We start from the raw sequence: 72089 nt of genomic DNA, 5'->3' as shown, positions 1-72089 counted from the left end.
TTCTTCTTCTTCTTCTTCTGATAAAGAACTCCTTCAAAATAGAAGATTTTGTGCCGGTTAATGGGTGAGAACTGTACAAAAGGTGCTCACAATTTTCTTTATGATCGGACCAGAGATTGGCAAAGACTTAGCCCTTACAAAACAGAACCAGTACCATACAAGTTTGTTGATCTTTTCAAATATAATCTCATTGTTAAACCGACTTTTGTTGGGTGAAGAGTAGTTTTCCCAATAAGATTTGTACACATACTTTTTTCGAACGATATCCCCGATCGTCGACTTTACTTCCCATTATTTCTCTGACAGCATCTTGAGTGTAGGTATAGGCGACATCTCGGAAAGTTTGATTTTGTCTTCGAGAGACAATTCCACACGCCTTCACTTAGAAGGAGGTAAGGACATTTTAAGTCTTAGTTAACTTAATTTCCAATTTGAAAATTTAAATGAATATCTAAATGCAACTTCTTCAAGAACTCTGCAAATGACCATTTTATATGACTTTAAATAAGCAATTGTAATAAACAATTCAAACTAAAATAGCATTAGGATTATTTAACTTTAGCACGGCTGAAACAGTTCAAAGAACAATAATAATAAGAAAATAAGAATATAAACTACATTTTAGGTGCGTCCCGAAAACGCGTCATTGACGTTGCATATTATGTTGTTACCTTTCGGCATACTAGCTAAATGCAACCTTACGAGGTACTAGCTGGTTTCAATCTTTAGGCGTACAAGCTAGTTGTGACCTTTAAACTTACTAGCTGATTGTAACCTTTAGGCGTACAAGCTAGTTGGTACCTTTCTGCGCACTAGCTAGATGTTACCATGTGGCGTACAAGCTAGTTGTTACCTTTCGGCATACTAGCTAGTTTTAACCTTTCGGTGCACAAACTAGTTGCAAACTTTCTGCGCACAAGCTAGTTGTAACCTATCGGCGTTCTAGCTAGTTTTAACCTTTCTGCGTACAAACTAGTTCTTATGTTTTGGCGCACTAGCTTGTTGTTTCTTTTCGGTGTAATAGCTAGTTGTAACCGTTCGGCGTACAAGCTAGTTGTGACCTTTTGGCGTACTAGCTAGTTGTAACATCTCGGCGTACTAGCTAGTTGAAACCTTTCGGCGTACTAGAAAGTTGTAAACGTTTTGCGTATTAGCTAGTAGTAACCTTTCGGTGAACTAGCTAGTTGTAACCTTTCGGCGTACAATCTAGTTGTTACCTTTTGGCGCACTAGCACAGCTGTAACCTTTTGGCGTGCAAGCTAGTTTTAACCTATCGGTGAAAAAGCATGTAACAAGCTTCCTTCGCACTAGCTAGTTGTAACCTTTAGGCGTACAAGCTAGTTTTTACCTTCCGGCGCTTTAGCTAGTTTTTACCTTTCTGTGGATAAGCTAGTTGTAACCTTTCGGCGTACAAGCTAGTTGTTATCTTTCGTCGTAGAAGCTAGTTGTTACATTTCGGCGTACAAGCATGCTGTTATCCTTCGTCGTGGAAGCTAGTTGTTAACTTTCGGCGTACATGCTTGTTGTTACCTTTCGGCGTACACGCTTGTTGTTACCTTTCGTCATGGAAGCTAGTTGTTACCTTTCGGCGTACAAGCTTGTTGTTACCTTTCGGCGTACATGCTAGTTTTTACCTTTCGGCATGCAAGCTAGTTGTTACCTTTTGTCGTGGAAGCTAGTTGTTACCTTTGGGGTACAGGCAAGTTGTAACCGTTTGGCGTACAAGCTAGTTGTAACCTTTCGGTACACCAGCTAGTTGTTACCTTTCGGTGTACTAACTAGTTGTAAACTTTCGGTGTGCTAGCAAGTTGTAACCTTTCAGTGTACAATCAGTTGTTACCTGTCGGTGTACTAGCTTGTTGATACCTTTCATCGTACTTGCTTATTGTATTCGGCGTACTATGTAGTCCAACTGAAGACCGTTACGGCTAATATCGAAAGACCCCTTACCCACATGCGTTAAGCAAAGCTTTTCCAGAACGAGGCTCAATTAACAATGTTATTGCAAGTGTAATATAGTGTCTTTCTAGTTGGGTTCAATGTCGAATTTCATTATGGTCAGTATATAAAACTTAAAGCAACTGTTTCTTTCAATTATATATTCAATTTCATAATAGTGTTCAACAGAAAATGTTCATGATGTAATACTGAAGGATTACAATATTCCCTGTAGGTTGGCTCAATACTTTTAAAGCCCTGAAATCAATCAATAACATAACATTAATATCATATAGGAAACATATAGAATAACCTGAAAGTAAATCATGTTTACACATAAACTTATTAACAGGATGTGTTCTAGTAGACCGAATAACATTAACACTTCAACATGTATAAATATTCTCTATGCAATCCATATGATAAAACAATGCTTAGAAAACAGTTAACATCACATATATAAATTACATACAAAAGTTATGTTTTCTTCTCTTTCACACACATACACACACATACAATACATACCAACATATCAAATGTGGTTGGGGCTTTTACACCTGTCTGTCCGCCTCTCTCTTGTCTCACTGACTCGTGATGGTTAAAACTGCAACATTAGATTTATGGTGCACAACAGAGAGAGAGCGTGATTACTGCATATAGGACTTAAACAATGGAAAAGCACAGTACTCTCCCAAATACAGGTTTATACACAAAACCTCAATACAAAGTATTTACAAACAGAGCATTACCCATTTGCAATCAATTCAAAAGTATATAATAAATACAAAAATGTACAAAAATGTATTGCATGTTTAATACAACTTTGTACTAACCTCGTAAAAAGTAATACTAATGAAGGTATATAAAAATCTGCAGCTCAATAAAAAAACTGACTGCTGACACTTTGACTGTCCAGAACACAATGCAAAAGAGAGGGTAAATTAATCTGGCTGAACAGGTTTTAAAATCACCCGACAGTTGTAATTGGTCACAGTGGTCACCTGACTAATTTGATTTAAAGTCAGTCAACTATGACATTTGGTCACAGTGGTCAAAGGTAGATAATCTACTACTCTGATAGGATTATTGGAAATTCTACCTGGTTGCACAAGGTTTGTCTGATTACTTGAAATTACTTGATTATGTACGAAAGATAACACGTGATTATTGTCCATCTTAACAAACGCTTAACATTAGACGTTTATTAACTGTTACTTAAGCGAAATTAAGTAATTAAAGTAATCGTAAGCTGTTTAAGTGCTTTCTGTCCTTGATGATTCAGATACATTCACAGTATAGTTGTCAATATATATTATGGATTATTTTTGCTTTTTTAATTGACCTTTTTTGGCTTAATAATTGTGTATTCATGCCATTATACGCTAGCCATTCGTCTAATCGAATCAATGGCAGTAACATGCGGGTAGTATGACATTTACAAAGTATATGCGTGTGGACGTTTTCATCATCATCATCATCATCCTCATCATCATCATCATCATCATCATCATCATCATCATCATCATCATCATCATCATCATCATCATCATCATCATCATCATCATCATCAATCATCATCATCATCATCAATCATCATCATCAACGTCATCATCATCAGCAGTAGTAGCATTTTCTTCTTCTTCATATTCATCGTTAGAAATTAGTGAACGTGTTACTTTAAAAAAATATAAACAATGAAGTCTTTCACGATCGTCCAACTTATGGCGAACATTTCATAAGCGATAATCATGTAACATGTACTAGCTAGTTGAAACCTTCCGGCGAAAATTAAAAAAAATATCGATAGAAAAAGTTGTATCATCGAAATTAAATTCTATTCTTTGATTTTGTATACATCTTCATTGAATTCTTTTGATCGTTGAAAACCCATTAAACTGCCGGAAATTTTAAGCAGGAGTGGTGTTTAAAACTTCTGTCATGATGTGAAGATTTACTAGTACTTGTTGGTGAAACGACAGCGTATGGACTTAATGCGACTTTTACACATGACCAAAGAAGCGTGTTCCATTTGGATAGAAAGATGCTTCATAAAAAATGACAGAAGATTTAAAGTTTAATTCTGATATATGCGTTCTTGGTCGCTCATAACTACATAATGGTTCATATGAATTCCAATCATGTTATGTTGTTTTCGAGAATATTGACTTCTTATCCGAAATACATATGTTCAACAACATTATGTTCCGTTGTAATTGCTGACATGGTTCAACTTGTCATATGGTTCAACAGGTAATTAAGGTCACTTAAAGAAAATGAATCAATAAATCAAAATAAATAAATATATCTTTGCTGCATCATTGCCATTGTGAACAGACACTTTGAAAGAGTCAACCATATCAATTGCACGATAAATGAATACAAATGGAAAGTGCCTAAACAAAAACGGCTGGAAGTATAAGTGGTTTAAAATATCATAAAGAAAAAAATCCGTTTTCCCCCTATGTACGCCTTATTTAACATGTTATTATACTGAGGCATCTTTATTTCAATAGCGATTGGTAAGATGATTTAATATAACTTCATTAACCCGCAGCATATTTGTAACTGGGGAACGGGTTATTTTCACGAATTGTTATCTAAAAGCTCCGATCGTTGACCCCGTTGGATTGGCTTTTCCCCGACAATAAGAAGTGCGAATTCCTTAAAACGCAGTTCTCTTAAGACAAAAGTCCTAACATCTGCAAAAAGGCCAATACCTTATGGATCAAATGAAAATAGATGATCTATATATATATTTATAAAGCCGTATTCTTGAAAAACTTGGCATAATGGATGTACGTAAAATGTCGTTCCAGCTTGTTGTAACCTTTCGGTATACTAGCTAGTTGTAACCTTTCGGCGTACTAGCTTGTTGTTACATTTCGGTGTACTAGCTTGTTGTTACGTTTCGGTGCACTAGCTTGTTGTTACCTTTTGGCGTACAAGCTAGTTGTAATCTTTTGGCGTACAAGCCAGTTGTTACCTTTCGGTGTACTAGCTAGTTGTAACCTATCGGCGTACAAGCTAGTTTTAACCTTTCGGCGTACTAGCTAGTTGTTACTTTTCGGTGTACTAGCTACTTGTTACCTTTCGGCGTACTAGCTAGCTGTTGCCTATCACAGTACTAGTTAGATCTAACTTTTGCATATACGTTAGATTTTACCTCTTTGCATACAAGTTAGATCTTACCGTTTCGAGTACCAGGTAGATCTTACCTTTATGCGCACTATGTTCGTACTTATTTCGATCTTACCTTATGCTTTAGATCTAGATCTACCTTTATGCGATAGATCATACCTTTTTGCGTACTTGTCAGATCTTAACTGTTTGCGTACTAATTAGATTTGGCATTTTTGCGTACTAGATAGATCTTAACATATTGCGGAATAGTCAGATGCTACCTTTTTGCGTACTTGGTAGATCTTACTTTTTTGTGCACTAGTCAGATCTTAACTGTTTGCGTATTAGTCAGATCTTAAACATTTCTTTGACACTTTGAATCACAAAGCAGAAAGTGTTTAATCGTAGGACATACACGATACAAGATTGGAATGTGAACAAAAAGATGTTACTATATCGGATGCGTTCATAGGTCATTATATCAGAAAGCAGCTCACTACCCCATTTGTTAACCAAGATTCGTTTCATTCATCTGGTTAGAGTTATTTGAATAATTACTGCAAAAGTCAACTTTGTCAATAACATTTTTATTACAATTCTTAAATGTGTTACATAACGTTAACACAATTTGATATTCTATTGTTGAACCATACAATACATCAAAGGAACAATGCAAAAAGATAAATGGAATTTATTTGCCAAATGGCGGAATATAATTTACACCAGACTAGCACTAGAGTAAATAACACCTCAGCTATAGACTAGCACTACAACTGAGGCATGTCGCGGAGGCGACCGGAAGTACTGCCCTTAAGGTAACCCCCAACCCAGTTGCAATTATTTCCGTTTGTAGACACTTATATTAATACCATAAATTGGTTTATGGAAAAACATTTGAACGAACAAATGAGGTTAAATAAAGAATTTACAAAACGGCATCGATTACAAGAAAGAAAATAGATTCAGCAATGAACCGAGAATGGACTTCTGAACGAGATATACCAATGAGAAAACAGAACAATACAGAACGAGATATACCAATGACTGATGAGAACAGAGGTGTATTCTGATTGCGAATCATCACAGGCTATCATGAACTCAAAAGGCGATACACGTAAGCTACTGATATCTTATATCTAATTCAGCAGGGGATGGGTATTACTAAATTACGGACAGTTTGGAGGAAGTCGTCGCTAAAATACGGACTTTACGGAAGAGGTGATCGCTTAATTATTTACAGTATGGGGAAAATCGTCGCTAAATAACGGAAAATATGGAAGATGGAGGAAGTCATCGCTATATTGTGGACCTCTTAGAGATCGAAAGTCTGGAGAAAGAATCGTTTAAGGTGTTTATTGAGCGAAACAGAAGAAAAGGGAATCAATAACAAACTGCTATGGGCATTGAGCTCTTTTTCAACAAGTAGTTATTATACTTGGCTATTGTTGTCAAAGCTTGAATTTAATACTGATACTTCAATGTTCTGCATAGGTAATACGAAATGTTCCGAAAGATTGTATTGTCCATAAATTAAGAAACAAAAACATGTAATGAACATTTTTTTAATCATTGGACGCCTGTTTTTACATTAACTTCCAAACACCTGACATGACTTTAACCAGTTTGAATCCTTAGCTATCTGGACGACTCTCCTGCGTTTATATCATAAATTACAAGACCAAAACTAGTGGCAAATGTCAGGAAGCATACACTTATACGCACCACTTGCTGGTAAATTTAAATAACTTTCCCCGCAAACGTCCACGTAAGCCTAATTAATTCGAGCGCGCATCCGTGATGCATCGGATGAGTGTTTTATATTATGGCTACAAACGAACAACGTTCAAATGTGATTTGCAATTCGTTCCATATCGTAAGTAAACATTTACTTCTAGTCTGTCTGCGTATTTATCTACCTAAATCAGGAACATATTAACCCATTTATGCCTAGCGTCTAGAAAAAGGACTTGGCAAACAGCGTAGACACAGATATGCGGCGTCTCATCAGGGTCTACGCTGTTTGCTTAAACGGATTTTTGTAAGAAATATTCTAAACATAGAAATAAATATGCTATACATCTCTAATTTTGGAAATAAATTAATCCAATTTAAAAGGATGGGAGAGTCCACTAGGCATACATGGGTTAAAGTAGAGCATGGGCGTGCTTTTATTTATTGATACAAACAGTTGTTTTCTAAGCTTGTATAACTCTAAGTCTTTGCTATTGTTGCTATTTTAACATAATTATAAATACGAAATTAGAAATACTCTTGGTCGTTGGCTAGCCCTGCAGCTCCGGATAATGCGCGGAAGAAGTTAAATAACGCATGTCATGATGTGAAGATTTACTTGGTTCGGCAACACCATGGCATACAGCATGTAATGCAATTACCCTAATGGAGAGACGAAATTATCTAAATACCAAATGTAAATTAATAAAGTGATCATATTTTGAACCTATGTAGTTTGCACTATGTCGTGCATAACCATGTTATGCATCCTATGGACTTCCATTTAAGGTAACTACTTACTATATAGTAATGCACGTCAGAATTTGCTAACTTGTAAAAAGAAAACAAAACAATATGCACATCTAGTTTGAAATAAAAACGATATCATATATAAACCTCTTATTATTGTAACTTATCTTACACGAGTTATTTTACGGGATCTAGGTTTGTGTTAAGACAAGTAAATCGGATACGTATAGTATTGCTTTTCTTATAATATATAACATTTTTTTACGAACACGTTTTATAGTCATATTGCTGTTAGGATTTTAAACCATATAAATACCATTAAACTTCTGTATTTGAGACTCGCTCTGGGTAAACATGGTGCAATACATGAATTCCGCACAGGCTTATCAGGGACTATACTTTACGTCTAGAATGGATTGGCGATACGAAAAGACGTCCTTTTCACTAAAACTTCCATAAAAACGGAAAGTGCCTGGGACGACACCTTAAGCACATATAGGCTCATATTGTTTCTTTTAAATGCATTGATAAATCATATGCTTAAATGTGCAAGGTAGTCAAATAAATGTTTTATTACTATAATTAGATTCTGAATATAATTTCACCATTGGGTTTGTTATGACGGCATTTACGCACTTGCATTAAACCCCTTTTTTTCAGAGCACGGCTCATTTTTTAAAATATTTTATTAATTTCCATTTTAACGCAGTTGTTAAGCTAATAGTTTGTCATGACAATAACATTAAAATGGGGTTATACCATTTGACTTGTTGTTCTAGTTTTATGGCATTCGCAGTTAAAGTGATATTATGGGCATCTAACAGTATATGCTATGTTTATAGGTGTCAATCGCAACCTTGTTTATTTTTGGTGTTTTCACTTCATATACACGTATATTTGTTAATGCAGCATCAACATACTAAAACAATATCCCGGAAATAAAAAAAATAAAGCATTTGAATATCAACCGTACTTTCGTTTTGACAACTGACGACAGAAATGACTCGATGTACGATGTGAGTCTAAATGTAGTTTTCATGCAGATTCGTTCATACGACACAAAGACACAATTTTGTTTTACGGATCATTTCGGCTTAGAGGACTGGGTGAGTCATCTAAAATATCAAATATAATATATTGTTTTTATAAACAACTGGTAGCAATATGAGTTGTAGATAATTGGTCAGTTACCACATTTTAACTAACTCTTTTGACCTGTTAATTCTTTACAGCTCAATTCAACAGTGAAAAATGCCCATTATATCACTTTAAGACCCGACATTCTAACAGAGAGCAAATGCCGATGGATTTAAATAAAATATTAAGATATTTAGACGGACATACCGCTCAATTCATCAGCAAACGCGCCAATAAGTCGATTGTTCTGCCTTTACACAACGAAGTAAATCTTATCAACATGGCAAAAGTTATAATTACTTCTGCTAATGCTGTCGATTGATTTGGAAAACGTTATTTCAATTTGAAAGCGAGTGACGCGCATTTTTGCTTTCAGACATCTGTGACAATTTCCGTTGTAAGAGCATAAAAGAGAAGTCCAGTTGGCTGATGGTTCAAATGATATGTAAGGTGACGTAAATGTTCGCAGTAACATTCATATCGTGTTCAAATACATAAAATGATTCAACACTACCAATGACACAATTTATGAACAACAAGGAAAAATGCGTGAACGAAAACGGGTCCAAGTATACATTGACTTTTATATCGGAAAGAAAATCTTTTGTCGTATTATATGCAACTTATTTAAACTGCTATAAATCCGCACATGCAAATCAGGGACGACACTTTCTGCTTTAATGGAAGTCTCGTTAGCGAACATTCAGTCTAGACGTTAAGTGTCATCCCCGATAAGCCTGTGCGGACGACACAGTCTAATCTGGGACGAAACTGTATATACATCAATGAAGTTTAAAACCACCGATCGTTTGCTTCTATGGATAAGCCTTTCTTCGCAAATAACACTTACGCATTCTTTAAAAAAAAACTCAACTCCTTTTAGGCAGAAGCCCTCCAAGCAGGAATCAGGTCAATAACTGATGTGGAAGATGAAAATGGGTGACCTTCTTACTTGTTTGATAATATGTCATAATTACGCATTGCAACGCAAACAGGAAATGTTTTAATGTTTTTGCGATTTAGAAATAGGTTTATGATTTCACACAAATCAGTTTGTTTAAGATTGTATACTAGCGTATTTATTTAAGCTCTGGAATTACTCAACAAACTTCTTGAACAATCGGATAACTAGAATGCTCTTTTTGTGAAGTAATACTCATTTTATAAGATTCAATAGAAGCATTTGAAACATTTTATTTAAGAATTTAATTATTCCTTTAAAACACATTAACACCTGTATAAATCGTTAACATGGCCAAAAATAACAGTCCTTATCCTCGTTGAAAGTTTGTTGCTGTTTATGTTTAATATCTCAATTTAAAACTTCTACGAAGCTTTTACGCGTACGTTACATTCGTATTTGACGTCATTTTTGTGGCATGTGACTGTTTAATTTTGATAAATATATTCATTACCAGATACCATAGTATTAAAAATAAAAAAACAATAAATATTGATATGTTAGATATTAGGTAATTTGGTACTGTGTACACGTATCAGCCATATCCCCCGTTTGAACGTATATTGAGCAATATCCCCCATTTGGACGTATATTGAGCAATATCCCCCGTTTGGACGTATATTGCTTAACTGACAATGATCTAACACGTTTATTTGTACCAGCTAGTACGAAATCATTAATCGTGTCGTATGTTTGAATGCTTGGATGTGTTTTAAGTTCTTTTAACATACACTATATAATATCTGCACACTATTTATTAGTACCTAACGTGCTTCTTGAACCAATACGATCGTCTGAAAGCTGCAATGACTTCCACTGTTTGACAGCAAACAAAACTACGGTCAAAAACGCCGGCAAAATGAACTAACGTTTCCCACAAACTTCCGCTTTAGCGTAATTAATAAGAGTGCGCATCCGTTCTCTACTTCGCGAGGATACTTTATTTTGACAGGGAACGAACATCGTTAAATTCGTTTTATTCTCCTTTACATCTATTCACTTTATAGTGCGCAAACTTCTTTGAATATTTTTAATAAAAGCCATTTATTCGTCAAGAAAGTAACGAACGTGAGTACCATACGTTCTTTTACGAAAATGTGTTGTATTTTTATTCTTGCTAGGTGTACCGTATTGGTTTGAATTCTTTTTATCTTAGAAAACCCATTCATTTGCCGGACATTTGATTCATGCGTAGTATTTATAGCTTCTGTCATGCTGTGAAGATTTATTTGCTTGTGTAACGCAGCATATCAACTTGTTGTGCTTTTATTAAGGGTCTGCGTAGTATGTTTCATTTAACATGACAAATGCTACATGTTAATTGAGCGAAGATTTATATGTTAATTCTTATAATCTCGTCCTATGTCTTCCTTTGCCGTGTTATGTGTAATATGAATTCAAATTGTGTATTTGTTAACATTGTTTTTGATATACGTGACCTGTTATCCAAAATATTAAAACACTATACGTGTAGTGTTTACTAGCATACGTTATCGTAGTTGTTACAACTAGCTAGTACGCCAAAAGTTTACAACTTGCTAGCACGCCTAAAGGTTATCGAGTCCCTACTTTATATTTGAGAAAAAGTGTTTAAACGGTATATAAGGAATATTACATGAAGGAGAGTATAGGAATATACATTCAGAAAAGTACATTAGAGAAACACTTATATTCCGGATAATGTACACAATAGGACAATATATTCCAGATACAGCACATTATAGGGTAATATTTTCCAGGTAAGGCACAATATAGGACAATATATTCCACATAAGGCACAGTAAAGGACAATATATTCCGGATAAGGCACAGTACAGGACAATATAGTCCATATAAGGCACAGTATAGGACAATATATTCCAGATAAGGCACATTATAGGACAATTTATTCCAGATAAGGCACTGTAAAAGACATAATAGTCCAGATAAGGCACAGTATATGACACTATATTCCGGATAAGGCACAGTATGGGACAATTTATTCAAGCTAGTGTATAATATAAGACAATATATTGCAGATAAGCCACAGTATAGGGCAATATACTCCAAATAAGGCACAGTATAAGAAAATATACTCCAGATAAGGTACAGTAAAGAACAATATATTCCAGATAAGGTACAGTATAGGACAATATATTCTGGATAAGGCACAGTATAGGGCAATATACTCCAAATAATGCACAGTATAGGACAATATATTCCAGATAATGCTCAGTATAGGACAATATAATCCAGATAGTGTATAATATAAGACAATATATTCCAGATAAGCCACAGTATAGTACAATATATTCCATATAAGGCACAGTATAGGACAGTATATTCCGGATAAGGCACAATATAGGGCAATATACTCCAAATAAGGCACAGTATAAGAAATGTATTCCAGATAAGGTAAATAGAGGACAATATAGTCCACGTAAGGCACAGTAAAGGACAATATATTCCGGATAAGGCGCAGTACAGGACAATATATTCCAGATAAGGCACAGTATAGGACAATATATTCCAGATAAGGCACATTATAGGAAAATTTATTCCAGATAAGACACTGAACAGGACAATATAGTCCAGATAAGGCACAGTATATGACACTATATTCCGGATAAGGCACAGTATAGGACAAAATATTCCCGATAGTGTATAATATAAGACAATATATTCCAGATAAGCCACAGTATAGGACAATATATTCCATATAAGGCACAGTACAGGACAATATAGTTCAGATAAGGCACAGTATAGGGCAATATATTTCATATAAGGCACAGTATAGGACAATATATTCCAGATAAGGCACAGTATAGGACAATATATTCCAGATAAGGCACAGTATAGGGCAATATATTCCGGATAAGGCACAGTATAGGGCAAAATACTCCAAATAAGGCACAGTATAAGAAAATATATTCCAGATAAGGTACAGTATAGAACAATATATTCCAGATAAGGTACAGTATAGGATAATATTTTTCAGATAAGTTACAGTACAGGACAATATAATCCGCATAAGACACAGTATAGGCCCATATATTTCAGATAAACTACTGCATCGAACACTCTTTTCCAGTTGTTTGGAGACTCTCAAGCGTAAGTGCACACTTATCTGCAGAATTTGCCGATTTCCGTAGTGAAACATCTAAATTGAAAATATGGTTTTTTAAATTAATCATAGATTGTTTGTGCGTAATCGATTCGGCTTAATATTCATGTATTCGTGCCCGTTTCCGTTAGCCATACGTCCAATCGGATCGTCGGCGGACACATACGGGTGGTAAGACATGTACACAGCACATGCATGTGACCGTATTCAGTATATGTTGTCCGTGCTAGCATATATAAAAAATGTTTGTCAATATTGTTTTTTGTATGACGTTTTTAACCGAATTTATTTTGGGATACTCTTTATATTATTACAGTGGAACCCCTGTAAACCGGAAAACCCCGGGATCGCCAGGAAATTCCGGTTTAGGGAGGATTCCGGTTCAGATGGGAAATTGACTATTTTACTTTCTGAAGGTCAATTACATAGCCTAATGAAGAAAAACACACATTGAGCAAACCTCAGTGCTTTTTCTTCTTCTTCTTCGTCTTCTTCTTCTTCTTCTTCTGATAAAGAACTCCTTCAAAATAGAAGATTTTGTGCCGGTTAATGGGTGAGAACTGTACAAAAGGTGCTCACAATTTTCTTTATGATCGGACCAGAGATTGGCAAAGACTTAGCCCTTACAAAACAGAACCAGTACCATACAAGTTTGTTGATCTTTTCAAATATAATCTCATTGTTTAACCGACTTTTGTTGGGTGAAGAGTAGTTTTCCCAATAAGATTTGTACACATGCTTTTTTCGCACGATATCCCCGATCGTCGACTTTCCTTCCCATTATTTCTCTGACAGCATCTTGAGTGTAGGTATAGGCAACATCTCGGACAGTTTGATTTTGTCTTCGAGAGACAATTCCACACACATTCACTAAGAAGGAGGTTAGGACATTTAAGTCTTAGTTAACTTAATTGCCAATTTGAAAATTTAAATGAATATCTAAATGCAACTGCTTCAAGTACTCTGCAAATGACCATTTTATATGACGCTAAATTAGCAATTGTAATAAACAATTCAAACTTAAATAGCATTAGGATTATTTAACCTCAGCACGGCTGAAACAGTTCAAAGAACAATAATAATACGAAAATAAGAATATAAACTACATTTTAGGTGCGTCCCGAAAACGCGTCGTTGACGTTCCATATTATGTTGTTACCTTTCGGCATACTTACTAATTGCAACCTTACGATGTACTAGCTGGTTTCAATCTTTAGGCGTACAAGCTAGTTGTTACCTTTAAACTTACTAGCTGATTGTAACCTTTAGGCGTACAAGCTAGTTGGTACCTTTCTGCGCACTAGATAGACGTGACCTTGTGGCGTACAGGCTAGTTGTTACCTTTCGGCATACTAGCTAGTTTTAACCTTTCGGTGCACAAACTAGTTGCAAACTTTCTGCGCACAAGCTAGTTGTAACCTTTCGGCGTTCTAGCTAGTTGTAGCCTTTCGGCGTACTTACTAGTTCTAATCTTTTGGCGCACTAGCTTGTTGTTTCTTTTCGGTGTAATAGCTAGTTGTAACCGTTCGGCGTACAAGCTAGTTGTAACCTTTTGGCGTACTAGCTAGTTGTAACCTTTCGGCGTACTAGCTAATTGAAACCTTTCGGCGTACTAGCAGGTTGTAAACTTTTTGCGTACTAGCTAGTTGTAACCTTTCGGTGTGCTAGCTAGTTGTAACCTTTCGGCGTACAATCTAGTTGTTACCTTTTGGCGCACTAGCTAGTTGTAACCTTTTGGCGTGCAAGCTAGTTTTAACCAATCGGTGAAAAAGCATGTAACAAGCTTTCTTCGCACTAGCTAGTTGTAACCTTTAGGCGTACAAGCTAGTTTTTACCTTCCGGCGCTTTAGCTAGTTTTTACCTTTCTGTGCACTAGCTAGTTGTAACCTTAGGCGTACAAGCTAGTTGTTATCTTTCGTCGTAGAAGCTAGTTGTTACATTTCGGCGTACAATCATGCTGTTTCCCTTCGTCGTGGTAGCTAGTTGTTACCTTTCGGCGTACAAGCTTGTTGTTACCTATCGGCGTACAAGCTTGTTGTTGCCTTTGGTCATGGAAGCTAGTTGTTACCTTTCGGCGTACAAGCTTGTTGTTACCTTTCGGCGTACATGCTAGTCTTTACCTTTCGGCATGCAAGCTAGTTGTTACCTTTCGTCGTGGAAGCTAGTTGTTACCTTTTGGGGTACAGGCAAGTTGTTACCGTTCGTCGTACAAGCTAGTTGTAACCTTTCGGTACACCAGCTAGTTGTTACCTTTCGGTGTACTAGCTAGTTGTAAACTTTCGGTGTGCTAGCAAGTTGTAACCTTTCGGTGTACAATCAGTTGTTACCTGTCGGTGTTCTAGCTTGTTGATACCTTTCGTCGTACTTGCTTATTGTATTCGGCGTACTATGTAGTCCGACTGAAGACCGTTACGGCTAATATCGAAAGACCCCTTACCCACATGCGTTAAGCACAGCTTTTCCAGAACGAGGCTCAATTAACAACGTTATTGCAAGGTTTGTCTGTTTACTTGAAATTACTTGATTATGTACGTAAGATAACAAGTGATTATTGTCCATCTTAACAAACGCTTTACATTAGACGTTTATTAACTGTTACTTAAGCGAAATTAAGTAATTAAAGTAATCGTAAGCTGTTTACTTGCTTTCTGTCCCTGATGATTCAGATACATTCACAGTATTGTTGTAAATATATATTATGGATTACTTTTGTTTTTTTAATTGACCTTATTCGGCTTAATAATCGTGTATTCATGCCCTTATACGCTAGCCATCCGTCTAATCGAATCAATGAGAGTCACATGCGGGTAATATGACATTTACAAAGTATATGCGTGTGGACGTATTCATCATCATCACCATCATCATCATCATCATCATCATCATCATCAATCATCATCAACGTCATCATCATCAGCAGCAGCAGCATTGTCTTCTTCTTCATATTCATCGTTAGAAATTAGTGAACGTGTTACTTTAAAAAATATCAACAATGGATTCTCTCACGATCTTCCAACTTATTGCGAACATTTCTTAAGCGACAATCATGTAACACGTACTAGCTAGTTGTAACCTTCCGGCGAAAATTTAAAAAAATATCGATAGAAAAAGTTGTATCATCGAAATTAAATTATATTCTTTGATTTTGTATACATCTTCATTGAATTCTTTTTATCGTTGAAAACCCATTAAACTGCCGGACATTTGAAGCGGGAGTGGTGTTTAAAACTTCTGTCATTGTGTGAAGATTTACTTGTTGGTGAAACGACAGCGTATCGACTTAATGCGACTTTTACACATGACCAAAGAAGCGTGTCCCATTTGGATAGAAAGATGCTTCATAAAAAATGACAGAAGATTTAAAGTTTAATTCTTATATATGCGTTCTTGGTCGCTCATAACAACATAATGGTTCATATGAATTCCAATCATGTTATGTTGTTTTCGATAATATTGACTTCTTATCCGAAATAAATGTATTCAACAACATTATGTTCTGTTGTAATTGCTGACATGGTTCAACTTGTCACATGGTTCAACAGGTAATTAAGGTCACTTAAATAAAAATAAATCAATGAATCAATAAATCAAAATAAATAAATATATTTTTGCTGCATCATTGCCATTGTGAACAGACACTTTGAAAGAGTCAACCATATCAATGGCACGATTAATGAATACAAATGGAAAGTGCCTATACAAAAACGGCTGGAAGTATAAGTGGTTTTAAATATCATAAAGAAAAAATCCGTTTTCCCCCTATGTACGCCTAATTTAACATGTAATTATACTGAAGCATCTTTATTTCAATAGCGATTGGTAAGATGATTTAATATAACTTCATTAACCCGCAGCATATTTGTAACTGGGGAACGGGTTATTTTCACGAATTGTTATCCAAAAGCTCCGATCGTTGACCCCGTTGGATTGGCTTTTCCCCGACAATAAGAAGTGCGCATTCCTTACAACGCAGTTCTCTTACGACAAAAGCCCTAACATCTGCAAAAAGGCCAATACCTTATGGGGCAAATGAAAATAGATGATCTATATATATATTAAGAAGCCGTATTCTTGAAAAACTTGGCATAATGGATGTACGTAAAATGTCGTTCCAGCTTGTTGTAACCTTTCGGTATACTAGCTAGTTGTAACCTTTCGGCGTACTAGCTCGTTGTTACCTTTCGGTGTACTAGCTTGTTGTTACGTTTCGGTGTACTAGCTTGTTGTTACCTTTTGGCGTACAAGCCAGTTGTTACCTTTCGGTGTACTAGCTAGTTGTAACCTATCGGCGTACAAGCTAGTTTTAAACTTTCGGCGCACTAGCTAGTTGTTACTTTTCGGTGTACTAGCTACTTGTTACCTTTCGGCGTACTAGCTTGCTGCTACCTATCACAGTACTAGTTAGATCTAACTTTTTGCATATAAGTTAGATTTAACCTATTTGCATACAAGTTAGATCTAACCGTTTCGCGTACCAGGTAGATCTTACCTTTATGCGCACTATGTGGATTTTACGTTGTTCGTACTAATTTCGATCTTACCTTATGCTTAAGAGTTAGATCTAACCTGTATGCGATAGATCATACCTTTTTGCGTACTTGTCAGATCTTAACTGTTTGCGTACTAATTAGATCTGGCATTTTGGCGTACTAGTTAGGTCTTAACATATTGCGGAATAGTCAGATGCTACCTTTTTGCGTACTTGGTAGATCTTACCTTTTTGTGCACTAGTCAGATCTTAACCGTTTACGTACTAGTCAGATCTTTTGCGTATTAGTTAGATCTTAACTGTTTGCGTATTAGTTATATCTTACCTTTTTGCGTACTAGTTAGATCTTAACCGTTTACGTACTAGTCAGATCTTAACTGTTTGCGTATTAGTCAGATCTTAACTGTTTGCGTATTAGTTAGATCTTAACTGTTTGCGCATTACTTATATCGTACCTTTTTGCGTACTTGTTACATCTTAACTGTTTACGTACTAGTCAGATCTTACCTGTTTGCGTACTAGTTAGATATTACCTGTTTGCTTTCTTGTTAGATCATAACTGTATACGTACTAGTGAGATTTACCTGTTTGCGTACCAGTTAGATCATATCTGTTTGCGTACTAGTTAGATCTTAACCGTTTACGTACTAGTCAGATCTTACCTGTTTGCGTACTAGTTAGATCTTAACTGTTTGTGCACTAGTTAGATCTTACCTTTTTTGCGTATAAGGCAGATCTTAACTGTTTGCGTTAGTTTTAGTTCGCACTGTGAAGATTACCAAAGAATGCAACGACAGCAAATATCAGCTTTATTGGAATGTTTGTCTGATTATTTAAAACCAACAACATTTCTACATATGTTACATAACGAGTGTGATTGTAACTACCAACCCCTTTCTCGAGGCGTTCAAGTGCAATTATGATCATCTGTTGTTAGATGTTATTTATTGTGTTACGATATTTAGCATTTTTACAAACAGACTATGAAGCAAAAACATTAACTGTGTCATTTGTTTCAGTAATTGGATGTGATGTGCATACAATATAACTGTTACACACTATTTATAAGTACATGTACCTAATGAGCTTCTTGAAACATGTTTACAAGTAACATAAATACCCGAAATCAACGAATGGTTCGCAAAATATTTCGTAAAATAAAGTTAACGCATACAAAATCAGCGTTCCTTATAGCAATAGCCAACATTTCGACGCTATATGAGGTATGGTAATATAGATTAACCGAGATACAAAATGCTCTTTTTATTTGTTTGTGGCACAATATATTCCATTATAATTTCCCAAAACTATATCTATTCTTACGACACTTAATACTAACTTGGTACGTGAACATGTGTTGAAAACATTGTCTCGATAAAAAAGGTCATTTTTTTATCTTGTTAAATCTATTTTACCAGACCACATCTATCGAAACTTTGAAAACTTTTTGAAACTTGCTAATTTGATGAAACGCCTATTTATATAATTATATTCAATGGCGTTGTACAAAACATATATATGTACATAAACTTGATAAAACATAAGAGGTATTGATAATATTATGCAGCATTAATTAAAGGATTAATGATCTTAAAATGTGTGATATCAATAATAATGTTGTAAGGAACTTAAGCAATAAAACAATACCGGCTACACTATTAAAACACATTAAAAGTAAAATATTATGTAATAAATTGATATAACTAGAGTTAAAACAATAATTATAATTATAATATGAGCAAATATTCGGCAACATAAAGACACTGTATTTCATTAACTAAAAGGATACGTAAAAGGATATTTCTGCACTATGGCTGTCGGATCCCACAGCTACCGGTCACCTGTCATACTTAAGGACAATTCTTTTGGGTTTTAACCTTATTTGAACTATCGTGACTACAAGTCACAAATAGACTGACCAAGTGTGACTACAAGACACAACTTGAAGGTTAAAATTACAGTGTGACTATAAGACACAGCTAGAAGGCCTAAGCATGACTAAAAGACAGCTGGTTGATGTAACTCAATCATTGAGCAAAGAAGCCCTAATGATTCTTGGTTACCAGTCACTTGTACAATAAATATTTTTTTTTTTATTTATTTTTTTAATCACAGGTATTCAAATTAAAATAGGTTGTAAAAGTCTTTGAAGAGAAATGTTTTCAAATTCCTTTTAAAAATGTTTATTGATGCGGAAGTCCGGATTCTTGATGGAAGGTCATTCCACAGTTTCGGACCAACAACTCCGAAACTCCTGTCCATGAAAGTTTTTCTCTTTGTGCGTTTCACATCATAACATCCGTCATACGAGACAGTAGATCGTAGGTTACGTGCTGGTACTTTTTCTTTTAAAAGTTCTGTAAGGTATCTTTGAAGCGTTACCAACAGAACAATTATACATGAAGTTCAGTAATTTGAATGTTATCCTAGCCTTTACTGGTAGCCAGTGTAGTTCATACAAGGCATCTTTTGAACTGTCATATTTTTGTCGGCCGAGTACCAATTTGGCACACATGTTTTGGATACGTTGCATTTTGTTTATTTCGCATTGAGCTGTTCCATACAAGATGAGATTACAATAATCCAGATGGGATATTACCAAAGACAAAACGAGTATTTCTGTTGCTTCTTTTGTTAAGTATTTCCTTATGTTTTTGATTTTAAGGTAGTTGTACATGGCTGTACGGCACTTAATTTTGATGTGTTCTTTAAAATTTAGTGTTTCGTCTAAATATGCACCCAAATACCGTATGCATTTTTCTGCTTTAACAGTGTCACCAGCAATATCTATTTCTTTAGATTGATATTTATTTAATTGGGGTCTACTACCGAACATGATGAATTCCGTTTTTGATGCAGTTCATTTTCAGTTAATTCTCGTTCATCCAGTTGTTAATAACGAGTGCACAACTTTCAAGTTCTTGAATGGCAGTTCTATCAATAGAAGAAGATGTAGGTTTGAATCGCTGGTTTGCGGTGTGGTCGTCTGCAAAACCGTAGACTGTGATGGAGGGAGGAACGACATCAAACAGTGTTCCAGCGTACGTCAGGTAAAGCCATGAACCAAGACAACTACCCTGGGGGACACTACACTCCAAAGAACGTGCCGCCGATAAAGCTGAATTAACACTTATGCGACAGCTTCTTGGACGAAGATACGAGTCTATCCAGTTTAGTGCCGTGCCACATGCATATTGTTTTTGCAACACGTCTAGTAGAATGTCATGATCGACTGTATCGAAGGCAGCACTCAAATCAATGGCGATAAGTGCTGTAACCTCTTGTTCCTCCATACCTTCGAGTATATCATTGACTAGTCTAAGTAAAGCAGATTCACAAGAATGGAATTGTCTGATTGATTTTTTGGAAGGAGATTGTTTTTATTTACGTGTATATTGAGTCTAAACAGAGCAGCCTTTTCAATCACTTTCGATAGAAATGATAAGTTGCTCACTGGTCTATAGTTGGCATAACTCAGGTCTAGTCCAATTTTCTTAAGAAGTGGTCTTACTATTGCCTGTTTAAATTTTGAAGGAAAAACTCCTTGACTCAGAGAGAGATTAACCAATTTTGTCACGACCGGTAGTAACTCGTTTAAAAATGATTTTAGTGCTCTTGTTGGCAATGCATCTAGTTCGCATGATTTTGTTTGAAGATGATTGATGATCTTTTTCACTTCATCTTGGGTTAGCTCCTCGAACATACCGAAACATGGTACTTCCTTGTGATCGGATGTGAATTTTTCGAAACTTGCAAGGGCATCTCGAATTTTGTAAATTTTATCCAGGAAGTGATCGGCAAAATTTTCAGCTATCGCGGTGTCGCTTTCACCTTCCGGCATAGGGTTATCAGTATTTTTTCCTGTTAATTCTGATACAAACTTGTAGAGTTTTTTAGAATCTCTGTGAAAATCAATTACTTTTTGACTAAGCGATCGTTGCTTCTCTGCATTCAACTCGAAAGTGTATTTATTTCTGGCATTTTTGAAAAGTTCATATTGGTCTGGTTGTTTGTATTTTCTCCACATGCGTTCCAGTTTGCGTGTTTTAAGTTTTAGTTCAAGAATGTTTTCATTAAACCATGGTTTTGGTGCACAACAGATTTTGTTTTTCTCAATGTATGGAGCGTGTTTATCAAGAATTCTACAGATTTCATCTTCAAATTGCTCTACAAAAGTGTCTACGTTGTCTGCTGTAATTGACATTTCATTGAGGTCGTTAGTAAATGCTGAGTGGTCCATGTTTTTAAAATTTCGAAATTTTATTGTTTGACTCTTGATATTTTCTTTTTGTACTTTGGTAACGACTTTAACTACATAATGGTCCGAAAAGAAAGGGCCTGGTTCACACGAATTGATTTCAATACCATTTGTAGCCTCAGAGATTACTAGGTCGAGTGTATTTCCCTATGTGTGTGTGCTGAAATTAACATATTGTTCCAAACCCATTGCTACAAGAGAATTCTTAAATTCAGTCACAACACTGTTAGTTTTGTTGACATGCAAGTTGAAATCTCCAAGAATCATAAGATTTGAATAGTTGGGAACAATGTCCTCCATAAATTCAAAAAATTCTGTTAAAAATTGATGTTCAGTCCCTAATGATTGTGGTCTGTAAACGCCAATTACATTAATTGTTGTTTTTGAGAATCAGTTGCCATATACCATGTTCAAATGTCCGGGTATTACTACTTGACACTTTTCGTACAGTAACCCCAGTCCGACAAGTAACGGATTTTGAGAGCGCCCGCAGATGATCATGTCCGAGAAAATGTGTATTTTCCCTATTATTGCATAAACAAATCACACATACGTTAATAAATTAAAATAACATTGAAAAAATATGTTTTGTTCATTCGACATCGACAAAATAATTCGATTATTTCAATACAGTTCAGTGTTGTGTTTTACATATGCCTCACTCGGTCATCATCCGAAATGACGAGGCTTTACCTTCGGATAGGCAGTTTTCGATTTAAAATGTGTTTAAACAGTGGATTAATGCAAAGTTGAAATGCAGCCGCGCAAAGTAAGAAATGAGGAATTATTTTGGAATTTACAGCAGGAATGTTGAAGGTACATAAATATTTACATTTCCAGCATAGTCTTTTGAATGTGTTGAGTAAATAACCTTAACTTCTACGACGTTCCCAATAAAATAAAGCTCTTGTCAAGAGAGTGCAGATGGTATAATTTGAAAAGTGGATTGAAATAGTCATTATCCCTGCATGCATGAGGAAACTGGTGCTTATTCAGTTCCCCATTTATGCTTGGAAAGTCGTCGAAGGTTGGAGAATGGAAGTAACTGCGCGTGGACCAGATTATGGATATGAAAAACACACAACAGGGCTTGAACGGTACGTGAATCGCCTTGTTAATACACGATTTCTCCCGTTCAAGCCCTCCTTTTGCCAAGTTTCTGCACCCCGCCAGAGGGCATTATAGATAGAGTTTATGCAATAATGTTTGATGAAATATTCTTTGATTGTAAGGGTTAATGGGCATTTAAGGAGAGTGCTAAAGCTGTTTTACTCTTATCAGCACTAACTTAACTAAAAAAAGGACCGTCGCAGCACACACAACAACGCTCCACACGCTGGTAACATGAACAAACATTTCTGACAAACGTATTATCCTTAGCAATCCGTTCTCCGTTTGGCGATGGTGTAATATTACTGCAAGTAGCGAACATCGTTAAAAATAATACTGGTTTACATATATTGCATTATTATGCGCAAAACGCTTTCAAGGTTTATTATGTTTATTATGAAAACTCATTAAATCGCCGGACATTTAAAGCATAAGTGGTTTTGTTATTTTCTGCCATGATGTAACGTTTTACTTGATCGTGTAACGACAGCATCTATACCTATTGTCCTTATACCTATGACCAAAGTAGTGTGTTCTATCTTTCTAGAAAGATGCTGAATGCGTAGATGTATGCTTTCATTCTTATATTTTCGTTCTCTGTCGTTTATAAAAACGTAATGCGTAATTTGAATTCCAATACATGTATGCGAAAAAATAACCCGTTGATCATATTGATTTGTAATTCGATATATAACACCACAGAGCGTGTATTTTTTTATTAGTATATGTAAGCGTAGTATTGTTACACAAACATAAAGCAAAGTGACGGAGTCTAAACTTAGCAGGTGCGCTTGACGTAAATCTTCAACTCGTCTACATGAAAATTGTTTACTTGATTTCTGTTCATAGCGATTCAATAACATTCAAGTCATGGTTTTAAATGTCATGGAATATTTCTGCATAATTAATTGACCGTTTTTGGTTTTATATTAATGTATTCATGCCGTATCCGAAAGCCACACCTTCAATCATATCGTGGGCGGACGAATAAGGGCATCATGGCATTTACAAAGTATGTGCGCTTTGACGTCTTCAGCATCCATGTAACGATATGTATGTAAGATGTATCGTCAATATCGGATTTTTATGGAAAACAAATATCAATGGTTAAGACTCAAAATAAGGTTAAATAAAAATAGCTATTGCCTCGCATCGATAAAAAACGAATACACGATGTGTTTTTTTTATAATTACAAGTTATGTCAAGTTTTCGTTTTAACACTTTATAATGGCGGTTCGGAGATTTGAATTAAAAAAAGTCTTGGAATAAAGACACGCTTACAGTCAGATGGCTTGATGGAAAAAAACAAGAGGAAGCTTTTACAAAGACCGCATTTATGCCAAAAAACGCAATCAACGACGATACTGACAGTGTGCTAGCCATGTGACCGTTCCTTTCTAAAACAAACGCGTGCGATCTTGTTCGTGCAATATGAGTTATACCTATGAGCATATAATATCACATAATTAGAAAAAAAATACTTACCAGATTTATGCAACTATTTAACATTTGTCTTTTCGAATAAAAATTGTAAACACATTTTGCTGTCACTGAATAAAGTCGATGTGTCCTAACATTTGGTAACAAGTTTAGACTTTGTGAAAGGAATTTGCATTGAACTGTTTCGTTTAGAGAATTAGTCACTTTTTTTAAATCGTGTATACTGAGTTGTTTATGCTTATTTGAAGTGGTCTATCTCGAGATACAGTTGAAGTGTATTTGTATGTTCAAATGTAAAATGGTTCGAACACATTATTATGGCCCTGAGGAAACAGCTCGCCGCATCTTGTAATAAATGTTTACGTGTTTAGCTCCTTAAACCGATTTACCACCCACAGTGCTTTGGAACTGACCATTCCACTGCGGTGACCCCAGTATTGTTCATGATGTGCTTTTTATGATCGTGTTATATTGTTTAGTGAATGTGTTCTGTTTCTCAATATTTGAAATTTGCTTCCGTATAAAAAAAAAGGGCCGGATCGTATAATCTGGTTTCACACCTGCTGATGCAGCAGAATTTTGACGGTGCACAGAAACATTAAGTGGTCTTATAATTCAAATATGTAAATGTTAAATTACTACAACCTATTAACGACAGTGCTATATAACGTGGCAGCAAGAAAAGCAATTCTTCCAATGCATGACCGTGTACATAAATCATATAATATTTGATGTAAACCTATGTATTTAATGGTGTATACATGCTATTTGATAATATAACAAGGCGTGTGCAACAAAAATTACACTCGTAGACAATATCTTAATGGTGAATAATTGAAAAAAAACGAACTGTTAAAACATGCGAACATTTTGTTATTTTGGAATCTTTCTCTTTTTCTTCCAACATGACTAAACCGACCATAAATTTACACGTTTTAAATGCTTCACATTATTCGTCCGTGAAAATATCATAACGAAAGGAGTTAATGCTAGGTCATTGGTATTCGGTGTGTTCCCATAAATAGCTTCCAGAATGCTACACAGTTTATCTGTAATATGTTCTTTAGAATTCTGAATACGCTTTACTTCACACATTCATTTGATCGTCATTTCTTTACCCGTTCAATTTCGTTAAGACCGTGCCTAATATTGTTAAAGATCAATAAACACTCAAAATCAACGAATAATTCGTAAAATGAGGTTAATCCATACACCATCAGTGTTCAGTATAGCAATAGTCATTTCAACGCTTGATATGGTTTGGTCAATTAATTTAACGAGTTTCAAAATGCTGGTCTTAATTTTAAGATGGGCAATATATGCCATTGTATTTCCCACAGGGATATCTGGACATTTTAGAGCGAACGCGAGCTTGGCTTCGAGCAGTGTCACTACGAAGTCCTAATGAATGATCAAATGTTATTAATAAGCGGAGCTAAAGACTGGACTTCCTGCTCTTAGCGCTTTAGCATGAAAGTTAAAAAAAGAACATGCAAAACATTAAAGAATATCTGGGGCATATCATTAACGAATGGAACTGCGTCAAGGACAGAATGGGGGTTTCCATGATTGGAATATGCCCGTTCAGCACTTTTTGTTATTGGAAGGTTCTATTTAGCACAATAGTATCAGCAGTGTTTATGGAGCTTTAAGGTCATTAATAAAACAACAGTTTGTACAACGGTCTGTGATTAGTCTTGGCAAGATACTCGGTGATTAAATGATTTTATACATCAAAAAGGTGTCATGTATTTGTTTGTACAACGATGTTTTACGTACACTTAAATTTCATTTGACCGTGTTATATGGGTAGCTTATATTGTGGAAACCATGTTCCTCGTTCGCGAATCGCACTAATTGATTCATTTTATTGTTTGAAATGAAGCTCTTATCTTTAAATATTTATTTCTATAACACAAAATTCACGTATTATTGTTTCATTTTGAATTACACCTTTAAAAAAAAATCAGCAGTGCATAATAGTTGAACATATATAAGTCGGGTAGACAAGACAAATTGCATAGAATAGTGAAGAACATGTATATACCTGTTCAGTCACGTGTTAAATCGTGCTCATCATGCTAAAATTATTTTTTGTTATGCGGTTGGACTGTGGCAAGGGGAGGTAATGTTGTCGATTTTGTTTTCTGTATTTGTTTAAGGCATTGAACTTAACCTACAAGGTAACAATTACTCTGGTTTGAACATAAATGACCATGTTTTTTGTTGTTGTTGTGTTTTTTTTGCTGATGGCATGGCTATTTTAGACAAGTCACCTGCTGAAGTTAAATCGGATTAACATAACTTATATTAAGATTGCAATTCTTAGAGGGCTATTGTTAACACTGCAAGAACTAAAATAATGGTATTTCATGATAGGGCTGGCTTAATAGATAACGAGCAATGAACATACAATTGTAATGTCATTGAAGCAGTTGATAACTGTACAATTGTCATGACATAGAAGTTGTTGATAACTTTAACTATTTAGGAAAGGTATTGAATTATACAAGAAATTTTTAAGTAAACCAGAAAAATTTGGTTGGTAAAGCACTTAAGTCTATGAAGACATTTTCGTTTAATGAAATGCCTATGACATAAAACCAAACATCTTTTGTCAGTTGTTGGACTTTTTTGGTATCTATGTTTAATTATATTTCACAAGTATGGGGGTTTACAAAGTCAGATGATACTTAATTCATTCATTTAACATTTTCCAAACGAGTATTACAGGTTAAAAATAAATAGACGACATATTAGGTAGATATCAATTTTATATGAACAGGTTTGTTAACGTTCTAAAATATTGATTTAACATTCTTAACAATGAAAATATCATAATGCAAATTGTTTACAAAGAAGCTTTAAATGATTCGAGTAACGTTCTGTTAAAATCTGGATCTAAAATGTCATACACATGCTAAATAATTTTGGATTTGGTGACGTACATGTGCAATCAAATCGTTGTGCAAGTTATCAGTTGTATTAGCGAATTTAAATGCAGATTTGTTGACAACTTTTCACAATAATGTTATGTCAACACGAATAACGTTTCTGTATTAGATATCTGTACAGTTTTGGAATATGAAGGATATATAGACTTACGTCCAAGATGTACGCACTTATTGTTTTGTAAGAATAAGAGTTTGGTTGTTACACCTAGTTACGTAACAGAGAATAATGTGTCTTTTTCAGGATGAAGACCATGCTCTTTGTATACGTCTGAATAAACTGTCTGTCTGTGCGTCTCTCCGTCTGTCTGGGTCTGTTTAAATGTGACTTAAATGGAAGTCATGCTGTTTGCTACTAACTTTGGTTTGCATACACTGTAGTTGACTTACCTAAGATGTTCGGTTTGTACAATGTACACGGTTAACCAACTGTCCGTGGGTTTGCACCAATTAAATTAATAACACTAAAAGTGTAATCTTTGTTTATATATTTAATACCGCCTTTATTTCATTTTCTAACGATTTGGTCTGGCGAGGTATGAGTTAATGTAAATAGCTTACATTTAGACATAGGTGACAAAGACACAAAACGGCCAATGGTTTAGGTTTAGTAAAGTGATTTATTAATAAAAAATGATACCTAGCATTTACAAAATACGACAAACATTAAAATAGGTAGATTAATATCATCACATAATATCCCTACAAAGCTGTTAAATACTAGGTAAATTAATGTCTAAGACAAAGAGTTGGGCAGAAACATGTTTCATAAGTATTAAGTATTTATAAATATTAAATGGTGAACCTCTGGTTATGAATTTTATTTCAAATTATTGATTCTGTAATTACTAGGAGCGCGTTTTCCGATAAATTCCATGTATCGTTTTGGATATTGATTTCGGAGCGCTGCGGATCTTTTCCCTATGAACTCGTTCCATCTTTTACCGAAATGAGGACTCTTGAACAGATCGGTAACCTGTCCGTTCCGCTTGCCCAAGAACTCGTAATACCGTTTCGCCTTTGTTTGAAGAGTGACATCATCCGGTAGCCCATCTAGCTCAATTTTGCCGTATGCAGGTTCTTGTGGATCCCCGTACTGAAAAGGTTCCATATTGTCAAAGCCGCCGCCGTATTTCTCGATGTCATTCATTATGTCTTCCTCAGCAAACTCGGTCTCGTATGCAGGCATAGATAGACGCATTGCCGTGTCGGAAAACTTCGAACTGCGTGCGTCATCTGAAAGAAACAAAACCCAAATATTTGCACTTATCCATCGCACACAGAAAGCATACTTTCACGATCTTTATCTATAACATTATGAAAATGGCTTTATCAATTTCTTTTCTTGTTTAGAGCGATTAACGATATTGATTTAATGAACGTTGCTATTGATGCTATTGTATTTAATACATATCGCGTACCAAATGTAATTATACGACACCAAAACATTTTAGCCTCGTTCTTGAGCTTAATGCATGAGCGTAAAGTATTTTCCCAGATAAGCCTGTGAGGACTGCACAGGCTAATCTCGGCTGATACGTTCCGCATAGTCTGGATATTCGTTAAGAAGAGGTTTCTTGCAATTGAAGAAGTCCATAAAAGTGTCGTCTCTGATTAGCCTGCGGAGTGCAAAGGCTTATAAGTGACGACACTTAACACACAAGCATGGGGCCTGATTTTTTCCATGGCGCGACTTATTGTTACACCGAATGTTAATATTTCTTATTTACTTCAAATACAATATTTACCATGCATTTGTTGATGCGCAGTTGCTTCCAATGAACGCTTGCATAGGAATACCAAGCGCGTCTAGCGTGTACCAAATGTGTATAGTCTGCATATAGGCATGCCAATCGCGTCAAACGTGTGCCATACGTGTATAATCTGCATGAAACGTCCGTGTGGCGTCAAACGTGTTCCATACGTGGTAACTCTGCATGTCACGTCCGTGTGACGTCAAACGTGTACCATACGTGTATAATCTGCATGTAACGTCCGTGTGGCGACAAAACGTGTACCATACGTGTATAATCTGCATGTAACGTCCGTGTGGCGACAAAACGTGTACCATACGTGTATACTATGCATGTAACGTCCATGTGACGTCAAACGTGTACCATACGTGCATTATCTGCATGTAACGTCCGTGTGGCGTCAAACGTGTACCAAACGTGTATTATATGCATGTCACGTCCGTGAGTTGTGTCTGTCATAAGCGGGGCAAAGGTATGACACAAGTGTAATGCATTATGATAGAACACTGTTGCTTTTTATGCATTCTGTTTTAACAAGATATAAAACAAATTGTTTACCCATTAGAATAAGCCACTGTATTGCGAATTCAAGCAACGTCGTCATCATGAATTAACTGTTAAATACAGTGCTTTTCCGATTGAAATATTATAATAAACCATTTAGTTAGTCCGGAACAAAATTAAGGGTCGTAGATCAGATGCGCAACAACAGTTTAACAGTACGAACTTTATTTTTCTTGTACGGTATGTATTTATGTTCTGTATTTCTTCATACAGTTTTTCGAACCAAATATTGACTTATGTCAAAGAAAAGTAAGAAATAAAAACTACTTATATACTGATGAACACTATAAAATTATACATGACCGTATATGTAATGACCTGTTTTATTGCACTGTATGTAGACTACATATTTTGTTAGGAAAGTAGTTTTGTTTATTACTTATTAAGTGGATAATTTGTTTAAATAAAATTTGCATTTGATAATGTTTGTCATTTTTATTGCATGCTTGCAGTAAAATAAATTATATCTATGACGATACATATGCCTAATTTCAAGAAATAATGGCGACATTTAAGTTCATCGAAAATATATGTCGTGCAAATATAACATTTTATAACATTTACAAAAATTCTGATGTTGATTTAACACAACTATTATTTTTAATGCGGATCCAAACTCCTACATAGTGTCTGTAAATGGATAGTATATCATCTGACAGAATAACCCCTACAGAATGTCTGTGGATGGGTATTCATTTATAATCCGCTGATATTCGTCAGCAAATCCTGCATTTGGTCCTACTGGGTCAAGATTCAGTTCCATAACGTACGGGGACCGCTTGCCAATGAACATAGGGGCTTCAAATCGTTTAGACGTAGACCGGACAGGGTGGCGGCCGTATTCTAAAGCATCCAACGCGGACAGAATTGACGACAATGAATCCCGTCGACCGATAAATTCTGGTGCAACAAACCGTTTGGTGTAACGTGCTGGAATGTAGTTCAAAGAATCCATAGTTTCAGTTTCGTCATAAACGGATCGTTTTTTGCGACTATTGTTTGGACTGGTACTGTCGTAGTTTTGATTTTGCACTGCTTGGACATCACGCTTGCCAATGAACTTTGGTTGGTACCTCTTCCCGATGAACTTTGGCTGGTACCGTTTTCCAACAAACATTGGTCGATAACGCTTTCCCACGAACATTGGTTTGTATCGTTTACCTACAAACATTGGACGATATCTCTTGCCAACAAACATTGGACGGTAACGTTTTCCGACAAACATTGGTCTGTACCGCTTACCGACAAACATTGGACGATATCGTTTGCCAACGAACATGGGGTTATATTGGCGTCCACCATATGTTCTGGACCGTTTCCCAACAAACTGCGGAATATATCTCTTATCACCTTGCGACAACTCAGAAGAATATTCCCCATCGTTGACCTCATCAGTTGAAATTTCGTCATTTTCAACTTGTTTTTCGAGTGCGCTTTTGTCAGTCAACAATTCATCTGTGTCGCCCAGATTGTATTCAAAGTTATCCTTAACATCCAACCCAGAATCTTCTAAATAACTTTGAACAGCAATTTCTAGTTCTTTAAGCTCCTCTTCATTAAGTTTATTTTCTGTTTCATCGCTGTCTATTGAGTCAATCGTTCTTTTCCCAACAAATCGAGGGACATATCTCCGTACAAGTCGTATTAGGTCAGTGTCATTAGATTCGCCCTCGGTTTCACTGGCACCATGCGACCCTACAGCCGCCAACGCTGCCGCAGCTTGAGCATTAGAATCGTCAGAGCCTACAGCGAGAATAACAGTAAGGAATTGATGCGCATGCTTACGGTTAACTATGCATTGCTGCATGGCATTATGTTACGCCTACTGAAAACTATGCATTGCTGCATGGCATTATGTTACGCCTACTGAAAACTATGCATTGCTGCATTGCATTATGTTACGCTTACTGAAAACTATGCATTGCTGCATGGCATAATGTTACACCTTCGGAAAACTATAGATTACTGCATTGCATAATGTAACTCTTACGTAAAAAGTTATTAATTGTTGCAATCCATAATACAATGATTAAAGAATTGCTGGAATGCATAATGAAATGCTTAAAATATAAAATTATCGTTCATGTGAGTTAATATGGCCTGTCAGTTAATATTGTACATACTGTTATTTGATATTGTGGTTTTGCATTGACGATATGTTGTATAACTGTCATTAATTTTCTTTAGAACATTGCAATGTGTTTACTAAAAATGACTTTTTTATAACGATTTAACTTGGTTTGGTACACAGCAAGCATTTGCAGTTAATGCAAAACAATAGGTTTGATATAAATGACAAACCAAACACATGTTTAGCCATATTCACGCTTATGTTTTGCCAAACGCTGTACCGCAGATAATCTGCCATTAAATGTACATGGCGCGCGACTGTCACCACTCAAAAACGTCTGCATTGGGTTGATATACTGCATTCACAGTCGATTGTCATTGGCAGTTTTTATTTGTTCATATTGCGTGTGTTTTTATTTTCTAAAAATATTATATGTAACAACTTCACAAAGGATATATAAATATTTAATATTTCTGAAAGATCGAAAATCTCATATTGTATGGATCTCATAATGCTAATTTTAAAATAATCCCATTTTTGCCCAGTGGACTCTCTCATCCTTCTAAATTGGATCAATTTATTTCCAAAATTAGGGGTGTCTGGTATACTTATTTCTATATTTAGACTATTTCTTACAGAAATTCCTTTATGCAAACAGCGCAGACCCAGATGAGGTTATCTTGGTCTACGCTGTTTGCAATGTCCTTTTTTCAGGACGGTAGGCATAAATGGGTTAACATGGATCGATGTCAACCCAAATACAATTGCTTACATGCTACTGATCGGCGCATATTCTCTCTTGACTAGGTATTTAAAGCGTTATCAACATATGGCATATGTAGATAAATATAAATACTTTCTATAAAACATAATCCTAAAGTTAAAGGCATCAATGTTCGATAAAGACCCACTTTGGCCAATCTGGTGGAACTTTGTCTGTACCATACCCCTTAGAACGAAAATAGCAACAACATCATCTGCATGTTATCGAAAGCAAATAATATATCACAACTCGTCAAATATATATCATCAGAAGTCGTATTCAGGAAAGGGACTTTGTGTAACCTCAATGCAGTTATTTGAGGCGAAAAGACCTGGGCCCGTATTCACGAACTCATTCTTTGACATAAGAATAAAGAACAGACTTAGAACCAAGAAAATAGGTCAGGCGGACGAATATTTACGGACTACCACTGGTAATTATGTCATTAAGAAAATATTCTACATGAAGCATGGTGTAGGTAGAAAAGGTTATTGTAAAGTTTGACTCGAAATTTGAGCAATTCTTGAATATCCGAATTGAAGGAAGTAGGTAAATTTTTTATTCTTCGATTTAGATCTAAGAAGTGTTTGTTGACTACAGCACCGTAACTTTGCGAGTGCTAATTTGGTATATTATTGGTCCGATTTGTTCCTAACATTCAAGCAATTACTTAATGCCATGGAACTAACATACACAATGTATTATCAGAACAGTGCGTACCATACCGAAACAATTAGTTGACCTAACAAAGTTGAACCGGAATCAAAATGCTATAGATATCAAACAATTTTTTGTTATAGGCCCCTCCCCAACACATTTCGTCAACAACATCACTCTTTTTGTCAACGTACCGGACTGATGGGACAGCTGTAGTGTAAGTGAAGCTAGGAAGGTAGCCAACAGGATGCCAGTGTGCTTGGGGGCCATTGTTGACGAGCTGAAACGATGAAGAACCAACGCATTATATTTGCTTATTCTCTAGTAATTTAATATCATAATGTGTATTTTACAGACGCATGTAAAATCAGTTTGTATATGCTCATACGTGAACAATGTATTTGTGATTATTAATTAATAGAAGTAATTTATACTGCTTTATCCACATGTATTAAATCTATGAAAAGAGGGTTTAATGCATGTGCATTAAGTGTCGTCCCAGTATAGCCTGTGCAGTTCGCACAGGCTATTCAGGCACGGCACTTGCCGCCTAAACTCGATTTTCGCAACGAAGAAACTCTCTTTAAACGAAAATAGCTTAAAAACGTAAAATGTCGTCCGTGATTAGCCTGTGCAGACTGCAAAAGGTAATCTGTGACGACACTTTACGCACATACATTTTAAGTACCTCGTCTTTAGGAATGAATGGGGATAATTGTAATTGTTCTTAAAGTGTTATTTTGCAAACACAATGACGCATATTGACAGTTGACCTGAATTAAATTATATTCAGCATTTCACTCAAATAATTTCTTATATTGAAGACATAATTGACGTAGTTGATAACTAACATGACCGCCGCAAACATCCGTTAAAAGGTTCCAATGACGAGATCTAAACCTACAAACATCTCGTCTGATGAACAACTTTTAGTTATTCATATTTCGCTATGATAACATTTGGCAATTTCATTTCCGCTCAACTAGGCGTTCCGACAAAAGACCTAATTTTGGGGTTGAGCACTTGATTACAAATCTCCGCGCCATAATCGCGACATAGACGTTCAACTCCCATTGCAATACACCCAATAAATTGCCGGTTTACAATCTTTAGAATGACGAATAACAGCGGTTCATCACGAGGTAATTGAATACTTGGATTTTAGAGAATTTGGAGAAATTTGTAATGCACGGGGCACGAGACGGCGTCAACAATGACATTTTGCATTGAATAAACATACCAGCGGGTGTCTTGTTTAGATTTTATCTTAACAGGGACACGGACTCTAGGGGAAACATTTTTTTCTTTAAGAGGTCTTACAGCCACTTATATTGGTATATTTTTTCTGTGTGTTTTGTCTATACATGAGACACCAATGGCCTTTGTAAACAGATCTATTGTTAGACATATCGTATGCCTGTTTGATGGTTCACTTTAGATTCTAAGGATCGGATAAACAACATAGCATTCTGCTTTAAAAAAATATCTTATGTGGTATTTTTATAAAATGCGTAATCGGTCTGTTTATTTCCTTGATGAGAAGATCACATTCCATTTATTGAGGACAGTGGCGTCCGTAAGTACACATTTGTGGTTAAATAATTGCTTAATTTGATTTTTCCTTTTTCAAGATCGATATTTATAAAGAGTGATGCTTAAAGCAAATTTAACTGTTATATGAAATCGTTGTGAAAAACGTCTTTTCATCAAAAACAGTGTGGGTTTTATTTCTTTTTTGAACAAAGCATTCAATTGTCTCAATACGGTTCTGCAATTAACTAATTCAAGAAATGATGTATAAGATCGGGTGTGTTTCAAAACGGCTTTCTGTGAAACTGCGGTCATTATTTTGTTCTGCTTCAGAACAGCCAGAACCAATTTTGCGTATAACGACTTCCAATTTCGTTGTCATAATTAATGGAGGACTTCGCCAAGAAACGGCTGGAAACAGACAAACGAGGGTGACTAATGTGAACTGCAAGCGCGGAGCTTGCTGGTCAGTTTCCGGTAAGACCTTTTAAGCGCCGCTATAACGATGTCAGCTGTATCGCGGTCAACTCTGTGTTCTTGTCGATAATTACTTTAAATAAATGTTAGTTTATAACGCAATAAAGCTAGAATAACTATTTTGCAGAGAGTATAATGCGTCGAATTCTTGACATTCCTAATGTTGTTTGTGCCGCTCTGCGGGAAAACTGGGTTTAATGCGTGTGTGGAAAGTGTCATCACTTTTTAGCCTGTGCACTCTTCCCAGAACGAGGCTAGTCTGCAAGAATAATCCAAAGCAAATGACTTAAAAAGTAATGTTAACATCGCATGCAGTGTATGTCAAACTCAACAGTTGATGTTCTCCCAAACTCTAACCTAATACACATACACACGCTCTATAGGGTAAATTGTCTTGTCATATTGTCGTGTGATGTCTTTAAATAATTAAATAATATTTAAATGAAAACCATAGTTTAGGGCGTTTTATATATACTATTTAACACCATGCATTATAGTTTTCATATAAGATTGTTTAATCCTTTGATTATATATTTTGATTCAAGTGTTATTTATCCTTCAGGGTTTTAATTACGTGTATTTTGTATGATCTGACTTTGCTAGATTCTATTTACTATATCATGTCCAATTACAAATGTATACATTATTTAACTGAATGTAAAATGTTAGAACAACTACTGTAAAAACTGGAAAGCAGTATGTAACGTTCACATAAACTTTCATGGTTTCTCAAAATGGATTCGACATGCTTGTTCAATCACAAATAATTGGGAAGCCTTTTATCGTGGATTGCCGCAGAATAACTCAAACAGAAACGACATCAATAAGCGATGTTCAGAAACACGTTAACCAAATGAACCTGCCATTAACTCGAACAACGTGAAAACCGAGTCACATTAGTGTACAAAGCATAACACGTATTATTTAATGAAAACCCATCCCACATGTATTTATAGCTAGATAAATGCATATGAATAACAATTAATCGCACGACAGCAACAGTAAGAACATTTTAATCAACGCACCCAACGAATTCAGGGGCTAGAAATGTCAACAGGAGCACGTTCAAATTTTTATAAAAATGAGCATAGAACGGAAACAGTCCATATGTAATAAAACGGAACTGATTTCATATGTTTAAATGCACAACAAAATAAAGTTAAAATTGATACCTGATTGCGTGGTTTTATCCTTTGAACTTCCATGCCAAAGTGGGATTTATAGTTAAAAGATGGTTAACATTAAGTAAAAACGATAAGCACTATGCTAATTTAGAAGGTTATTAATTTCTATCAAATGCAACTGCATTTATTTTAAACATAAAGGAATATGAGAATGCAATCATACAGACCTATAGAACTATACAATGCTATCATATATATTGTATACCAGACCACTTATGCAATTATCGTGTTCGAAAAGCTTAAATAGGTAGGGTATGCTTACTTAAAGAAACCTTTTCACGTTTTGGTAAATTTACAAAACTAAAAGCAATTGTTTCAGATTCGCAAATTTTGATTTTAGTTATGATATTTGTGAGGAAACAGTAATACTGAACATTAACCATGCCCTAAAATATCCATTGTATGCACATGTTTACGATTTAAAAACATAAACAGTATAATGCGTTGCAACGCGAAACGATTAAATAATGTGGAGAGTTTTGTTGTTGTCGTTAAATTTTGTGACACTTCGAGCATTGCTTATATAAAGTATAAAACACATCAAATGTTGTATAAGCATGGATGGCCGAGTGGTATAAGCGATAGACTTTTACTCCAGGGGTAATTGGTTCGAGCCCAGTTGAGTGTTACTTTTTTCTTTTTTACTTTTATTCTTTTTTTTTTTACTAGAGCTTTTTAGATCCAATATTTACGTTTATCCATATAAAGCATTGAATGACAAACTTCAATGCATGCCAAAATCTGTGAAAAGATCCCTTTAAATGGAGATGCCATGTAATGCAACCGTCAAGGTTTAATATAAGCTGAGCTGTGGGAAAAACGGGCGTAATGCATGTGCGTTAAGTGTCGTCCCAGATAAGTTCGATCAAGGACGACACCTTCCGCCTTCACCAGAATTGTGTTTAGAACAATCTTCCTTAACACGAAACATTCAATGAACAGTGGACATTGTGCGGAATACGAGGCTCCTCCGGGATGACACTTTACGTGCATGCATTAAGCACGGTTTTCCCATAACGTTACTAATATGATTGTGCCTTTAAAAACTATTTGTGTCAATAATGATAATCAATAAATCGATTTATAGTATAGTGAATTAATTAAAGAATATTCTTTCGTAAAATAAGATCTTTAAGTAATAATTTATAGCTCGAATTTGTAAAAGTGAATTTGCGGTTATCACCAAATTTAATCATAGTTGAATGCATACAGAAAGAAGTAATATACGGTTATTATGAGAAACATCATCAGAAAAATACGCCATTGCGTTCTTGAGTAGATCTTGATGGGCAAAAACAGGCATATCCACACTAACGTATTTCATCGTATTGTATCTCGATACATATTAAAATGCCCAATTTCATTACGTCCACGATCAAAATACTAAATCCAAAGTCTTCTCTGTCAGGATAATGAAGTGTCTTCCAGTTTGCATGCCAAGGAGTGTATGAGATTTGAAATGACATTTTTCTGTATTGAGAAACCTGTTCAGCGTTTTTGCTATTAAGTTGCCAACATTGAACTCAACTGACGTTTTGATGGGTGCACACTATTTTTTATGAATTTAACCAATTGCAATTTATTGGGCGAATCATTTAAATATGTCAATCAATATTTCAAAAGGTTTCGTGTTTTTTTTTCATGGTCTGTTAATACGATTGAATCTCCTAAAGTGGATTATAAGTAACATTTGTATTTGATGAGAAACCTTTCGAACTACAATAAATTATTTATCGGTGACATACTGTACAATGCGGCGCACACACTGTCGATATTTTAGAACTTTTTATGTGGGAACATCTCCCTTAACTGGTAAGTGCTACGTCCAGTGCCATAAATGATCACATCGGCTTTACTTCTCATGAACATAAATGTGCTCATTTGGACCTAACATTCAAACGTAATGCACAATACATTCAAATAATCTAGTATTACTTTATTGATGATATTTATAATAAAAAAATCGTAATTATTCATTGTATGATTGTGGTCTTAAAGATTACCTGCAAAGTGCGGTCAATATCTTTTTTCGCGTTTTTACAAGTTGCTTGTGATTGAACCGATTGCAGACATGTTTAGTAAAACCAAACACTCGGCATTAAGATTGATATTGCTGTTGTAAATTATCATCGCAGTGCGAATTTGATAAAATATACAGAAAAGAAAAGTCGTGGCGCGCTACTGACAATGTAATTTTATTGCAATCATTTATGTATCAAATGATAGAGATTGCTTTAGTGCTAAGGAATTTGCAAGATATGAAGTGTTAATGGTAATAACTGTCCTGTACCATAGTAAATATGGGTGCAAACTCGCAGTCGTAAACATTTAATCGTTCATCTTCTATCAGAGCTCAGATAATGATATGCATTACCGTATATAAAGTATACATGAATGTTGTTGTTTTTATGTTAAAATACATTATTTAGATTTCTGATACATCAGCTTTGAAAAAGTATTTCATTCGAACGACAAAAGAATTCTGACGTAAGCAAAGGAAGAAATTATTGACTTTAGCCTCCTAACAACAAGTATTCGTGGTTTATGGGATACTTTATCAATAAATGTATGATAATGGCGTTCCTCATTTAAAGACAAATTTAGAAACATTATGTCATAAAACGACACATACAGCCATTGTACTGATTGCGAGGAAGCATCAACTTACGGTGAATTATATGCTATGGTAGTACCGCTCTGTGCAAACAGGGCTGAATACATATGTGTACAGCATCGCTCCAGATTAGCCTGTGCAGTACGCACTGGCTATTCAGGAACGATACTTTCAGCTTTTATGGAATTTTCGATTCAAACATCTCTCTTTCAAAGGAATATCCAGTCTAAGTGAAAATTGACATCCCTGATTAGCCTGTGCGGACTACACACGCTAATCTGGGACGACAAATGCAAATGCATGACGCCCGGTTGGCCAAGAGCACAGTTCATTTAAGTTCCAGTGAAACCATTTTCGATTACAGCAGGTACAGGTCACGCTTTTTCTTGAGTTTCTAGGTTTATTGTATCCTTTGGGGTAAACATATTTTGTACATGTTTACCATACATCATATTTACTTCTATATTCTTCGACGACTGCCCTACATATTCGAGCTCTATGTCTACCTTTATATATGACACAAAAGCCTTGTTTACGCTTAAAGCAGCGCATCCTCAATGATGCATTTCATTTATATTAATTTTACTTTGCAGAAACAAAGCGAGATTTTTAACAATTTTCAATTTGTTAAATGTTTTAATTTGTTAAATGTTTTAAGATAATGTTATTTGATTTTCTTTTTTATATAATGCATATAATGTTTCAATGGAAATTCTTTTTCTTTATACTCTTTTTCGTAACAACATGCACACGAAATGAAACGTTATTTGCAACCCAAACACATGAAAGTGTTTGATGATTACAATTGTTGTATTTCGGATTCTAAGAAATTTTGCGTTAAACTACTTGTTCATAATAATGTTAAGTTGTTTTTCATCGTTCAATTTGGCTTCGATAATGATTGATAACGATAACATAAGAATATTTTTTATTGTTCAAAACAAGCCGCGTGTCGTGTAAGAATCAATGTAAGTTGACAATCATTGTCTATACCGTAATAATACTGTTTATAGACACATTTTAGCGCCGGTTATCTTTTTTTTGCATCCAGAATATTTTATGTTCAAGAATTTGAGCAACGGTTTCACCAAAGTGCACGCAGCACTGACACCGCTTTGACCTTACTACGTATTTTGCCCAGCGGTATGCAGGCGTTATTTACTCACCGTGTATTGCAAACCACATGCCTAAAGCATATTGCTTTGAGAAATATCACCTTTAATTAATGACCGGAGAACTAACGAGCAAAACTACGTGACATGTATTAAATTTATTGCACGATTATAATGCGTAGATAGATGATCAATGGAAAACATTATCTGTAAAAGATTAACACGGTTCAGATTCTAGAATTATGGGCCATAAAACAAGCACGCCGTTTTGAATAAAAATGCATTTGCATTGATCCTGATGAACTGTTTTAGTTCATCCCTCTCTGTACTTCCCATCAACTCGTACATTATAATGGAGTATTTTGAGGAAATATATATAACCACGTTTTCCGGCACCATACGAAGGTACGTGTCCATTGTAGCACGCGCGCTTCGTATTTCGTTAAGCTCAACGGATTGTAATACAAGATTTTAATACTATTCAGACGAACATTATAATTGCTACACGAGAAAATGGTGTTGACTCCACCAAGCCCCCAATATTAATCATAAAACAACGTGGTAAACTAATTACTTTGGGCGCGGCTGTTATACGGTGCCTAAATTCGAAATCTTTTCGAATGCTTTTATATTTAATAAAGATAAATATATATATATATATATATATATATATATATATATATATATATATATATATATATATATATATATATATATATATATATAAGCCGCGCTTTGTGAAAAGTGTGTTTAATGCACGTGAGTAAAGTGTCGTTCCACATTAGCCTGTGCAGTCCGCACAGGCTTCACGCACAGGCATTACGTCCGATTTTCAAGAAAGAGGTTCTGTATCATATAAAGAACCGATACTATTTGGCCGTCTGTCATTGTACTTTAACCATTTTTACCCTTCTTCAGACGCAAAGTGAAAATTGCTATGTGCAAACAGCATAAAACAAGAACAGCCTGGGAGTACCTCCCAGGCTGTTCAGGTTGTATGCTCTTTGCTGCTCATCAGTATTTAAGAGTTAGAAATGAAGCCTTTAAAACTTGAATTTAGTAAGAAATATATTTAATTGAATGTATCTTTCTAAAGGACTACACATGCGCCGAAATTTGTATCTGAGAGGTAAAGGGTTAAATTATCATATTAACCCGATCACTTGTAAAACAAAGTGAATTACATTATCATACGAAAATGGCTGTTTTTGACACAAGCATAATGTTTGGCATAACAATATATAAGTAGCAGTACTTTAACATACAAGTACTTGGACCATCCGAGAAATCATGGGTATGTGAGAAATGTACTTGCCTATTGGATTGTCTAGTGGAATTGTCGAGTGACAATTCGTAGGCACTGTCTCTGAAATTATTAAAAAGCTGCTTGAATAGAATAAACGTAGTGAATAACAGTCGTCTAAGTTATGTTTGAGCGATTTTTTAAAGAAAGGAATATTTTTGTATGAACAGGAACATACAATTCTATAAAGTGTTGGCAAAGTGCTAAATTAGACTAAGTGCTATTAATTAATTGTTAATGTACATTAGGTCCATTAGGTCCATTAGGTCTGATAACCACTAGTAAAGAAGTTAATAACAAACGGCAATAATATTGTGGACAGGGAATACATATTTATTCGTAAACAAGTATTCAAATCTGACATACAATAATGCAAACGCTGAGAAAACAACCCAACTAAAACTAGAAACAAATATTAAGCTTGTCAAAGAACAGACAAATTTCTTGACTCCGCATGTCGTTATATACAGCATGACAGATACATAGAAAGACACGCAGGCGGACGGACGGATATGCAGACAGAGAGACAGACAGACAGACAGACAGAGAGAGAGATAGACGGAGAAACAGACAGACAGAGAGACAGACATACATACAGACAGAGAGAGAGACAGACACAGAGAGAGACAGACACAGAGAGAGACAGACAGAGAGACAGACACAGAAAGACAGACACAGAGAGACAGACAGACAGAGAGACAAACAGAGAGACAAACAGAGAGACAAACAGAGAGACAAACTGAGAGACAAACTGAGAGACAGACAGAGAGACATAGAGAGAGACAGACAGAGAGAGAGACAGAGAGAGTGACAGATTGACAGACAGAAAGAGAGAGATACAGACAGCAGACAGAAATACAGACAGAGAGACAGACAGATAGAGAGACAGACATAGTGACATAGAGAGAGACAGACAGACAGAGAGACATATAGATAGACAGACAGAGATACAGACAAACAGACAGACAGAGAGAGAGAGACAGACAGAGTGACAGACAGAACGACAGACAGACAGACAGAGCGACAGACAGAGATACAGACAGACAGAGAGACATACAGACAGAGATACAAACAGACAGAGAGAGACAGACAGACAGAGAGACAGACACAGAGAGACAGACAGAGAGACAGACAGACCGACAGACAGACAGAGAGATAGACAGACAGACAGACAGACAGGAAGACAGATAGACAGACAGACAGACAGACAGAGATACAGACAGAGAGAAGGACATACAGAGTGACAGACAGACAGACAGAGTGAACGACAGACAGGGAGACAGACATACAGCTAGACAGACAGATAGAGAGAGAGAGAGAGAGACAGAGAGACAGACAGACAGACAGACAGACAGACAGACAGACATACAGACAGACAGACAGACAGACAGACAGACAGACAGACAGACAGACAGACAGACAGACAGACAGACAGACAGACAGACAGACAGACAGACAGACAGACAGACAGACAGATAGACAGACAGACAGACAGACAGACAGACAGACAGACAGACAGACAGACAGACAGATAGAGAGGCAGACGGAGAGTCAGACAGACAGACTGACAGACAGACACAAAATACACAGAAATGTGACATTTATTGTAAAGATTCAATAATACCTTTAAATCTATTATACACAAAGCATTTTAATCTAAGACGCAACTCATTTTTCGAAATAAGGTTGTAGCTGTTTAAATCTCAAGTTTGAAATAAACACAACCCATTCAAATTTATAAAGAGTGTCTTTCCGCACACGAGGAGATGAGTGTGCATTGTTTATCATCAAATTAATGTTATAGAGATAACTTAGACGCAATAACAACAGCATGTCCCTTTTTAGACGGTCTGAAAGCATAGAAAATATTTTGAAACTTGTATAAAAAAACCAATTAATATAACATAACCATCATATTAAATGAATATTGTTGGAATATTGTAAACCTATCACTATTAAAATATAATTTAGTTATGGAAATCCATTTACAACTCATTTTGACACAATATAGAATGTTAGAATATACAATTAGATAATTGATAAAAAAAAATCTACGGGCAATATTTTGTTGTTGATGCATATCTTGTTACTCTAGAAGTTCATACGGTGTCAACCGAACTATGACTTCACCATCTGTTTTACCAAGCTTTTCACCTTGAATGACCTTTACATAACACCAGCAGACACGACTCAATACATTTGAATATTTTATTTGATGGACTTCCGAGACATATCAGATTTAACCCCGCTGTACTCGCAATCACTATCAACGAGATTACGTAACAGGCGCGTGATTGTTTATTGAACTCTCCATATCCCACTATACTTATTGATGAGCAGTATTTTTTTTTTTGCCTTATCTATTTATAGCCTCAGATTTTGAATGGCATGTGCTGCGCAACAAAAAAACAAAGTGATTAAGACGCAGCAAATAGCGGACTATTTAAATCATTCATAAACATTCTCTTCCGCGAGACGTATAATTTAAAAACTGTTTATTCCATTTAAAACGATATTCGCATTATGTGTGTGTTTCTCGGTGCCGGCAAACTCTTTCTTGGCGCGGATGCGACAGTTTTGAGGTTTATAATACATTACAAACGTGGCTTGCAAAACGTGGTATAAACCTTAGTTTACTAAAATTTAATTTTAAAACAACAGTTGGGTGTATAAAAAGCTCTGTTTTCTTCGCTTACATGAATACAATTATTTCCTGAATGAATAAGGAACATACATCCTTTTTACAAGTATAAAAGATTGACACAATATTCTCAAGATAAACTTATAGGACGCTGACAAATACTTGCACAGGATTTCGTAGCAAGAAACCTTATAGTTAATTACTCGAATTTCGTTTCTCGTATCATTTCAATCAACACGTTTGATTGCCTATTCGCGTGATTTCATGGTCGCACACTTCATTTATCTTTTAACATGGCAACGGATATGATGTTGATCCGATTATTCAGCTGTTATTTTGAGCGTAATACGACTTATGTAAGAAGAAATAGTAAACCACAACTCACTTAATAAAACTACAATTATTTGGTTACTTTATGCTTGCACATGTCGAGATTGTATTTGACCTCCAACTTATAAACCTCGTAAAGGCCTCCACTGACCATTCCGGTACGATGCATACTTTTCGTTCGAATCAATTGAATCTAATAACACATAGAGGTATTATTTGAGGTATCCCCCCCCCCTTTATGCTGGCAGGCATTGAAACAATCCACGTTCATAAAAGGCAGATATTTGTATATTCACAAAGTATGTTTGACCAAATCGTTCAAAACGTATGAATACTACCTTTTTTATACATGCCCCCAGTGGCGTGTACCCGAGAACAACTTTTTATTAAAATAATGTGGATGAACATTTTAATTCGCGTTTATAAAAACATGACGTATGTGTTAACCCATTTATGCCTAGCGTCTAGAAAAAAGGCCTTGGCAAACAGCGTAGACCCTGATGAGACGCCGCATGATGCTGTTTGCTTAAAGGAATTTATGTAAGAAATATTCTAAATATAGAAATAAATATACTAGACATCCCTAATATTGGAAATAAATTTATCCAATTTAGAAGGATGGGAGAGTACACTAGGCATAAATAGGTTAAGCAATTATTTTTGACGATGCTGCGAAGCAGCTCGTCTAAGTTATCATACCATGAAAAAATTCTTCACAATGGCGACCTATGTAAAGGACCGAGCCAGTCCGATTGAGATAGCTCAATTTTCCTAATCGGCATTCCTCGCTGATTATCATTGATAAAGGTATAGGAAGCTCAGCTATAAATAGGACAGCATATTCTGGGGAAAAGATTTAATTATAGTTTGAAAACGTTAATTTTAAATCAGTTATATTCAATCCATTATATGTTTATAGATCAATGAAACAACTATGCATTTTCTGTATTGTATTTGACATTTGTCGTGATTCAGTAAATAAATTGCGAATTAAAACGTGTATAATTAACTTTCAACGCGATCATGAGTGTAAAGAAAACGAATTTTTTCTGACCTGCTATTTGTAAACGTTGTAGCGACTATGGTATATAAACAGCATAATAGCAAATAAACAGCATAATAGCCGAATAAAATCTGTGAATCTCGCTATTATGCGTGCTTTCTCATTTTGCATATTTAATAAACTTTTCAAACAGAAATTACAGAGCCACATCAGTCCACATACTATGTTTCATTCGTTTGTTGGATATTATTTGCTGTAATGCACATATTAGGTCATATCGCGGAGATTTAGTTAACCTTACCATGTGTTCATGGGCGAACTCACGTCTTCAAGTGCTCTTACGACTATGTGCTCATACCTACTTTCGGGAATCATCATGAAATTATTGCCGTACTTAACGAACACACATGCCTAAGCTTATTGAATTAGAGAAAAAAAAACAATCAAAAGAGAAAAATAATATATGTTCATGCACATGGGCTTGTGAAATCACGTCCGTACACATAGCATCATTAACTTAGGAAAGGAAACAACGAAATATAAAGTTTATTATGATATGCATGTGAAATTAAAGAGAATGGTGTAATTAAAGAGCATGTCAAGTTTTGAATTTATATGCTGAAACGTTATGTTATAACCCACAAACGTTTAACTGTAACAGAACGTTTTTTTAAAGATAAGTGGTACATAAAATACACGTCGATCATCTTTTTAAAGATATTTCTTGTTATATTTGATCGAGAATATAACCCGCCTCCCAGCTTCGCTGAATGGATTAAGTTCCCCACGGGTAATACTTCCCCGTATCCCCAATTTTTTTTGTACCCTACATTTTTATCGTACCCAATTTTTTTTCGTACCCAAATTTTGCTCGTACCCAAATTTTTTTTCGTACTAATTTTTTTTTCCTACCCACATTTTTTTTCGTAACCAAATCTTTTTTCGTACCAAATTTTTTTTTGGCATAATTGTTTTACCCGAAATTTTCGTACCCATTCTTTTCCTTCCCAAAATTGTCGTACCCACATACACAATTGTGGTGATGTAGATAAACTTAAATAGATGCTTTTATATCAATCTTCTCCAAAAGCATCGTCACACCAGTACTATCAGTACTTTGATTTAATAGATGTTACTTTTTGTATAAAAAATACCGCATAACCATAGATATGTCTCTTTAAGCTAATCTGGTGATGTGTTTGACTAAAATGTTCACTTTCAATTTTTCACAGAAAACACAATAAAGAATGATCGTGCAATATGCGTTTGGCTACATTATGATATTATAATGTGTATAAATCGGTACTTTATGGTGATTCCAAAAAAGTGGCATCTCTTAATAACACATTTCGAACGAACTGATGAACACAATGATAACCACATAATAGTATATTACAATTACACTAATGTTTTTAAATGCTGGGACCTCATATTTTTCTCGAAACAGATCAAGGATAACAACTACAAATCAGTTGTTAAATACCTGCCTCATTTAACATCGCTTAACATTACAGGACACGATTGTGAGGTCGTGCTGAGTCGATATTATCATGCAAGAGTTTTGAACTAAATGAGCCATGCTCTGTGAAAAGGGGGTTTAATGCATCTTCGGAAAGTGTCGTTCCAGATTAGTCTGTGCAGTCCACACATGCTAATCAGGGACGACACTTTCCGCTTTTATGACATTTTTCGTTTAGAAAGACTCTCTTCTTAGCAAAAATCCAGTGTCCCTGATTAGCCTGTGCGGACTGCACGTGCATTAAACATCCCTTTCACATATCAAGGCTCATATGTACTCTACTATTCCCATTTCCTATTAACTCAAATAGGACGAATAATTATAGTGGTTGAATTGGGACTTAACAGTGATGTAAATAATGGCTGTGTTTATTTACAAATGGCAGAGAAAAAAAACGTTTTGACCTAAAAAATATATGTTTAAAGTATTAATTGCTTTCTTGTTTTGTTACAAAAATTAATACCTAGGTAACTATACTATATATTCTCATTGTATAGGTTTTCTATTTTATTTAAATCAAATGAGACATTGGCTCTCAATTCAAACATGATTCAAGTACAAGGATGGCTACTGAACAAGTAAAACAACAAAATAATATATGCCAATCAGACACACGGGGAAAACGACAACGAAACGGTCATAATAACAACAACATGAACTTGTTTATTCTGCAGCATTTAATTACAACGGATGTAACCGAATAGAAATACGAAATGGACCATTTAGGATGGTATCAACATATCAATTTGGTATTCATGTTAATATACGAACGGATGTGTTGCATGTTTGCAATATTTCCTTTAATCAAACACAGGAAAATCAATTCGTGTTTTACTATTGTATTATTCAGTTACATCACCAATGTATTAACTACAGTCTTCCCCTTTATTTGGTGATAAATACTATTTGGCCTTTAGGTTTTTAATACTATGAGACAATTTTTTCACAAAACAAAGCTTATTCAGCGTGAAAAACCGTATATGCTCGTTTTCATCGATATTACAAATGATAAATACTGACACAGGTCAATTGTATAAAACGGGCTTTCTTTATTTGCACTGTTGAATGAAACATGAACCGAAGTCTGCTATAGACAAAATGCATCATTCTTTTTATAAATATTAAAAAACAAAGTGATTTGCATGACTTGCATCAAGAGTAGTATTATGTACGGATGTGCTTTGAATGCGTTTGTGGTACTTATACACGCAACGTAGCGCTTAAGTATAGTTCCGTTAAAGATTGTCACTTTAAGAAGTGGAATACAATGAAACAGGTAGACACAATAGATTTTTTTTAAAGACCGGGGGATCATGGGTTCCATCCTGTTTTGTGGAAGAGTTCTTTAGATCGCCCACATAGCCACACTAATGCTGGTTCTAGTATGAAACGGAATCGAGGGCGTTTCAAATAAGCCTTATGCTTTCTCTGTGATCGAGCTTACATACATAGGTTTTAACTAAACTAGATTTTTACTGCGCGATACCTGAATACAAAGCAACAAAGAACACTATATTTTTATGCATCGCTTTGCGAAAACCGCGCATGATGCAAAACGAGCTTAATGCATGTGCGTTGGGTGTCGTCCGAGACTTGCCTGGGTAATCCGCACAGACTTATATGGAATTTTGTTTTTGAGAAATATCTTCAAAACGAAATCCTGACATTCGGAAAGGGTCGTCCCAGACTGCACAGACAAATCTGAAACGACATTGAACGCACATGCATTGAGCCCCTTTTTTAAGATAAAGACGCATTTATACTATACAACTATTTTGTTCTGACCGCAAAGCTCATTGACATAAATGGACCGTTTTCTAGATATTTACCTATATTCTACGTTTTTATCTTATACATCTAAAAATTAATTTCAGTGTTGTCAACGGATCTTTACAATTTAATCACAACATCGGTTGTTTAAAAGCTTTATGATTTAATAACGTGATTTTCCATAATGAATTCACATAAAATGATTTACATATTTACGATATTAACATTTCACAACAGCGATACTAATAATTATAGGTTTTTAGTGTAGTCAATTAAATAAATTGATTGTATCTAATACATTTGCATACCGTTATGTTCATATTTAATCTCTTTATATGTGAGGTTTCAGTCGCCTGACATTGGAACGATTGACAGAACACTTACTTGTATAGTCGGTTTGAACAAACATGACCTTAAAACCATAAGATCTCTACGCACTATAAATGCTATAGAAACGTGTTATAAACTATTGAATCGCATGCATAATTTCGTGAGTATGATTATAAGACAACTAAAATGAGAAGGAACGTTTAAACTTTACAGGACAATTCATTACCTTTATAATACACTTTGAATTCATACCATATTTCAATATCAATATATTTTGGTATAAGAAACTGTTGTTTGTTTTAAGATTGAATCATGATAAAATAACACATATAAAGTATCTTATAAACAATATTAATTTCTGTTTGATATAGGCTCTATAGATCCTTTGAACTATTAATACGTTATTTTATGCCTTAACTGTTGTCTCGCACAATCAACGCAGGGTGCATTCAAAGATCAACGTACTCACTGTTAAATAACGTGTGGGTGGGTATGATGGCACACGCTAGAAATACTTTATTGAAGAACCGATGGAAGTATCTTATAAGAATACTATACATTCTACAGGAGGCTCCCATTTGCAGCCGCACGAAAAAAAAAAAAAAATTACGCATGCTCTAATACGAAGCGCGAGTTTTTTAACCAACTTAAGAAGACTATCCCATCCTTCTAAATTGGATCAATTTATTTCCAAAATGAGGGATGTCTAGTATATTAATTTCTATATTTAGAATATTTCTTACAGAATTTCCTTTAAACAAACAGCGCAGACCCAGATGAGACGCCGCATCATGCAAAGACCTTTTTTTTCTAGACGCAATGCATAAATGGGTTAACAGATCTAAGGGCCTCAGTCGACGTAAGCAACAGAAAAGAAAAAAATGTTTAAAGTGATATTATTGGCATCTAACAGTATTTAGGTGTCAATCGCAACCGTTGTTTATTTTTGGTGTTTTCACTTCATATACACTTATATTTGTTAATGCAGCATCAACATACTAAAACAATATCACGGAAAGAGAAAAATAATCCATTTGAATATCAACCGTACTTTCGTTTTGACAACTGACGAAAGAAATGATTCGATGTACGATGTGAGTCTAAATGTAGTTTTCATGCAGATTCGTTCATACGACACAAAGACACAGTTTTGATTGACGGATCATTTCGGCTTAGAGGACTGGGTAAGTCATGTAAAATATCGAAAACAATATATACTTTTTATAAACAACTGGTAGCAAGATGAGTTGTAGGTAATTGGTCAGTTACCACAGTTTAACTAATTCTTTTGACCTGTTAATTCTGTTCAGCTCTATTCAACAGTGAAAAATGCCCATAATATCACTTTAAATGTCTATATTTAACCTTAAAAGCAATTGATATTATTAAAGTGATATTATGGACATCTACCAGTATAATGGTGTCAATCGCAACCTTGTTTATTGTTGGTGTTTTCACTTCATATACACTTATATTTGTTAATGCAGCATCAACATACTAAAACAAAATCCCGGAAAGAGAAAAAATAATCCATTTGAATATCATCCGTACTTTCGTTTTGACAACTGACGAAATAAATGATTCGATGTACGATGCGAGTCTAAATGTAGTTTTCATGCAGATTCGTTCATACGACACAAAGACACAGTTTTTGTTTGACGGATCATTTCGGGTTAGGGGACTGGGAGAGTCACGTAAAATATCGAAAACAATATTTATTTTTGTATAAACAACTGGTAGCAAGATGAGTTGTAGGTAATTGGTCAGTTACCACAGTTTAACTAATTCTTTTGACCTGTTAATTCTTTTCAGCACTATTCAACAGTGAAAAATGCCCATAATATCATTTTAAATAACGCAGATTAGTAAGTTTATGATAAAACCATACAATTGTATTAAAGTGTAAGGAAACACCTAAATGGGGTTTTGCGTAATAATGATATAGTTAAGTCGCCATAAGAACTGATGAGAAAACTACGGTTTTTATGGCAAGCGAATGAACTGAATATTACGGTGGACAATTCATATAAAGCACTGCACACAAACCGATACGATACGAGCATTATGCCCTATACTCGGTGAATATCTTTGATAGGTGTTTACAACACATTTTCAAAGAAGCAACACAAAATAATTAACAAGAGGGGTACAGCTAAATTAATTAAATAAAACAACAAAACAATATGTTTTCAACTGTAATTGTGAAGTTTAGATTATGCCAACATTTTTATTAATATAATTAAAGAAATAATACATAACACAATTACTACTAAAAGCAATGCAATACTTGTTTACGGAAGGTCACGTTCTACAGCCTACATTATCAATTAAAATACTATATTGCATATTGTAAAATGTAATAATACCTTCAAAAAACTAATGAAAGCAGAGCCAGTAGACTCAGGTTATTTTCAACAAACTACAAACATTAATAGCAAACATTAATAGCAAACATTAATAGCAAACATTAATAGCAAACATTAATAGAACACATTAATAGCAAACATTAATAGCTAACATTAATAGCAAACATTAATAGCAAACATTAATAGCAAACATTTATAGCAAATGTTGAAAAGAAAAGAAATAAAAACTTTGCAGATATACTTTAAATGGCCAAGAAATAAGGAAAAAATAACTATAATAATAATAATACTTTAGTTATGATGCAAAAGGCAGTGCATTGTAAACTGTTTTTCTTTACTATTTAAGAACTACTGAATACTGGTGTATAGTGTGAAAGTTATAGTTTTATTGTTTAACCATTTAAAGTATCTTTACAATGTTTGCAACTGCTTATTTTCAGAAGCTGCTTTTAATGTATGCCGTTTGCATAAAGTTACCTGCCTATAACGGTATTGCACTTGCTTTTAGTTGTAATTTTATAAGTTTATCATTAATAATCAGAAACCAACAATGCAACACAAACAAAATGTTGGTTATTAAAATGTAGTCATATAAATCAAACACAATGCATGTAGATTACTTCCATTTTAAAACTTAATGCTCATTTGATGGATCGATTTTTCAAATTCATGGATGCATTCTTTATGCAACGTTGGATAGCAAATTTCTTGGGAACATATTAGTTTGAAGGAAATTCCGGCTACACTTGAACGAATAATTGAGTTTATCGACCCTCACGTAAAGGGATCGGCGTCTTGTTCTGAATGAAACACCTAATGAAACCTGTTCATCGGAATGACACATCGATGGTTCATCGGAATGGTTAGCACGTGCGAATGTATTCTCGGTTGGTAAAGTATACAGTATACGTCATTCAGTAAACAGGGCATACTATTTTCCCCTACAAATTTATATTACTTGTACTTGTAGCTTGTGTAAGTAATAACACAACTTATTTTACTTGAACGTGCATTACACTTGTTTTTTGTATTTTAGTTAATTTATTCCGAAATGTACATAATATGCATAGATAATTGCGAATTTGTTTTCAAATAAAAAAAAACTGAGTGCAAGATGTTGTCAAAGAAATGACGACGAGCAAAAAGCAGACATATCAATAATTAAACACGAACAAAAACACACAATAAAACATAAGCCCATAGACTGACTGTACATATCGATGTCTAAGAACATATCGTTAAATAAGGACAAAACTTACTGTTCATAGATTTGTTACTTGTGGGCTTTGTAAGTCAAGTGTTCTTGTTTGGCTTAAGATTCGTTCTTAAACACGATACAAGCAACATTGACAAACCACTATACTTTAACCTTCAAACGTACCGCGTGGTCGAAACGAGTCAACGTAAACGTTGCGAATCAGTCGGTGTTAGTAGCATTCGTCGTGGCATTTCCGTGAATTAATAATGTATAAGGAGTCTAACCTAGTTCATGGTAAGCAGTTCAACAAAGTCGTGAACGCCGTAAGTTCCTGTACATTTAGCACTGAAGGCTTCAAATTAATCACTCTAGTAATGTATATTTTCACTTAAGTATGCGATACTTTGTAAGTGTATTCATCAAAATAATATTTTCTTTCAAATTATTTTATAACCCACGGTCATAAATAATTCGCAATTCTTATTTTTTATTTTATGCTTTCCGGTGGTTTATAGAGAAATATCAGTGAATTAAAACTGATAATTTCACTGTTTCAAACAATGAAAATTATCAGTGAAAATTATCGATAATTTTCACTGTTTATGTTAAATGACGTCATTTTTTTGACGAAATGACGTCATTTTCCCAACGAAATTCTTTAGTTAAACTCTCTAACAATGTATATAAACTGTGAAATAAAGCATAAAATAAAAAGAAAATGTGTTGGGTTCGGTGGATTATCGATTTTAATTCACTCGTGACCATATAAAATATATATTTTCACTCGTGGCTGCGCCACTCGTGAAATTATTATTTTATATGATCACTCGTGAATTAGAATCGATAATCCACCGAATCCAACAAATATCCTCTATGTAATACTCATCTAAAGTCATGACATGACCGTATGGTTTTGGACAATAAATTTTCGTAGACAAATATAATTAGATTATAACGCGATCAAATTGCGTCATAATATGTTGTTATTTGTGTAAGGCTTTGTCATTATGAAACAATAAGCAAAGGTAGTACTTTTTTGGTGGTTTTCGTCAACTGTTATGACGTTGATCGCTTATATAAATATTAAAATATATCGAATATAATAGTTTATACTGAGAGGTCAGGGCTGTTGTCTTTTATTCTTAAGGACAACTATTCGAGCCTCTTTAAGGGCAAACTATAATTAAGTTTGAATTCTATTTTATTATTCCGAAATCAAGCAAAAATAAGGCTTGTAATGACACACTTCAAAATATGCCACAATGTTTGAACACATTTCTTTTAACTACAAATTCACGAATAATGTTACATTGTTACAACATCCTTATCAATAAGGCAATCGGGATGCGAGTATTGAATGGTGTTGTTATTGCAGCAACATTAAAGGATATTCGCGTTATTGAATATCTACCAAATAATCGTTGTTGTTGTTTTGTAAATAATCGAGTACTTTAAACATACATCGCCATCTTTCTTACACTGTTTGTTGAAAAACGTGACACTGAATTAAACTGTAACGAACATATTTAATCGTCCTGTTTTACACATTCATGGACAATGCAGTAACCATGCTGACAAAGTGAGTTTGGAAATGTATTTAGAAGAACGTTCGACGCACTTTTTGCAGGCCGACTTAAAGGCATTTGAACACAATGTTATGAATTTAACATTGGTTAATTTGAGAACCATATGACATGAGCCGCTGTTGCGCTGTCGATAATAATAAAAGCCGTGACTTGTTCTACAATGTAGCCGATTTTTTTACTCTCCGTTATCTAGAAAAAAAGGCCTTGGCAAACAGCGTACACCCCGATGAGACGCCATCAGGGTCTGCGCTGTTTGCTTACAGGAATTTCTGTCAGAAATAGTCTAAATATAGAAATAAATATACTAGACATCCCTAATGTTGGAAATACATTGATCCAATTTAGTACGATGGGGGAGTCCACTAGGTATAAATGGGTTAATACTCCTGAATTATCTGGCGACATTAAAGACATGGTAATTCAAAGTCTGACATCATTTTGTACAAGAATGGAATGATACTTTAGCTTCACAGACATCTAAAAATTTAATTAAAATCGCAAACGAAAAATACCTGTATTCCCAATGAACATTATAGAATTCAAATGAGCAAATTTCAATTAAGGTCCCATAGTTTTGAAATATGAGTTGACAGATATACATGTACTTGGATATCCCGACAAGACCGGAAGTGTAAACTTTGTGATAAAAATGTTATTGAATCACAATAGCACCTCTTAATGTGTTGTCCAATATATAACGAATTGCGTAGAACATTTAATATCAGGATATCCTGCCTAAAAGAAGTAAATAGATATCAATGTTGTCATGCACAAATGCGCTAAAGCTAACAAATCTTACGCGGCTGTTTTTGTTCAATATTTGTTATTGTTATTGGTCGTGTTAATTAAGATATGGTAATTGTATTAGTGTGTGTGTGTGTGTGTGTGTGTGTGTGTGTGTGTGTGTGTGTGTGTGTGTGTGTGTGTGTGTGTGTGTGTGTGTGTGTGTGTGGTGTGTGTGTGTGTGTGTGTGTGTGTGTGTGTGTGTGTGTGTGTGTGTGTGTGTGTGTGTGTGTGTGTGTGTGTGTGTGTGTGTGTGTGTGTGTGTGTGTGTGTGTGTGTGTGTGTGTGTGTGTGTGTGTGTGTGTGTGTGTGTGTGTGTGTGTGTGTGTGTGTGTGTGTGTGTGTGTGTGTGTGTGTGTGGTGTGTGTGTGTGTGTGTGTGTGTGTGTGTGAGGGTGTGTGTGTGTGTGTGTGTGTGTGTGTGTGAGGGTGTGTGTGTGAGGGTGTGTGTGTAGGTGTGTGCGTGCGCGCGTGTGTGTGTGTGCGTGCGTGCGTTAGAATGTGTGCATATGGGAAAATGTAATCAACAATACATTTATATTCTTAAATACTTTCTGTTAATAAATATTTGTTCCTTGTTCCTTGAGAATTCAATTTTGGCAGAGAAATTGATAATATAAGAGAAGTCATATAATATACTTGCTTTTTATGACACTTCTTTTACACTGTTACAGTACTCTTATGTCCGTCAAAGTCTACATGTTTACATTATAATGTAGAAATGCATTATACATACCATAGTTGTTTGAAGGCCTCATTGAAAATAAGATTTCCATTGTCAAACTGTTTGCATGACTTTGTATCAATGTGTTGTCTTAATGAGTTACCTTCGGAAAATAAAGAGATTATTATTATTATTATTAATATTATATGTTCTTGGCTAAAGGCGGAATGCCGGATTGTCAATCAACTATGAATAAATGAGTAATAATACAACTTAATTAATCTTAATATACATGTACATGAATATCAGATCATTTTTCACATTCTCAAGTTGAGACGTGTATATTTGATTGTTGATAATTGAATTTATGTTGTTTTAAGATATACAATGTTTATGAGTCAAAAATGTAATTTTCATTTTATTTGATGAAATACTGTTAGTAATTGCTTTCTTTTTCAATTATATTGCGATAATAACCCGGTGTCAGGTTTATTCCTAAGGAGCAACTGTCAATAAAAGACATTTAATGTCTTAATGACATTTAATGTCTTAATTCGATATTTTTATAGATTTTTTTTTACCAGGAGTTTGATGGCCATCTCGTTAAATGCATTAGACGATTGTGTTTATCGATTACAAATATAATGCTACACTAGTGAATAGACGGGTAGAAATACCGTGAATGGAAGAGCAGAATTATTGGGTGTTTGTAAAAAAGCTAAATGTACTTTAGCAATGCATTTTTAAAATTCGTCAATAATCTACTAATCACGAAGTTGTCGTCCTCATAGTTTACATCTAATAATATGTTTGTAAATCTTTTCCAGACAGAAAGATGACATAATTCTAATAGTGTGCTCTTTTGTTTGTGGTACAGTGTTAACGGGATCTGTTGACATATTGACGATATGAGCCTCTTTCTTGGAAAACTTTGCTAAACGAATGTTGTTAACGTGTCAGCACAAGTAAGCCTGTGCAGTCAGCACGTGCTTATCGGGGACACTGTACGCGTAAACTAGATATTCACTAAGAATTGTCAACCTTTAAACGACACGTTCTGTACAAGCGGAAGGGCTGGTCCCTGATTAGCCTGTGCGAAATTCACCGTGTGTTAAGCTCAGATATATAGATTCGTCAAGAAAACGCTACAAAAAGCGTATATTTTGAATATACAATAAACCGTTAAAAGATAAACGTATATTTGATATAGTAAGACCCAAACATAATTTTTCACAGCAACAGCTTCCGTGTTGTTGTTTTTTTTTAAATTAAATTAGATGCAAAAGGGTTCACAGAAGAGACATATAATATTAATCGACATTTTTACTGCATTGATGTCTGCCTTTTGACATGACAGGCACTAGAGATTCCTGCATTGAACCGGTCAGAATAATGATTACTTTTATACTTATCATAAATGGTATATCATAAATGCTGCCCTGAATGATTGAACGGGTTGCTATGTTATTACAAGTGGATGTCCATTGTTAGAGACATAATGATAACTTGTCAGAACACGATACAGCCTGCAGGAGCGGTGTTTCTGCCACGTTATACTTATTCTTGTAATTGAAGCTTTAGAAGTGCCCATGTTTAACCTATGAACATATAAAATGTAGTTTGTTACACACGCGAGTTCGATACATCAAATTTATCTCACAGAAGGGTTGCTGTTTAAAAGAATAACGTTTTTAGAGCTTCAAAAACTGATTTGTATCATAAAATAGCTACCTTTCGCTAAACATGAACACAAGTATCTTAAATTACGTTGGGCGTTCACAGGACCTCAACACTATATTGGGTGGAAAGGTACTCCCTTCATTATGTTGTTGCAATTGTGTGTAAACATACAGATGCCAATACGTTAACATAATTGCAATCATTTAGTGTCACGCTACATATACGATTCGCGTTCTGAGAAAACTGGGCATAATGCATGTGCGTAAAGTGTCGTCCCAGATAAGCATGTGCAGTCCGCACAGGCTAATCTGGAACGACACTTTACGCACATGCATTATGTCCAGTTTTCTCAGAACGCGACTCATACTATGCGAGCTAATATGCACTTTTGAACATATTTATTGTTTTTATTGAAAATAAACAGATATGTTGCCAGTGTGTGGGGCAACGTTGTCGAGCTATCAATAGATATCATTTGTGGGTGCCCTTAATTCACACATATAAAATATTTTTATACTCGTCGTCAATCGTGTTTTCTTTAATGGACACAATTAACCTAAAATGTGTTTACACGGTAAGTTGTTATTATTGTATAAAGCAAACATGCTTTGCGTTGCAACAGTATATACATGTATTAACATAGATTGGACATTTTTTATTATACATATCAGTATTTACATAAAACTTGCCAACAAGCTTTCGATAATAGTTCTATACATAAATGTGTGTAGAAACGTTAGATTGGGGTGAAGGTGATTAACTTCAAACAAATACGAATGTAAACGGATCTATGTGCAGCATTATCATAATTATACGTGATGAACATATGTTCAGCACTTGTGTGTACACATAAAAATAAACCCGACATAACCTTAAAAGCAAAAGTAGATTTATTGATATGATTATGCGTCATTACGAATTATTTTAAAGAAGATCTATTTGTGCATGCATAGAATTAATCGATCTTTTCGAAGTATTTCAAAGAAGATAAAGACATTGATGACGTATGTTTATATCTGATAAAGATGTACATGTCGTGACCATTTCAATAACCCATCAAATGTTCACGTCCGTAGGACGATCACGCCGAAAATGCGCGCGAAAGGAGATGTACCATAGTCTATCTGTTGGTATAATAGTGTTAGAGCGTCAATTAGTCTGGCTTCTACGAGCGCTTATCCGTTGAGATTGATGTAATTGCCCGTACCGTCCGAAAGAGCTGCCATTTACAACGGACCGATGCTATCGAGAACACTTTTCCAAGTGAAACGTGCCGCTTTCCTTATCAAAAAGTCAATGGCTAATGGAAGAAAATAATATAATTGCACTTGTTATTGACTCTGATTTTCTGTGCTTTCCTTTTGTGCGTTCGAATGCTACGGAGAATGATATCTTCAATATTTATGCAGTTTGGTCCCGAACACGATAACAGAGGTTCGAACACGATATCGTATGGCATAAATGCCTTGTTTAGAGACGACGCTGATGCTGACGAAATTATCCGATATCGGGGAAAGTAAAATGTCCCTTTCTCATAAATATTATCGTTACCAGGTGACAATGTGTTGCGATCTTTCTGTTGATATTTTCGCTTGCGTCATAATTTAACAGTGGTACTTATACTTATAACGAATTCCGCTTTTTACAAAAGCGCGCTTTCTAAAGATAGGATAAATATACTAAAAATACACAAACAGTTCATGTGCATTCAAACTAGTCCAAAAAGGGTATCGCTTGCCATTCACTTCCTTCGGACAATAATAATCTGGAGAAAATAGTCATCATCAAACAACATACATGTTTGTTGCAAAGATAATAATATTTTTAGCGTCTAATTACATAAAAGCATCGCTAGTTGCATATGCCACCTGGCCACTTAGAACATAAGTACGACTATCATGACGAACACAAAACGTTAATCCTATGTCATACACACTTTTTTATGTTATGTAATGATTGTACCAAAACTGGACTTAACATCATAATACACACCTACTCGTGCAATTGTACACGCACTCCTTCAGTTTGCGCTTAATATGCAACGAGCACAAACTTCTTTTTGTGCATGAGCAATAATTCTGGTAACTTGACCCTACGTTGTTATGACAAAGATTGCAACATTAACTTAATAACTTAACAATAAATAATAAATTATACTTTTAATATTTTGTCTGACTTATTTGTTTTTAATCCAGTAAATAGAAATTACTCCTAAGTCCGAAATGATTACATGCGTAATAGCGCTATGTATGTGCAAACTAGACGGTAAACTGTCGCAACCGCCGCTAAATGACGACACAAAAGTGACCTCAAAAGTACCAAACAATAGATGTACAACATTGTGTTCAAATGTTGCGCTTCAGTATAATATGATTATGGACATCAACCGTAACGTTCACATTATTAATTAAATCTCCCAAAATGTTAATTCAATCCTTAACAATTAATGTCAGGGTTGTTTAAGACTTAATTATTTAACTGTTCCAGTTATAGATTCAGTAATTAAATGTTGTACAAAATCAACTTAACCCAATGATTTAAAACTAGGATACGGCTAAACAAATAATACACTACATGAAACGAACACAGTTTTAATAAAATTAATTTAGCCATAAAAATATATTCAGTTTTGTTCGTTGCACAACGGAGGCACTATGTATATGGACAATACTGTTAATGACGTCTTATTGATTTCAATATTAGTTATATTATCTGATTTTGTGAACAGTGCTTTGTGAAAAAAGGGGTTTACTGCATAAGCATAAAGAGTGGTCCCAGAATAGCCTGTGCAGTCCACACAGGCTAATCAGGGACGACACTTTTCGACTAAACTAGATTTTTGCTAAGAATAGACTTTTTTGAAACGTAAATATCGTTAAAGCGGAAAGTGTCGCCCCTTATAAGCCTGTTGGGACTCCACAGACTAATCTGGGACGACACTTTACGCACATGAATTAAACCCGCTTTTCACAGAGCACGGCTCAGTAAAAACTAACAATTAATGTAACGACGAAGTTTCGTGTTTTGTCGAAGTCAATATGAGACATAACTTATTTGACAATTTACGAACTGAACAAAATACACGTTTTTTTCCCATTCATTCTACAGTATTTAACTCAAGTTGACAGCTTCCATTAAATGAATCCTAAAAATTCGTGGTTTGATTTTTTAGTAAATGACATGATACCATACAAACACGACGAATATAAAATACAAGAAACTACATTTCAGGGAATTAATGTACCGTTGTCAAAATATTAATACGTCCATTAACATAATGAATATTGAGTTCATATATGAAAAATATTCTCAGAATGCTGTACGTCATTATGAATCGTGGGACTATAATTTGTGTTGATTTCGTTTGTTTACGGATCCGCAAATCTCATATTGCAACGAATAATTATGCCTAATGTTTTAACCCTTTTTCCCCATCAGAAGCAAAGTGAAAATGGCTTTTGCAACCAGCATTAAACCAGAACAGCCTTCGAGTAACTCGCAGTATGTTCAGGTTTTATGCTGTTTGCTGCTCATCAGTATCTAAGGGTTATACATGATGCATTTAAAACTTGAATTTAGTAAGAAAAGTCTTTAATTTATTGTTACTTTCTACCAAATTGTACGCATGGCAGACATTAAAATTCAACGTCATACACGCGCCCATCTTGATGATCAACGCAATGACGACGAATATAAATGTGCCGTGCTCTGTGAAAAGGGGGTTGAATGCATGTGCGAAAAGTGTCGTCCCAGATTAGCCTGTGCGGACTGCACAGGCATATCTGGGACGACACTTAACGCACATGCATTTAACCCTTTTTTCACAGAGCACGGCACACATGACTTTACAATTGTATCTGAGCGTGTTCTTGTAATGTTTCTTGATGAGTTATTTGCTTTTCTTCACACAACAGTTCACATAAACGTTATCTTATGTTTTACAACTAAAGCTTTGTAAAATCCTGTTTCTGTTTCAAAATATCTTTAGTCAACATAGTCAACATAAACAAAGAGACTCCACGAAATTAACACGAGATTAAATGGAAACACACTTTTACGATGAGCATAATGTTTGGATAATGAGAAAGCTGTGAATATTTTTTTTATGATTTTGTTTTTTGTTTAATCCGAATCAGTTTCTTGTATTGCTTAATTAACGGTATGCTAAATAAAAATAAAACAATTTTAAGGCTACTTGATACAACCGATAACAGCAAGTTCACGCTATCATCTGCATTATTACTGAAAACACATTTTTAACATGTTTTCTTATTATATTTCACACAGAAGCTACATTTATTCACCTTAACAATTTAATTAATAAAACTGAAATCGCGCCATTACATCTGAAGTATTAAATAAACTTCTAAAAACTCGACTGTGTGTGACGGAATTGTATACCTTTGATGCTTTGCTTAAAAAGGAAACATGTTTTAATTAAACATGAAAACGAATTAAATTGAAAATAAAAACAGCAACACCAACGTAAAGTAAATCAAAAAACACATTTTCAATATGCAATTCAACCATCACGTAACTTGTAATTGAATCTAATAATAACATTTATTATCCGGAAAGGTACACAAATGAGCCTCGTTCTGGGAAAACTGAGCTTAGTGAATGTGCGTCAAGTTTCGTCGCATATGAACCTGTGCAGTTTGCAAGTCTTATAAGGGACAACACTAATCCGCCTACAATGGATATTTGTTCAGAAGAGACGACATTTATTCGAAATTATCCATTAAAAGGAAAGGCTTATCACGGACGACTTTGTTCGCACATGCATTAATATAGGTTTTCTCAGATCGCGGCTCATTTATATCATTTAGTATCCACAAGGGTACACAAATCTGCTCAGAAATTCCACAATCGTTCCCCCTTTCGCACGATAACGAAAAATCTAATTAGCAGGGGGTTTGTTCTCATCATTTGCGCATCCATCAATAACGGCTTTATGCATCTCTTTGTCTTTTCCTATGAAAATATGACTCCCTACGTCCCTTAAGAAATACATGTGTCAGTGGTTAATGGAACCTTTTAGATGAAACTGAAACCACCCACAGCAAGTGCCTTTTGCGTACGGTAAAAGTATCAACAAAAACATTAAATGCAGCAGCGCTATGTAGTAGTATATGAGAAAACTTATGTGTTTTTATAAAACATGTTACGACGGAAAGAAGTACGTATTTACCATTATTCATGTTTTATAAGTACATTCTTGAAAAAAGTGTTGAATTTATTTTGCTGTTATTTCAACAAACATGGAATATGAACAATACTGATTATGCAATTTAACAGTATTTTTCTACTTATCACATATCGTGTCTATAAATTTACGTAAATAGTGTAGGTTATTTCATTTCATTATACATACTCAATGCATATGTCTGCAGAAATTCATTTCTTTTCATTTCTAAAAATCAATATATTCGCTAAAAATCATAAACTTCAATGTAAATTGGATTTTAATGATATTTTTCAAATAAAACGTGGTCTTTAATTTTCAATAATATGACTTATATGAGCATGTACTGTTTGGCAGCAGAAATCAATGCAAACTAAATATCACCACGACAGACAGCAATAAAATGTATTTAAGCCGCGGCCTACGAAAATGGTAGACAAGCCATTGGCGACCAACGCAGCTCCAGACGAGTTTGCACAGAAGCCACCCTGTCCGCTAACGAGACCACGCAACCTTACGACACCTGTATCTACGTAGGCCTCATATTGTATGAGCCCCATTTTCGTAAGAGACGGCTCATATGTGAGGTAAAACACAAATGAATTAGTTGTAAAATGGATTTTTCGGTATTGATAATATCTCGCATGCTGATATAGTTTGTTAACACTAAATCCAATTCCCATAGGGTCCTATTATAAAACGGTGTATTTTTAAGTCATTTGTCGTGCGTTTTATTGACACCATACTTCACATGCCTTGAAGCAATCTAATGATTAATATTTCTGCGTTCGCAAATTGGAATAAAAATTATATGTCATGCAACTTCAAAGATTATCCCATTCGCCAAACTACTACTGTGAAACCATTATTAATCGTCAGGCATTAATTTTCATAAATTTCATCAGTCGACCGATCGGCGAATTTAAGATCCTAACGAACAATCATGCTCTATGTTTGAACAAAAACAAACACTAAGTTGAACAGTATTTTAAAACTTTACCGCAGACATGAGGTATTAAATTCCAACATAATCCATGCACACATTCACTGCTGTTTCGTAATCAAGATTAATCCGGTTTTGACACAAAGGGATGTAGATTACACAAGGTACTTAACTGACACGTTACACTTCTTTAAAACGCGTGTGCAGTACAGCTGTATCGAATGCGTTGACTTCGTTTATGTAGAATGGTAATGAATTAGCGCTAATTGTTTATAACTTTATTACCCATTAGGTGCATTGTGTTTTTAAATAGTGTTTCATATTAGCCATCACGCAGCGAATGCCGATGAAAGACAATAAACCAAATGAAAAGATGACGATGTGTGATCAACATGCATATTTATCACAAATTAATAAAGAATATTTTAATTGCTGTTTGTTGTTTGTGTTTAACCACACTTATTACTATTTTATATGTATCAATTAATTTATTTTTAAATTATTGACATTATTGATTTATATACCGGTAGTTTACTTTTTAAGAACAAACACACACATAGAGTTTATAATTTTAATGTTGATATCAGAATAAAAAAAGCATTTTATTCAATTATAATAATAGAATAATATTAATTGGCAATTGGCTTCGTTGTTACAAACACTCGTTAACGGTTATTCGATCCCACTTGTCCGCTAATCATAACAATGAACGTGTGAATGGCATACATTAAGAGGGTCCATTACTGTCCCTTGATAACAAAAGACTAGTTAATTGGCATGTGACAAACAGGCCCCACCTCCTACAGTGATTCTCAAGTGTGTTCCCGCATATGTATTACACACAAATCGGATATTGACTGACGCATTTTTTTTAAATTCAAAATCAGAAATCGGCGAATTTAAGTGCTGACGAAATCGTCATTTTTATAAAAATGACGAAATTTTGTGCTGTCGAAAATAAATGGTTTCACAGTATCACCTTATGAAAACATGGTTTCGGCAGTAAGATGTCGACACGAGAATAGTACTTAAATAAACGCACAAAACGTTCTCCTTTCAATGTAGAATCCAATGAAATGCACCTTAAATAAAGAAAATATCAACAAAAGGCATGGTAGCGATCGCTAAATTACTTTAAGTCCGAAGAGAAAAGGAACTTTTTAGATATAGGCACTTCTTTTGATCCAATTTTGAAGGACGGGAGAGTCCACTGGGCATAAATGGGTTAATTGTTTTATTTCAATTATGTTGACATGATATCGTCTGTCTGTGTCGTTGAATTTGCATCGCATTGATATGAGGTTAATATTTTTTATTTACATTCGTGCGTGATTTCTACCCGGCCAAGCGGGAGGTCCGCCATGGGTATTATAGTGGACATGGCGTCACCATAGCGACCGAAAAGTCACGGATTCACAACTGTTTGAGCGTTCTTTGGATCTCTCCAAATGCTTATGAGATTTCGAAATTCAAATATTGTAAAAGCATTTTTGTAGAGCAAGTATCGGACCAATTAACGTATGTAAATTAAACAGAGACTACTTTGTATGTATATATCATTTCTTCGGATTCATTCGTGTATACGTTATTGTAAGATATAATTAGATGATTTAAAGGTTCAGACGAAACTGACTATTTATGTTACGCTTTCGTGCGGTTTAAAATTAAATATCAGCAAAGAATAATTCTTTTTTTTCTTCATGTTAAAAAAACAGTGAACATGTTTAATATGTTACTGTTTCATATTTAATTTCAATGTAACAACTTAACCTGATTCGCGAATTAATGAAAGTGATGAAAAGGTTTTTGTTTTTATTCTTGCGCACTTCTTTACTTGAACCCTTTTCAAGTTACATCAAACGGTAAAACATATTATAAAAATAAAAGGCATTGGGTTTAATACATTATCGTGTTTAACCACTGATGATTATAGATCGAGCCGCTTTTGACAATATCATTTCTTAATAATATCCACAAACTCTAAATATCCCTTATACTAATAATAAGCCATTTTTATGATTTCAAACATGAGACTGAGATTTTGTTCTTGTTTATAAATATTGTGCATTAAAGGGGCCTTTTCACGTTTTAGTAAATTGATTTTTTTAAAGTTGGTTCAGATTCGCAAATTATGGTTGTAGTTATGATATTTGCGGGGAAACACTAAAACTGAACATTTATCATGCTCTAAAATATCCATTATTTGCATTATTTGACGATTGAAAAACCTCAACTATAAAGCGTTGCAACGCGTTACGATTGAATAATTTGGAGAGTTTTGTTGGTGTCGTTATATTGTGTGATACTACAAGGACTGCTTTTATAAAGAATAAAATACATCAATCATTGTGTGAGCACGGATGGTCGAGGGGTCTAAGCGATAGACTTTTACTCCATTTACGCCAGGGGTCAGTGGTTCGAGCCCTGTTGAGTTACTTTGTTTCTTTGTTTAATTATATTCATGTTTTTTACTGGAGCTTTTTAGATCCAATGTTTACATTTATCAATATAAAGCTTTTAATGACAAACTTCAAAACATTCCAAAATCGGTGAAAAGGCCGTTTTAAACAAAACATGGTTCGTATTAGAATAGCATGTTTTGATGACTTTGTATTACCATTTGTTTTCAAATATTTGTGATACAAATAGCATCCGCTTAATAAAATAGTTGTATTTAAAGCGAGACTATACGATCTATATATGTGTTGAATTAATTATAGTATATTGATAAAAATATGTTACAATAACACAAAATAGGCAAGAAAAATTATACATGGAAGACGAATTTCATAAAATACAGCAAACACAAAAAAGCGCGCCGAGCCAATTGTGACGAAGATATTTCGTACATATTTTCCTACAATAACCAAAGCATTAATTTTTTTATTAGGATCGGAGTAAGTGTTCGTGTGTCGTGTGAATAGATATCGTTGCAGGATATTAAAACGATCCGTAAAACTAAATTTAGTTTCACATCGTACATGCTTGGTATACATGCTGGCGAATTCGATTGTACAGACATTTTCGATTTCAGAATTAAATACCTGGCTTATTTCGCATTTTCGACGCATGTTTTTCTTAACTTTTATTTCAATTTAAATTGAAATATATGTATAATAATGTGTTTACTCATTTTATATAAACTCATAAATATTTGACAAAATCGTATAGTCTCGCTTACTCCTTTATTTTAAAATCGTGTTAAATGTAACGTGTATGAACCGCGCTCTGTGCGAATAGGGCTCTAAGTGTGTTAAAGCTCCTATAAAAAGAAAATAACCATGAAAGCGGAAAGTATTGTCCCTGATAAGACACCGCGGACTACTCAGGCTAATCTGGGACGATACTTAACGCTCTGGCATCTATATGTATACTAATCTGGGACGATACTTAACGCTCTGGCATCTATATGTATACTAATCTGGGACGATACTTAACGCTCTGGCATCTATATGTATACTAATCTGAAGCGATACTTAACGCTCTGGCATCTATATGTATACTAATCTGGGACGATACTTAACGCTCTGGCATCTATATGTATACTAATCTGGGACGATACTTAACGCTCTGGCATCTATATGTATACTATCTGGGACGATACTTAACGCTCTGGCATCTATATGCATACTTAAACATTGTATTCCAATAGACTTTAAATAATTATACTGACAAAAGAATACAGCGGAATATAACTGTGCACCATTAAACATACACAATTCACCCATTTAAGAAGACACAGTTCTATAAATATTTAATGCAGGTTGTTAGTCATGTATAGGTCCATTTTAAAGTTTTTCCGAAACAACAATATAATTCCTGATTATGTAATTGTCTTTGAAAACACAAACGCATTATTGCATCTAAATTAAATCTCAATAAAACAAATTCGTTAAGTAGCGGTAATTCCGATTAAAGTGAAGTATGCATTTCTTTAATAAAAAATTGATTGAAGTTAAAGCAAATACAAACAGATTAACAATATCGGATTCACTTTCTTGCGGAATAAGTATATGGCAATTCAAAATCTATGGAATACAGTATGTCTCGAAATGCCCAACTTTACTGTGAAAATACCCGGTATGTAGAATACATAATGTATGATAATATATCTTACAATATGCTATATTTTAAGAATACTGCAAACTATGCACTACCCTAACCTCAATCACCTTGCACAGGAAATAACATTAAGTTATAAATAACTACTTATTTATATAGAAAATAGTTTAATAATATTTACAACGTACCTGATGGAAAATCGGTTGTCCGATATTTAACTTGATAACTCTGCGTATTTTTTTGCTATAAAAATAATACAACCGTATAGCGGTCTTTAATAAACTAAAAATTAACAGTAAACATTAGAAGTAGACATGTCCATGAATGAAAGTTTGCGCTCGCAAAGCCCCTGCTCTCTGTATTCAGTTCAATATTTCCCAGTTATTGGATGGATGACCGGGTTTTATATCGGCATCGTACTCGCCTCTAGAGGAGGTGTGGCTTAGAGCAGATTACAGCCTCAGGTTCGCCTAGCGCGTCTTTCCTATCTCCTCTGCTAAGTAAATATCGGCCTTAAACACCTTTGTTGTTGTATACTCCTGTGAATAGTTGTGACGCTGTTTTCATTTACACGCAGGATATTAAGAAAAGGCTATGTTTAGCGAGAGAAGGTGCGTTAAGTTGTGCGAGGTTCTAATTTCCATGGACGTCAATTAGTGCGGGGCTCTAATTTCCATGTACACATTCAATAGAACGTTTTGGTCACATAGGTTGCTCTTCTCGTATTTCCTGATACGGCTTATGAAGTTTCATAACCATATTTGATTTTTTTTTCATAATTATCAGAGTAAAACTAACCGTCTCCAAACCATTGTATTTGTTTTCTCACATATTTATGTGATAAAAGGCAGTTCTTTACACCACCAATAGAAAAAAATAGTCACTATGACGTCGGAGCTGACACACAAAATAAGCAGATGGACTTTGATGTTCACTCAACGTACACATGTGCCTCGTTCTGAGAAAACTGCGCTAAATGCATGCTCGTAAAGTGTCACCCCAGATTAGCCTGTGCGTCAGGAAAGACTCAATAGGGACAACACCGCCTAAACTGGATATTCTTCTAGAAGAGACAATAATTGAACGAAAACTTCAAAAAAAAGCGGAAAGTGTCGTCCCCGTGGACTGCGCATGCTTATATGGGATGACACTTTACGCATATGCATTAAGTCTCAGAACGCGACTTATGTCATCGTCAAATAGTAAATATTTTATGTCATTTTTCCACGGATTTGTTTATATTTTATCAAAATTGTTCCTCGCAACCCGAATACGTTTTTTTATCATAATTTGTTATTGAAGTAAATGATGTACTAATCTGTGTTTTAATTTATTGTACACAACTAAATTTTTCACCCAAAAAATAAGAATGCAACGGGATATCTTGAAAGTTTAATAATCATGTTTACGAAGAGCATTTTATCATTTTAAATTTAATTGCAAAGTTTTCATTTTATGCACGATTTTTTTTATGTGTTAAATTGTAATATATTGTTAAAAATATGTTACAATAACACAAAATAGGCAAGAAAATTATACAGTGAAGACGAATTTCTTAAAATGCAGCAAAGACAAATGAGCTCCTCGAGCCAATTGTGACAAAGATATTTCGTACATATTTTCCTACAACAACCGAAGCATTCGTCTTTTTATAAGGATCTGAGTTAGTGTTCGTATGAAGAGACACCGTTGCAGGAAATTTAAATGATCCGTAAAACAAAAGTGTGTCTTTGTGTCGTATGAACGAACGAAAATAGATTTAGATTCGCATCGTACATGCATGCTGGCGAATTCTATTGTACAGACATTTTCGATTTCAGAATTAAATATCTGGCTTATTTCGCATTTTTCGACACTTGTTCTTCATAACTTTTATTTTAATTTATATTGAAATATATGTATAATACATTTTTTGCACATTTCATATAAATTCATAAACATTTGACAAAATCGTGCATACCCACTTTAAATATTTAGTTTTTCGAATGTCAAAATGTTCCATCGGCGATAATAAAGGATTTTTTTGATTGAAAACTTGAAGATTTTAACATAGAAACATTACATAATTGAAACTTATGGTAATGAAGGTTTTGATTTAAAGAAGCTTAATTATAATTGTGTAAATTCCGAAATATACAATCCCTTAGTTTTAATTGTGTTGTACACAATATAGATTTATCTCCCCTATCTGTTTTCATCTTAATGAGCCTCAGTCTGGGAAAACTGGGTCTAATGCGTAAAGTGTGCAATATTAGCCTGCGCAGTCTCCAGATATATGCGTAAAGTGTGTAATATCAGCCTGCGCAGTCTGCAGATATATGCGTAAAGTGTGCAATATTAGCCTGTGCAGTCTGCAGATATATGCGTAAAGTGTGCAATATTAGCCTGCGCAGTCTGCAGATATATGCGTAAACTGAGCAGTATTAGCCTGCGCAGTCTGCAGATATATGCGTAAACTGAGCAGTATTAGCCTGCGCAGTATGCAGATATATGCGTAAAGTGTGCAATATTAGCCTGCGCAGTCTGCAGATATATGCGTAAAGTGTGCGATATTAGCCTGCGCAGTCTGCAGATATATGCGTAAAGTGTGCAATATTAGCCTGCGCAGTCTGCAGATATATGCGTAAAGTGTGCAATATTAGCCTGCGCAGTCTGCAGATGTTTCAGGGACGATTCTTTCCGCTTTTCTTGCAGTTTTGTATAAGGAAAGTATCTTCTTAGCGAAATCCAGTCAAGGCTTAAAGTGTCGTCCCTGATAAGCATGGACCGACTGCACAGGCTAATCTGGGACGACACGTAAAGTAGATCATTTAAGCCTCGTTTTCCCAGAGACTCATGTTGTTCCAATGTTTAAGTTTTTAAAATACAATTTATAAATAGTAATAACTATTGGCTCTCATTCACTACAACCACTAACGGACTGCATATGTGTATTGAATAACATAATTCACATGCTAAGTATTTTCACTAATGTGGTGATTTTTAACCTACCACCGTGTATACTTACGTTCATTTCTCTTTAGGTATATTGTTCATTTTAGTTGATATATAAAAGCGTCCATTGATTTCTGGTAAGCATTGCCGAGGTTTTATTCATTATTGAAAATATGCATAGAAATGTATCGTTGTGTGTTGTCTTTATATCCATTTGTTTAATAAATGTTTATTGCGTTGATAAAGACCAGAACCTCATTATTATGCTATATAAATAAGTCAAACCTCTATTACGTAGATTTCAACTGTATCACTATGGAAATGTCCGAGTAACGCCGCATGAAAAGACAGTATAAAAGCGTTCCGCGTTTTCTCTCTAAACAGTCAGTCTGTAGAGGGACGGGAACGGCGGGACAGCGAGACCACCAGTGTGGAGGACATACGGGACGGACCTGGGTCTGTGTGTACCTGGGGCAACCTGGGTTTTCGCGGGAGGGGGGGCCCAGAACATCGAGGGGGTGGCTTAAGAGAGGGACCCCGGGCGGCGGTACTCAGTGCGCTCAACGCACTGGGGAAACCGTCTCGGGGATGAAGACGACGGCCGGTGACGACAAGAGGGGCCATAAAGGCAGAGCTGTGTGCTGCACTCCCTTGGCGGAGCTGCGTTCAGACATGAATTTGTCTTGAAATTGTCTTCCAGTGCACATTAAGGTCTCTTTGGCCACCATGCACTGGTCTATTTGGATCTAAATTATATCTTTGGCGAATACCCGGGTAGACGGGCTAAATTTGACCTACTTTGGCTCAAAATTAATCTTTTTCCCCTGAAAGGTCACAGGGGCAGTTCCATTCATATTGACCCCTTGAAGGGGCGCGCATGGACCTGAAAATAAACTCTGAAGAACAACAATCTAAACAGACAGGGACTTTGGGCACATACAGACTGGCTATCCTCTTCAAATGTTCTAAGAGCCTTGAAGTTGGATTCCTACCGCTCAGCAGCCCGGGTCGCTTATAGTTGATATATAAGTCACATACCTTCATACAAACACTACAAGGCTCCATACCTAGGGTATCGAGTCACACAGACTCGGAGTCCTTTAAGGACATATGTCTCAATACATCGTTCCGAGACAAAGGTCTCCATACATAGTCTCGAGGCATAGGTCCCCACACATAGTTCCGAGACATAGGTCTCCATATATAGTCTCGAGGCATAGGTCTCCTATTGTGCTTTGTATTATTGTCTGAACCATGCTATAAAGACCGACGCTCGGTCGAAGACACGTTACACTAAATCAATTCATTAAAATGGGCCAACTTATATTCGAACGAATAGGAAACACTTAACATTTATTTTTAAAATTGTAAAAATACTTCTTATACAATATTACTCGCAGGCTATTCTGGTTTAATGCTGTTTGCACATAGCCATTCTCACTTTGCTTCTGAGTTTCAAAGGGTTCAGTAATCATCTTATCATTTAAACTCGCAAACATAATATTTTGTCGTAGAATCACGCATAGAAATATGTATGCATTGACAAAGTCATACCCCCACCATTTATACATGTTTGCACAATTGTAACAATGACGAAACGTCAAAAAGGTCATGTGTTAGAAACATGGAAGAACTCATTGACTTGTTAGCTAACCTCTTTGTATTTATTAGGAATTCTTATTTAAAATAACATTGATCTTCGATGTAAGAAAACCGAGCTTGATGCGTGTGTCTGCACAGGCTAATCAGGAACGAAAATTTCCTATGTTATGGAATATTGCGTTTAACGTAAGTATCTTCTTTACGAAAATCCTGTCTAGGAGGAAAGTGTCGTCCCTTATTAGCCTATGGTCGGGTCAATACACAGGCAGCAGTATCATAAGTTCACCCCCCCCCCCCTCCCCCCGGACCATACCCCCCCCTCCCGAGCTTACCACAGGAGTTCCAGATAGTTAGATAATAATAATAATAATTTCTTTATTTTCCGAAGGTAACTCATTAAGACAACACATTGATACAAAGTCATGCAAACAGTTTAACAATGGCAATCTTATTTTCAATAAGGCCTTCAAACAACT

At 35.1% G+C, this 72089-nt stretch overlaps 1 protein-coding gene across 2 annotated transcripts; it reads right to left on the bottom strand.

Annotated features, from left to right (window-relative positions):
* Positions 1-29442: 29442 nt before the first annotated feature.
* Positions 29443-67436, bottom strand: LOC127868850 (MIP-related peptides-like). Of its 2 annotated transcripts, XM_052410997.1 has the most exons (4): positions 67266-67436; positions 41031-41081; positions 32993-33078; positions 29443-31050 (listed from the first exon to the last, which is right to left on the bottom strand). In XM_052410997.1, the coding sequence occupies exons 3-4, from the start codon at positions 33066-33068 to the stop codon at positions 29975-29977; spliced, it is 1152 nt and encodes a 383-aa protein (XP_052266957.1). In that variant the 5' UTR covers positions 33069-33078; positions 41031-41081; positions 67266-67436; the 3' UTR covers positions 29443-29974. The 2 variants fall into 2 exon arrangements, with proteins under 2 accessions (XP_052266957.1, XP_052266966.1); XM_052411006.1 differs by lacking the exon at positions 41031-41081.
* Positions 67437-72089: the final 4653 nt, after the last annotated feature.

Source organism: Dreissena polymorpha, chromosome 1, assembly GCF_020536995.1.
Source record: "Dreissena polymorpha isolate Duluth1 chromosome 1, UMN_Dpol_1.0, whole genome shotgun sequence".
Classification (NCBI taxonomy): Eukaryota; Metazoa; Mollusca; class Bivalvia; order Myida; family Dreissenidae; genus Dreissena; species Dreissena polymorpha.
The sequence above is the reverse complement of the archived record's forward strand: the minus strand, read 5'-3'. Positions and strand labels throughout refer to the sequence as shown.

Excerpts from the sequence above, each read along its gene's own strand:
- LOC127868850 (XM_052410997.1), bottom strand. The coding sequence starts at position 33,068 with ATGGCCCCCAAGCACACTGGCATCCTGTTGGCTACCTTCCTAGCTTCA. Across the intron at positions 31,051-32,992 it reads ACAGCTGTCCCATCAGTCCG|GCTCTGACGATTCTAATGCT; the intron begins GTACGTTGACAA and ends TTCTCGCTGTAG.